The sequence below is a fragment of the Cryptomeria japonica genome, chromosome 11 (genome assembly GCF_030272615.1).
Source record: "Cryptomeria japonica chromosome 11, Sugi_1.0, whole genome shotgun sequence".
NCBI lineage: Eukaryota > Viridiplantae > Streptophyta > Pinopsida > Cupressales > Cupressaceae > Cryptomeria > Cryptomeria japonica.
Window position 1 is genome coordinate 439622606 of NC_081415.1, and position 72089 is coordinate 439694694.

Here is a 72089-nt window from a genome sequence, read left to right on the forward strand (position 1 = left end):
TATACCGGTATACTAGTTGGTGTATGTATGTTTTGTTAAATCTTTTATTTCAGTATAACACTAATTCACCCCCCCCCCCCTCTCAGTGTTATTGGTTTCCAACAATTGGTATCAAAGCCTTATGCCTTAGAGGAAGTTTAACAACTTGAGGAAGATCATGAAACTAGAATCATTGAATATGAGTTTGGAGAAACAGCTTGAGATGGCACTTGAAGATTATGATGCTAAAAGATTGAAGAACTTAAAGCTACAAGATGAGTTGAATTCTGCTAAGGAATTTATTCTTGTCCTACAAGAGAGATTTTCATCTATTCAAGCCAGGAGGAAGGAACATTTGTGAAATCAAGATGATGAAGATGCACTTAAGGACTAATGTTAGAAATTAAGTCAAGAGAACATGGTTATGAAGAATGAAATGAAAACTACGACTATGAGGTTATCCAAGGATATTGAGGACAAAAAGAAAAAGGAAGAAAAACTTCTTGTATCCTTGAAGAACAAATTTGAAGAATGTGGTAGGTTGACTCATGAAAATGAGATATTAAGGTCTAATTTGGTACAATCCCGGAGCAATGAGCAAGAACTTGAGAGATAAATGATAATACTAAGAGATGATTTAACTACTACAAGTGAGTACAAAGAAAAATTCAAGATCAGCTCAGCACAGCTTGATGAGTTACTGAAGAGATAGAGGCAGATTGGAGATTCCAGTGGACTTGGATTTGAGCAAGGACAAAGTTCTCGTACTGCTAAGGAAGATCAAAACCATAATACACTGGAAAGGCAATTCAATGCTTATAAATTCAATGGTAGATGTTTCATTTGCAATAGATTTGGTCACATGGCTAGGTAATGTAGAAATAGAGAAAATCAAAACCATGATTCTGCTCGCGGTAAATGCTCTAAATGTAATAAAATTGGTCATAAGATAGAAGATTCCAGAATGAATGTAAAATGCTATGCTTGTGGAAAATTTGGACATATGGCTAATTAGTGCAGGTCAAGTAATTTTACTGGTTTTAGCAAGGCAATTCAAAAGAACAATGTTACATGTTATGCATGCAATGAAGTCGGACATATTGCTATATTTTGTAGAAGCAAAAATCCACCGGTTGGCAATGGAGGAATAAATGATAAAGGAAAAGAGAAGGTTAATGAAATCTGGCAAGATCATACTCAGAGATGGGTCAGAAATACTGAAGAGAAATCATTAGATGGGAATGTCTCGATTAGTTATCTAGTAGAAGAGGCTGATCCCTTATCGACAATGAGCTCATCCAGTAACTAAGCCAGATGCCTTAGGGGTAGGCAAATTTCATGAAAGACGATGCTTATTCCCTTGGAGATTCTAGAAGATGTTACAGATATTGGAAAGGATTATCCGGCATTGATATATTCAGAGTGAGATCTGGTATCATTCACCGACAGTCATTTATGTCAATAGAAAATTAGGGTTTTCTCAATGGATAAAAGCTCGATTACACTTCATTATTAATCACCCAACATTCAAAGTGACTTAGTGCAATCAAAAACCATTCAAAGGTGATCATATTTTATCTTGAATGATCACACTGGCATCTGGAAGGATTTGATAAGAGGTTTTCACTGGCAGAGTTCTAAAGGTATTTTTTGAATCATGGAATCAAGATCATCTTTTGCTCCTATTTTTATTGCAAATCCAACTATAGTAGAAATTAAGAGCCTCCCCAGACCAATTTTCAAACCGTATCAACATGTGGCTACCAAGGAAGATTTGATTGGAGCATTTTCTCGCATCCTGGAGGGAGTGGTATATGTAGAAGATGTTAGGGCTTATATTCATTATCATATATAGGACTTAGGTACTTTGGAAATCAAGGGGATGTATATGAATTAACTCATGGGAGAATCTGGTAAAATCAAACCAGCATATAAACACATCGAAGATCTAGGATTCACTAATATTCTGGATATTCCAGAATTCGAGGATGAGATTGTCAGTGATGTACTAAGCAGAGTACATGGGGAATTCATATGGCTGGACCAACCCTACAAAATCAATAAAGAAGCCATTCGGGCAATTAATGGTTTACCATCAACAGGGAAACATCCAAATAAGAAAGTATCAAATGACTTAGTAAGGAAGATCACCGATGCAACATCAGACTAAAGATCAATGAAGGTGAACACTATCACCGACACCAACATCAAATTTGGCAGCATGATCATAGGTTACAAGGTAACTCAATCTAACCAACTGAATTCAATTTCCAGTTCATGTATTTTGGCCACTTGCAAAATGATGAGAGAAAATATCGACCTAGATCTTTGTGACTGGATTCTTGAGGAGTTATTGATCAATTTAGGGAAAATTAAAGGTGAGAAGAAGGGCACCTTCTATTAGGGACCGGAAGGGCAACTGAGAGGGGGGGTGAATCAGTTGTCAATGAATTTCAACCCAATTATAACTTAATCAAACTTAATACTTAATACCGGTAAACCAAACGTAATGTCGGTTAACAGATTAGCAGTTAATATTAATACTGGTGAAGCTTAATGCATGAAACAAAAAGAGAAACAACATCCACAACACATAACATGGATATTTTGACGTGGAAACCCTGTAAGGGGAAAAACCACAGTGGGAAACCTAACCCACAATTAGATGATACTATTGTAGATAGTATGTGTATACAAATGGGGTCTGCACATGCAGAAAGGCCAATCGCCTAGAGCACACTGCTCAAATGAGAGTCGCAATGACTACAGTAGGATGGTTAAATCCTATAATAATGTACTGCTCAAAATAGCATCTCCAATGTTGGATTTAGTACCAGTTAAGCTTTGATAAACACCTTCAAACCTTCCTTGAACCATCTCTATGGTCTTCTCATATGATCTTCAATATTCGCACATGCCATGTTACAATACCATACCATAACCTTACATACCATATCTCATCTCACAAATGAGATCTTACATATATACTGTTAGGCCTAATATGGAAAGCTAATGTACTGAGAGGGGAGGTGTGAATCAGTACTTCAAAACTTTTCTTCAACAATAACTTTACTGTTATGCATAAACTGAATAGTGTAGTAACATAATATAAAGCTAAAACAAATAGATAACAATCATACATGATTCACTCCATAACACATATATTTTGGCTACGCAGAAACTCTCGGTTAGAGAGAAAAACTGCGGTGGGGATGGCACCCACAACTTCTCTACTGCAATAATAAAGGTTGCTCGGTTAGAGCTACATGTTTAGCTATTTCTGATAGCTTACCTTGTTAGGAGTAACAAGATCTATTAGATCTACCTTGCTAAAGGATTTTACAACACTTAATCTAAATATTGCACCTGGTTAGAGGCTTTACAATTTATAAACTTGATTAGTCTTTTACCCTGTTAAAGGTTTCTCTTACAACTTCAAAATATTACAATAAAATCTTTACAAATATCTGCAACTTTACATCTGAAATGTTATAGCAGATTCTATGTGCTCAGAATAAGATTACCTTGCTTATAGCATACCTCGGTAACCCATATAGTAACTCGATAAACCCTTATGTTTACTCTGTTCTTTGACTGTTCTCTGGAATCCTTCTCGGTGACCTCTATGTCTCTATAACAGTCATAACACTTAGTGCTTTCACATGTCTTGCTTAATATATTTCTCTATTTTCCTTTCTATCATGCTACATGTATGTATCTATTCTTAATCCATGTTGTATAAATAGATCTCTTATGATGGTGATCCATTCATTGCTTCGATCTTACAAATAATTTTTATCGAATGAATAACCATGCAAAATATTTCATTGGTTAGATGACCTCAAAATCATACACAATCTTTAAGTGCAATTACCAATGTGATAACGGTTAGATGTTCCTTGATCTTGTAACACGTTTCCATATGTATGTCCAAGTTCAATGAATCTGGTATCACGTTTCACTCGGTGTATATCAACTTGGTGTGTCATCTTTGCTACTCGGTAGACAGCTCGGTGTATACTACACTCTGAGACTACTTTCTTCTATAACCGACTGGACTATGCATACTAACCGAATATTCTGATAGAGATGACTGACTAGAGTATATAGAATAACTTTGAACATAAAACTAATGGCAACTTGATAAGTAGTAACAATCTCCCCTTTTGACATTAGTTGAAATGTTTGACAAAAACTACTTTCAAAGTTATAACTTAATAATCTATATACTTGCAAAATTTGACTATACTGACAGTATATACAATAGTCAATGAAATAATATGTCCAAATATACTCCCCTTATCAATATAATGTACAAAACTTTGATTTTGCATGCTCGGTAATCTACTCTTGTTCTTTACTTACTGTTATGTTCATTGCTTACTCTGCTCGGTATACTCCCCCTATATACTACACTACTTTTGCTTGATACTATACTTTGATGCTTTGAATACTATATCACTCCCCCTTTTTGACAAACATCAAAATTTAGTTACCATTCGGTGGTGGCAACTGGTCAAAAATGGTTTTGTACTTTGTCTGTGCTTTGGTGAGAGTGACAGAGAGGCAATCCTTTACACTGTCCATTAAAGAATTTTGTGCTTGAATATTAGCCAATAATGATATTAAGCCATCTAAAGTGCTTCCCTCTTGTGTAGTAGACAAGTATGTGGCTCGATTGATTTGTTCTTGGACGGATGAAAGATGAGGAAGGAATAATGTCTAAAGTGTCATTATGTCCATCTGGATCTTGTGTTCTTCATTTCTTAGGTCCAATTGTTGAGCCATGAGTTGTTGTAACTTTGTATAGAAATTCTGAACAAAATTGGGCTCTGTGGTCAACTTATTTGAGAGATCGGTGATCTCTTTCTCAATTGCTTCTATTTTTTTTTTTATGTCTTTAATGAATTAAGAAAATGTATAGAGTTTCTGAAATAAATAATGAGTGTGCTTGAGTTGAGGGGTCAACTCAGCAATAAATTTGACAAGTTTGACTTTGCCAATAGTTATAGCTTTTTGTACCTCTTCTATCATTTTTGCAGTGATCTCTTTGTCTTTTAGCTTGCTCAAGTATTCGGATGCATCTACTCCAAATCTCTATCTTGGTTAGGAGTTCATCCAGTTGAATGTGGATGGCTGCATCTTTGGTTATTGTAGCTTCAGGTAACATATCTCTTAAGAGTGCTTTTACCTTCTGAAGTAGTTTATTTTTCTTTTGAATGGCCATTTGCTTCTCTTGTTTGGCCTTTGCTTTGCATAGTTCACCGAAATCAATGAGTGCTTGCCCCTTTAATTTGGATATATCAACATTGGGCAACACTATTGGTTTTGACAAATCTACTTTGAAACTATGCTTTTTCATCTTCTTTTCTTTACCTTTTACCGATTGAACTAAGACAAGGGCTTGTGAGGCTTGATGACCCTTGGTAGGTTGCTCAATAGAGGCAACACTTTGGTCGGTTTCTTTAGCCTCTGTAGTGTTCTTAGGTGTCTCAGTACTCGGTGTCTCAATTGCAACATTTTCAGTGCTAGAAGGATCCTGAGACATCTGTTCTTGAGTAGTACCTTCTTCTGTTGTAGACTTGTGATCTTTGGTGCCTTTATCTGTATCTTGAGGGGTTTCAGTTGAGACAGGTTGATTGACCGGTGGATAAGGCTGAACTTGTTCCAAGACTGATTCACTAGATACAAGTTTTGCATATGCATTTCCTTCTATCATTTCATGTTCCTATGCCTCTGTATCCATGATATCTTCATCTATTTGAATGTTGTCAGTAGGATCTTGCTCAGTAACATCAGGATCTTGCTCGGTGACATCAACTATTTCCACTTCAGCTTGCTCACCGGCATCCTTGTTTCTAAAGATTTCCTGTCATTTTTCTTTTGTCTCATTTTCCACTTCAATATACAACCCATTCATTAGTTTCAAGGCCTTTTGTTTGACGAGGAACTTTGTGTAGTAGGTTGTCAGATGTTCTTTTATTTCAGCTACTGACATGTCAGGAAAGAGATGTACCAAACTTCTTTCTCTGATCTGTTTCTCTGAGTCCAGGGTATATTGCCACCTGTTATCAATATGTGCATATAATTATTTTGGGAGAGAATTAGAGACTTCTAATGGGACCAATCAAAATTTTAGAAGTGTGCAGATGACAACTTCTTCAATTTGTCTCTTTTCATCTTCATTTCTGGTCTCATACTTAACATATTTGAATCCTCCAAATCCACCATATTCTTTCAAATTAGTACAAAAAATTTCAAAACAATGTACATTTACCTTCTTGCTCTTGACAATCTGAAATTTGCTTGCATCCTCAGATTCTGTGTCACTGGACTCTTTTGCCAAAATGAGTCTCCGAGTAGATTTCTTGTGAGTCTTTGTTACCTTAGGAATAGTAACACTCTTTGTTTTCTTACTTGGTGAAGCTGCAGATGCTCTAGTGTTAGGTCACTTTGCTGGAGGAGTCGGTGAGGCCATTGATGTGTCTTATTTCTTTCTTTTCAACACTTTTCCCTTAGACAATTCGGTGCTCAATGTTATAGCTGCCTCTTGGGCTTCAGATTCCTCTTCGGTAATGGCTATAGTACCTTTGATAGGTGTGGAGGAAGAATCTTCTCCAAATTTCTCAGATAATGCCTTTATCATCTTTGTTGCCTTTCTTGTAGCTTTGGGTACTACAATGCTCATTTTACCTTTTCCTTCACTTCTTCATAGGTTCCATACCTCAACTCGGTAGCATGCCTTAGCAATGTAAGAAATGCATCAATTTGTTGTTGTGTGATGTCAAAATCAATCTCGTAACCCATAGGTGACAAAGATTGAGTTCTTGGTTCCACAGCATTCACATAATAGTAATTAGTGTCTACTTCAAAACATATGTCATCTTTGTATTTTTCCACTAGCTTGGGTGGAATCTGGTATCTTTTATGCATTTTCTCTTGAAATTTACTGAAGTAATCATCCATAATATCATTAAAATTATCACCTAGCTTCTTAATGAAGTCATTGATCTGATGGGTGATTGGTCGGTGTAGTTCCCAAACAACTTTACCAACTGATGGAAAGGATTTTTCAAAATAGAAAAACATGCATACAACCAGTGATCCAAACTTTAGTGTATTAGTTGAGTTGTTCTTCTTCGGCTTCCTGATGGTGTTCAGATTCTTAAATAGGTTTTTCAGCAACACCTCACATAGATCAATTTTCATGCCTTTCTTCACAATTTTGTATGCTAAGCCTACTGCTGCACAGGGTACACTATTTTCCCTTGCTGATTGGAAGAAATAGTAGCCTATTACTCTAATGGCAAATTTTAGTTCTTCATCAGTGACATTGTTCAATTTCAATCCTCTGCAATCTAATTCCACTCTAGTTAAACTGATCAATTCCTTTTGTGATATCATCTTTTGAGCTCGAGCATGATCATAAATAGGGTAACCGGTAATCAGATGAATGATTTCCTTGGTAATCTTAAATGGTTGCTCTTCTAGCCACATGAAATCATTGTGAACTCTACTCAGAACAAACTTGACCCACAGGGATTTGAACACACGGGGATAGGTTAGGGCTTCAGTTAATCCCTTGATCTTAATGTGCTCATATTTGCTATTCAATTTACCATCAATGCACAATTCATAATATGTTTCTTTGATTTCAACGTGACCAAGTTCTTCAACACGACATTTGGTGAAGAATCTCACATCCTCAACTAATAACACTCTATCTGGGATGAGTGAAAATGCAGTTTTATCATCCGGTTCAGATGCAACTTTGGGAGTTAACGAGTATTTTAGTGAGGGCTTTTCTACATTCTTAACAATGATGGGATCTTGGATCTTAGGTGCCATTTGAAGATTTCAGATAAAAGCTAACAAAAGATCCTTAGGGTTTGAGGATTTTCAAACGGTAGACGCTTCACACTTAGCAGATAATAATAACTTGATAAGATCGGTAAACTAGCTTAACAATGCATTGAGATTGATGTAAATACCTTGAATTTTTCTTTGTAGGAGGTTTGATCGCCTTAGGTTTGCTTTGCTCTGCTCTCTTGAAAACTTGGTAAGTGAGAATGACCACGTAAATGCTTTAAGTACACAATATACCTTATTGGGCTCCATGCGGGTTAGGTCAAAAACATTAAATGCGCTCAGTTCCACTAAACTTTCTTTCTTTTTTGCACTTTAACTAAGTAACCAAACTTCCTTCATTTACCGACTTGACAGGTTTCTTGTATTCACCGACTTGACAGGTTTCCTGTATGGTGCTCCAAAAAACTTTGATAGAATTTCAAACTTACTACTACATCTTAACTATGTAGATTTTGACTTAAGTACATAATAACAATAGGAACTGTTAAGATTTAACCTTGAGAGAATGTAGTCCCTTCATACCTTTACTAATTAATTTGGAATAGGTGCATCTAACTTGGTAGGTAAGGTGCTTTCTTCATTTGACACAATTTCCTTCTTTTTCCAAATGATCTTTAATTTTTCTTTTATTTCCTCAGTGTCTTTTCTAGGTTGATCTTTGCAATGAGCCAAGTGTCCAACTTTGTGACAATGAAAACATGTCATACTAAGATTTCTCCATGATCTTCGGTTGTTCATCCAAAACCTTATAAAGCAGTTGGCACTCATATGTCCATATCTTCCACAACATTCACACCATATCCTCGTATTGTAATCCCATGGTACTGCAAAATACTATCAGTAAGGATCTGTGTGAGCTCGGTAACCTCTAGCATTTGCTCGGTGTGCAGACCACATATAGTTCTTTTGCTTAAGCCAACACTTCTCGGTACTGTGTCCAAATCTATTGCAGTTTTTACAAAACCCTTTGAATTTTGCCTTCTGATAATTGTTAATAGACTTTGTCCTACATTGATTAGATGTGTGACCATATTTATTGCAATTGTAACAATAACCATTGGACTTAGTGAAATTCGGTTGCTTACCTTTTCTAATTTGGGACATGTTGGAAGTGTGACCTTGATTTCCACAGTAGTTGCAAATAGGCTTCTTTCTTTTGATGTTCTTCTTGATTCCAGCTTGCTTTGATGATTCTCCTCTCTCGGTAGTATGGATTCCCTTCTCGGTAGAGTCTTTTCCTTTGTAACTGAGTCCTGCATCTTTGTTGGGTCTTCTTGTATCCAGTTGCTCATCCAACATCTTTGATGCTTCATAACTCTTCTTCAGTGTTTCTTTGGATTTTATCTCTGTTTCAAGGTCATTGGTCAACCTTGATACTTCAAGTTTCAATGCTTGATTCTCACCATCTTTCAGATTTGCTTCATGATGTGCATAACCTAGTTGATCTGACAGGTTTTGTTGAATTCCTATCATCGTTGTGTTTTCATCATTCTTATCAGATACTAAGGCTTCAAGTTGTTGTTTCTCTCTTTCTACATCTCTTACCTTATCCTCAGTTGTCCTCAATGCATCAAGATTTTCAGTCATCTATGTGCTAAAATGTTCATGTTCTCTTCTCATTGCTTTTAGTTGATCAGCCAGTGTTTTGTTCTTTTCTTTCAATACTCCAATCATTTCTTCAGTCTCTTCAAACATATTGTTCTCAGATGATGTCTCAATTTGTTCCACTAAGTCTTGAGAGTCCTTCAAATCATCAGATAATCTTCTTCTCACTTTCAGATATTTTTGCATTTGCCTTTGCAAGTCTGCAATCACTTGATTAGCATGGTCCATCTCTTCTTGCAGATACACAATCCTCTGAGATTGTTTATATCCTTCCATTGATAAGATCTTTCTCTTTAGGCAGTTAAACCCTTTTCCAAGATTGAAGCTCTGATACCAATTGTTAGGCCCAATATGGAAAGCTAATGTACTAAGAGGGGAGGGGTGAATCAGTACTTCAAAACTTTTCTTCAACAATAACTTTACTGTTATGCATAAACTGAATAGTGCAGTAACATAATATAAAGCTAAAACAAATAAATAACAATCATACATGATTCACTCCATAACACATATATTTTGGTTACACAGAAACTCTTGGTTAGAGAGAAAAACTGTGGTGGGGATGGCACCCACAACTTCACTACTGCAATAATAAAGGTTGATCGGTTAAAGCTACATGTTTAGCTATTTCTGATAGCTTACCCTGTTAGGAGTATCAAGATCTGTTAGATCTACCTTGCTAAAGGATTTTACAACACTTAATCTAAATGTTGCACCTAGTTAGAGGCTTTACAATTTATAGACTTGATTAGAGTCTTTTACCTTGTTAAAGGTTTCTCATTCAACTTCAAAATATTACAATAAAATCTTTACAAATATCTGCAACTTTACATCTGAAATGTTATAGCAGATTCTATGTGCTCATAATAAGATTACCTTGCTTATAGCATACCTTGGTAACCCATATAGTAACTCGGTAAAACCTTCTATTTACTCTGTTCTTTGACTATTCTTTGGAATCCTTCTCGATGACCTCTGTGTCTCTATAATAGTCATAACACTTAGTGCTTTCACATGTCTTTCTTCATATATTTATCTATCTTCCTTTCTGTCATGCTACATGTATGTATCTATTCTTAATCCATGTTGTATAAATAGATCTCTTATGACGGTGATCCATTCATTGCTTCGATCTTACAAATATGTTTTATCGAATGAATAACCATGCAAAATATTTCATTGGTTAGATCACATCAAAATCATACACAATCTTTAAGTGCAATTACCAATGTGATAACAGTTAGATGTTCTTTGATCTTGTAACACGTTTCCATATGTATGTCCAGGTTCAATGAATCTGGTAACACGTTGCACTCGGTGTGTCATCTTTGCTGCTCGGTAGACATGGAATGATACTCTGTAGACAGCTCGGTGTATACTACACTCTGAGACTACTTTCTTCTATAACCGACTGCACTGTGCATACCGACTGAATATTCTGATAGAGATAACCGACTAGAGTATATAGAATAACTTTGAACATAAAACTAATGGCAACTTGATAAGTAGTAACATATACAAAACCTAAGACCAAATGTGTTGGTTGGCTCACTAAGAATATTACAATTAAATCAATTACAAATAAGTCTTGATGTGATGCATCATGTCGGCTCAATACAATTACAGAAATATCCAATTAATAAATCATCTCCATAATGTGTCGTGCTGATCTAGAATAGATAACGCATACGGGTCCATAACCTAGACCAATCTATCGGTAACAGCAAATATGTCAACCCGATTAGACCAATAAACAAAACACCAAAACCAAGTATCCAAACCATGTCGTTGACATAATCAAGTGATCTCCAGATGATAACAAGTCATCAACAGTGTCGGTAAACCATATAACCTGTCAATGAACAATATACCGGTGACTGTGCATAAGTCATTGAACTTTTCGGTGAACACAATGTGCCAGTTCAACAGTAAACCAATATAACCATAGTGTCAAATCAACATTGTCGATATCCAGAAGGATAAGTGTTGACATCAATGACAAAACTAATGCAACACATCCATAATACCAACAATCTCCCCCTTTGGTATTGATGGCAACACTAGATGGAAAAACATCTAAGTGCCAAAACAGAATGCCAAAAACCAAAAACCAACAATCTCAAGAATATATCAATACCAAAAATCAAAATCAAAATACAAAGAGTATATATCTCTCCCCCAATGAATAATGTCTCCAAAAGAATAATCTCTCTCCCTAGGATAATGTTTTTCCATAGATATCTATCCCCCTTTGACATCAAATGCCAAAGCAATTAAAAATACCAGAACATACAACCAACTACTCCCCCTGAGAAGTAGCTCTCCTCCATCAAAGATGGAAAAAGGTTTCTCTTTTAGTTTCTGTTGGTTTGATGCCAATCTTCAATTGTCTAAGTCTCTACCGGTGAGGGTATTACCCCAAGCTTCTCTCTAAGATATTTAAAGGTTTCCTTAGGCAAAGGCTTTGTAAAGATATCTACAATCTGTTCTTTAGTATTTACATAAACCAATTTTACTTCTTTTTCTTCAACATTCTCTTTCAGAAAATTATATTTGATAGAAACATGTTTAGTCTTAGAGTGAAATACCGGATTCTTTGATATATCAATTGTTGTTGAATTATCACAATAGATGATTATAGGTTCTTTGCATTTTACCTTTATGTCCTTCAACATTTGCTTAATCCATAATACCTAAGTACAATTAGTTGTTGTTGCAACATATTCTGATTCCGCTGTTGATAATGATTTGTAACTCTACTTCTTGCTTAACCATAAAATCAATATGCTACCAAGAAAGAATGCTCCACCAATGGTACTCTTTCTATCATCTACATCTCCTACCCAATTTGCATCAGTGTATGCACATAAAAAAATAAAAATCATCTTTAGGATACCATAAACCAAGATTTGTTGTGCCTTGTAGATACCAAAAAATCCTTTTTACTGTTGATTCATGATTTTCTTTAGGATTACTCTGAAATATTTAAACAATACATACTACATTCATTATATCAGGTCTTGTTTGAGTCAAATACAGTAAACCTCCAATCATAGATTTATATCTTGTCTAATTAACAAGAGCTGAATCTTCCTTCAATGTCAATTTATCAGTTGTAGTCATAGGAGTACTTACCGGTTTAGAGTTTTCCATACCAAATTTCTTCAGTAGTTCCGTCAAGTATTTTTTTTGACATATGAATATACCTTTATCAGTCTGTGAAATTTGCAGTCCTAAAAAGAATTATATCTCCCCAATCATAGACATTTCAAATTCTTTTGCATCTTGTTAGCAAAGTCCTTACACAATCCATCTTCTCCTCCAAAAATGATATCATCAACAAAAACATCAATAACCAAGATGTCATCATTAGTCACTTTGAAATATAAGTTGTTGTCAGCATTACCTTTAGTGTAACCAAGCTTCAAAATATATTTGCCCAATCTAGCATACCAAGCTCTAGGAGCTTGCTTCAATCCATACAAAGATTTCCTTAATCTGCAAACCATATCTTTATCATTTTTTAATGAAAATCTATCAATTTGTTCAATGTAAACTTCCTCTTCTTAATCACCATTTAGAAATGCACATTTTACATCCATTTGATAGAGTTTATAGTTCTTATGTTTTGAAAATGCAAGAAATAATCTAACTGCCTGAATTCTAGGTACCGGTGCAAAGATTTCATTATAATCAATTCCCTCTTTCTGTGAATATCCTTTACACACTAATCTTTCTTTTTTTTTTATTACCTTACCATATTCATTAAGTTTATTTCTGAATACCCATTTAGTTCCAATTACATTTTTGTCTTTAGGTCGGGGAACTAATGTCCATGTATTGTTCTTTTCAATTTGTTCTAATTCATCTTCCATTGCTTTTATCCAATGTTCATCTTGACATGCTTCAATAACAGATGTTGGTTCAATTTGAGAAATTAAGCATACCTCTTCATTTGCTAGTCTTCCTCTTATCATAACACCTTGATACTTATTCCCAATTATCTGATTTTCTGAGTGATTCAGTCTTACATACCTAGGTTTATTCACATGTTGATGTTCTTTAGTCATTGTGGAATTCTCTGATGATGTTGGTGTGACTGGATCCACATTCTGTACCGGTGCACTCTATATTGGTTCATTTATGATCATCTCAACTGTCGGTTCAAAATCTACAAACCTTGAATTTCCTCTGAAGTGTTCATCTATCTTCATATTTGCACTTTCAATGATCTTCTACAATATTCTATTAAAACATCTATGTGCCTTGCTCTTAGATGAGTAACCAAGAAATATTCCTCCATTACTTATAGGATCAAATTTACCAACATACTCATCTCTCCTAATATAACATTTACTTCCAAATATTCTGAAGTATTTAAGAGTAGGAGTATTACCAAACCATAGTTCATAAGGGGTCTTACCAATTTCACCTTTGATGTGAACTCTATTGAAAGTGTAAACCGTTGTATTCACTGCTTCTCTCCAATGCACATGAGGTAGATTTCCTTCCAATATCTTGCTTCTAGCTACTTCCAAAATAGTTATGTTCTTCCTTTCCACAATTCCATTCTACTGAGGTGTTTGGGGTGCTAATAGTTGTCTTTTGATTCCATTCACTTCACATAATATATTAAATTCCTTAGATGTAAATTCTCCTCCTTGATCAGACCTCAAACATTTGATTTTCTTACTGGTTTCATTCTCTACCATTGCCTTGAATAACTTGAATTTTCCAAAAGCCTCTGATTTCTCCCTGAGAAAAGTGACCCAACACATTCTATAATAATCATCAATAATTATCATAAGATATCTATCTCCCTGTAGACTTCTTGTTCTTGCCAGACCATACAAGTGAGTATGAATTAATTCAAGAACATTGTTGGATTTCTTAGAAATACTCTTAAAGGTTGTTCTAACTTGCTTTCCCATTTGACATTCCTTACATACAGGATTATGAGGTTTCACAATCTTAGGTAAATCCCTTACTGCCTTACTTGAACTGATCTTTACAATGCAATCAAAATTTACATGACAAAGTCTCTTATGCCATAACCAACTTTCATCAATATGTGCAATCAAGCATGTCTTATCATTTTTATTCAAATGAAAGATATTACCTTTAGTCTAATTACCGGTTTCAATCTCCAATCCAGTTCTATTCATTATTTTGCATTTTCCATTCTTGAATTGTAACTGAAATCCCTTTTCAACTAATTGACCAACACTCAAAAGATTATGCTTCAAACCTTCAACATAATAAACATTGTCAGTATTGTGTTTACCATCCAAAGATATAGTGCCTTTTCCTTTGATTATACAAGCTTTATCATCGCCAAATCTTACTAGACCTCCATTGTATTCTTGAAAAGATAAGAATTTACTTTTATCACCAGTCATATGATGTGAACATCTGGAATCTATAATCCATTCATCTTTTTCTTCAATTTTAGCTGCTAGGGCCTGCTCTACCGGTGGAACAGTAGGTGTCGGTTGATCTTCTTTTATTGCAACAAAATCCCATCCATTTTCTATCGGTTTTTCATCAAAATCATCTGTAACTCCTTCATCATCATAGTAACATGATTTATCTTTGTTTTTCTTAAATATGTATCTCTGATATTCAGGGTTAGGTTTATATGTTCTTTTAGCTTCCTCTCTCAATCTTGCATGTCTATCAAGACATATAGATGTTATATGACCAACTTTATTGCAATTAAAACATTTAAATGGTGATTTACCTTCATACTTACTTCCAACTTGACCTTTAGGCATTTTCCTTGCAAATAGTGCTTCAAGTTCTTCCAGTTCTTCGTTTTCCCTCCTGATATCTTCAACTTCTTTTGCATAAAGTGCTTTCCAATAATATTTGTTAGATAATGATGATGTTGTTGCAGATGATGATGCTTTGAAGGCTAAATTTGTCTTAACTGTAGCAACAGGACCAAATTCCTCAAGCTCAAATGTTGTAAGTTTTCCAACCAAGGTGTCTCTAGATACTGATGTATTAGGCATTGTTCTCAACTCATTAATAGAAGTTACTTTCATTTTATATGTCGGTGGCAAATCTCTTAAAACTTTAGAAAAAATTTCATCTTCACTTAAGGAACCTCCACAACATTGTATTCCTAAAACAATTTCATTAACTCTTTCCATAAAACTAGAAATTCTTTCATCTTCTTCCATTTTTAAATTTTCATACATGACCCAGTAACATTCCAATTTTACAATTTTGACAGTGGTATCTCCTTCATTCAATGTCTCCAATTTATCCCAAATAGCTTTAGCACTAGATTGGTCTGATAATCCCATAATTTATTGAGCAGATAATGCACTCAAAAGTGCTTCTCTTGCTTTGCAATCATTTTCTTGATCTTTACCCAATATTGGTGGATTAGGTTGATTCATAGTAGGACCAACATAGCCATTCTTTGTAACTTCCCATATGTCTCTTCCAATACAATTCAGATGTGTCTCCATTCTGATCTTCCATATACCATAGTTAGTTCCATCAAGTTTCGGACTGTCCTTCCTGAAAAATTTTGTTGCCATAGGATCTCCTCAAGCTGTTAGGCTTTTGCAAAAAGAGGACTTAGCTCTGATACCAATTGTTAGGAACCGGAAAGGAAAATAAGAAGGGGGAGTGAATCGGTTGTCAATTAATTTCAACCCAATTATAACTTAATTAAACTTGATACTTAATACTGGTAAACCAAACTTAATGTCGGTTAATAGATTAGCAGTCAATATTAATACGGGTGAATCTTAATGCATGAAACAGAAAGAGAAACAACATCCACAACACATAACATAGATATTTTGACTTGGAAACCCTGTAAGGGGAAAAACCATGGTGGGAAACCTTACCCACAATCAGATGAGAGTTGCAATGACTACAGTAGGATGGTTAAATCCTAGAATAATGTACTGCTCAAAATAGCATCTCCAATGCTGGATTTAGTACCGATTAAGCTCTAATAAACACCTTCAAACCTTCCTTGAACCTTCCCTATGGTTTGTTCATATGATCTTCAATATTCATACATACCATGTTACAATACCATATCTCATCTCATAAATGAGATCTTACATATATACAAAACCTAAGACCAAATGTGTAGGTCGGCTCACTAAGAATATTACAATTAAATCAATTACAAAAAAGTATTGATGCAATGCATCATGTTGGCTCAATACAATTACAGCAATATCCAATCCATAAATCATCTCCATAATGTGTCATGCTGATCTAGAATAGATAACGCATACCGGTCCATAACCTAGACCAATCTACTGGCAATAGCAAATATATGAACCCGATTAGACCAATAGCCAAAACACCAAAACCAAGTATCCAAACCATGTCTTTGACATAATCAAGTGATCTCCAGATGATAACAAGTCATCAATAGTGTCGGTGAACAATATACCGGTGATTGTGCATAAGTCACTGAACTTTTCGGTGAACACAATGTGCCAGTTCAACAGTAAACCAATATAACCATAGTGCCAAATCAACATTGTAGATCTCCAGAAGGATAAGTGTTGACATCAATGACAAAACTAATGCAACACATCCATAATACCAACAATCTCCCCCTTTGGCATTGATGGCAACACTAGATGGAAAAACATCTAAGTGCCAAAACATAATGCCAAAAACCAAAAACCAACAATCTCCAGAATAGATCAATACCATAAATCAAAATCAAAATACAAAGAGTATATATCTCTCCCCCAATGAATAATGTCTCCAAAAGAATAATCTCTCTCCCTAGGATAATGCTTTTCCATAGATATCTCTTCCCCTTTGACATCAAATACCAAAGCAATTAAAAATACTAGAACATACAACCAACTAATACAACCAACTACTCCCCCTGAGAAGTAGCTCTCCTCCATCAAAGCCGAAAAAAGGTTTCTCTATTAGTTTCCATTGGTTTGATGTCAATCTTCAATTGTCTAAGTCTCTACCAATGAGGGTATTACCCCAAGCTGCTCTCTAAGATATTCAAAGATTTCCTTAGGCAAAGGCTTTGTAAAGATATCTGCAATTTGTTCTTTAGTATTCACATAAACCAATTTTACTTCTTTTGCTTCAACATTCTCTTTCAAAAAATTATATTTGATAGAAACATGTTTAGTCTTAGAGTGAAATACCAGATTCTTTGATATATCAATTGTTGTTGAATTATCACAATAGATGATTATAGGTTCTTTGCATTTTACCTTTATGTCCTTCAACATTTGCTTAATCCATAATACCTGAGAATAATTAGTTGTTGTTGCAACATATTCTTATTCTGTTGTTGATAATGATGTACAACTCTGCTTCTTGCTTAACCATGAAATCAATCTGCTACCAAGAAAGAATGTTTCGTCAATGGTACTCTTTCTATCATCTACATCTCTTGCCTAATTTGCATCAGTGTATGCACATAAATCAAAATTTTCATCTTTAGAATACCATAAACCAAGATTTGTTGTGCCTTGTAGATATCGGAAAATCCTTTTTACTGCTGATTCTTGATTTTCTTTAGGATTACTCTGAAATCTTGAAACAATACATATTGCATTCATTATATGAGGTCTTGTTTGAGTCAAATACAGTAAACCTCCAATCATAGATTTGTATCTTGTTGGATTAACAGGATCTGAATCATCCTTCAATGTCAATTTTATCAGTTGTAGTCATAGGAGTACTTACCGGTTTAGAGTTTTCCATACCAAATTTCTTTAGTAGTTCCTTCAAGTATTTTGTTTGACATATGAATATACCTTTATTAGTCTGTGAAATCTGTAATCCTAAAAAGAATTTTATCTCACCAATCATAGACATTTCAAATTCTTCCTGCATCTTGTTAGCAAAGTCCTTACACAATCCATCCATACTAAGAAGTTTGCTACTATTATGCAATTAGTGAGACTCCTTTTGTGATAAGCAGTGTGCTCTAGGCTATAAGCCTTCCTACAAGTGTAGACCCAACATATATTGTAATATCTCTTCGTATGGCCAGTGAATTGATATTGTGGGTCACAAATCCCACTATGGTTTTTCTCCAATGAGGTTTTCCACGTATAAATCTGCATGTTATGGTTCTCATTTATATGTTTGGCTTATCGGTTGCATTACTTCTTTCAATTTTGTCTATACCGGTATACTTGTTGGTGTATGTATGTTTTGTTAAAGCCGAAATCTTTAATTCCAGTATAACATTGATTCACCCCCCCTCTTAGTGTTATTGGTTTCCAACAGATGTTTTACTGGATAGTCGTATCCTTTGTTAACTTTGTGCGAAGTGTTTGTTGGATATCTGCTAGGGTGTTTGATTCTTGCGAGACATTTTATTGCAAGTTTTTTTATTTATTTTATTTTATTTTGGGGGGGAGGGTTGGTTGATTTTTGAATGTTTTTGGTATTTTCTCAAGATCATATTTGAATGTTTTTGGTATTTTCTCAGGACTTTTTTTGAATGTTTTTGGTTGATTTTTTAGGATTTTTTTTTTATGTTTTTGGTTGATTTTTGTTTTTCAATCTTTTTGAATTTTATGTTTTTCACTATTTTTGAATTTTGTGTTTTTCAACTGTTTTTGGATTTTTTCAAGATCGCGTATTGTTTTTACAATTTTTTCAGTTATGCCCCTAGTGTGCAGACTTATACGACATGATGATCTACAGAATGCATGTGGAGACAATGAATTTTTTACATGACCTATGCTAATGCAATACGCATTACCTATTCGAACAAGGATGACTGTGTTTGTTTAGCAATTTTTAATACACCAATTGAATTAGAGGTACAAAATATTTCATAGATAAGTGGTCAATTGATCATTAAGGTCCCTTGGAACATCCAAATTAACACACTTACTAACTAGGATATACAAATGGAGATGCGAAAAACTTCCCCATTGGTTCCTGAAACTTTGATCTTCTTTTGCCCATGTGTTTGCAAATGAGTTAATTCTTGCTCTTGTGTTCACCTAAAGATCCTTAGCATCCTATATGACTAGCTACATGGATTATTCTAACTTCAAAAGCATCATGAATAGAGCCTCGTTGCCAGCAAGCTTTTAGAGCTCTGACGAGGTTATAGATTGTAATTTCTCAATTATTGCTCCATTGCCAGTAGGAATTCATAGCCCCGATGGAGTTATCTGCATGTTCCCATAGTCAAGCTTTTTCTTTGTCACACTTTGTATGCGTGATATTTCAGTTATTTATCATTTCTCTTTTGCCTTGAGATAGATATTTGGCATAGCACTTTTTCTTTTATATTTTCTTTTTTCTTGCCTTGACTTGTAAGTAATGAAACCTACTTGGGTGTGACAATTACAGTAGTGCTGAAGTAGAATTTTAGATTTTTCACTAGTCATATGTTCAACTAGGTGTCTAGAATGAATTAGATATTTTGTTAATGTGTTTGAGATATAGCAATTGATAGATTTTGGGTTAACAAGTCTCAAATAGTGAAATCACTACCCAACCATAAGTAAAGCATCGTCATAGGGTAATGTTGAAAATGTATGACCTTAGGAACTCAAAGAATTCATGTCTGAATATCTAAGAAAGGAGACTACCCTTGTTTCTCTTGAATGAAAATAAATGATAAACTTGGACAGTTGCCTTGTTTTATTGATGTTGCTATATGTATATGCACTAATTTTGTGAATGCAATGCATTTGAAAAAGAAACTATATGTGATGCGGTGCTTTGAATAAAATGATATGCAATGTGAAAAGTTAAACCTAAACTAACCCAACCCTTAGATATAATATCGTTTAAGGTGCATGATGTTCATAGGGTTAGGGAGTGGATCTCCCTCCATGGTAGCCAAATTTTATACTCCATTTCCTATAACCCTTTTTATGATAAAAAGGACCTAGCCAATTAGGTTCAAACTTCCATGGATTTTCACATTCTGGTAACCTTTCAAATGATTTAAAGCAGTTTGTCTCTTTTCATCGACCATTTCAAGCTCTTGTAATCTTTCAACCCGATAGTCTTCCTATGATATGATGTGTTTTAAGGAGACTGTTAAAGATGGTATTTCTATTTCAAAAGGTAATATTGCTTCTATACCATAGACCAATGAATATGGTGTTGCTCATGTAGGGGTGTGTACTCTTGTTCTATAAGCTCAAAGAGCGGGATTTAACTGGAGATGCCAGTCTCATCCTGCGTCAGTGACAACTTTCTTTAGGATCTTTAATATTGTCTTGTTTGTTTCCTCTTCTTGTCCATTGCTTTGCGGATAATATGGTGTTTCAAATCTCTATTGTATTTTAAAAAATTCACACAATTTTCTCATTTCTTAATTTTTGAATGGACATCCATTGTCAGTCACTATGCACATTAGAATATCGTATCGGTAGATAATGTAATTAAGCATGAATTATGCTATTTTCTTACCAGTGGTGTATACAAGGGGGATTGCCTCTACCCACTTAGTAAATACTCAGTAGTCGTTAAGATGAATTTATGCCCATTGGAAGAAGTAGGATTAACTTTACCAACTAGATCCAACCCCCATTGTGAAAATGCCCATGGTGATGTAATAGGTTGAAGATCTTGTGTCGGTGCATGAATGAGGTCTCCATGCATTTGACATTGTCTACATTTCTTTACATATTTATTGGCATCATTTTCTATAGTTGGTCAATAGTATCCAGTTCCTATCATTTTCTTTGATATTGGTGGGCCACTTTGATGCGCCCCACAAATTCCATCATGTACCTCCTTTAGGGAAAGTTGTGCTTCTTCTTCATCAAGACATCAGAGAAGGGTTCCATCAAAGCCCTTTCTATACAATGTGTCAGCAATAATAGTGTGTCTAGATGCCTGATGAATAAGAGTTTTATTTTGATTTCTAGACAAATCAGGGGACATATACTGAGTATCTAAGTATGTGTATATCTCATTATACCATGGGCATTCAGGACCCACAATTACACACATATTTTGATGAGGGAATCTCATATGTTGGTATCATCAATTGTTCTACAATAAAGTCAAATTGAGTTTCATTATTAGGCATATTTAGTAGAGACCCTACTATAGCCATGGTGTCGGCTGCCTTGTTTTGGATCCTTGGAATCTGTTCAAAAGTGATATTACTAAAATGTTCTTTATAATCTTCTACCATTTGTTCATAAGGAATCATTTTATCATCTTTTGTGTTATAGTCATCATTGACTTGATTGACAATTAGTTATGAGTCAACGTAGACTTGTAATTTTTTTATCCTCCATTGTACAGCGGTACGAACTCCTATGATGAGAGCTTCATATTCAGAAATATTGTTCGTACAGGGAAAATTTATTCTGAATGACTTAGGGATAGAATCACCTTGAGGGGTGATGAAAATAATCCCATCTCCAGCTCCATGGTTTGTATAGAACCCATCAAACTATAATTTCCACATGGGGGATGTTGTCAATGTAAACATAAATTCATTAGGAAAATCTATTAGTAGCAGGTGATTGTCTTGCAAGGGAGCCTCTGCTAATTGATCTTCTATAATCTTCCCTTTGATTGCCTTTATGTCCACATAATCTATATCAAACTCACTTAAAATCATGACCCACTTGGCTAATCTTCCAGCCAATGTTGCTCTGCTTAAAAAATATTTGAGTAGATCAAAACGTGCGATGAGTTGGACTTTGTGACTCAGCATATAATGTCTAAGTTTTTGAGATGCGAAGATCATAGTTAGACATGCTCATTCTATAGGAGTGTAAGTAAGCTCATATCCAATCAGGGTTCTACTTATATAGTAGATTTCTCTCTCCTTTCCTTGATCATCATTTTGCGCCTGATATATATAGTAATAGGGGCTTTCCTTGAGTAGGTGGAACTAATATTGGAATATTCAAAAGATAATCCTTTAAAGCTTGAAAAGATTCTGGGCACTATTTTTTCCATTTGAAGGTGACTCCTTTTCTGAGTAAATATTGAAATGGATGACATTTATCTACTAACTATGCTATGAACCTTCGTATAGACTATAGTCTTCCTTGTAACCCTCTTTACTACTTAAGTGTTGATGGAGGTTGCATATCCATGATTTCTTTGACATTTGCTAGATCTACCTCAATTCCTCTGTTAGACACAATAAATCCTAAAAGTTTGCATGTTGTTACACCAAACACAAACTTTTTAGGGTTTAACCTGACATTGTATTACTCTAATCGATCAAATATCTTTGCAAGGACTTCAAGGTGAACTTCTTTTGTTTGTGATTTAGCCAGTAGATTGTCCACATAGTCTTACATGATATTGTGGATCATTTTTTGAAATAGTATTGGCATAGCCCTTTGATATGTTGCTTCTGCATTCTTAAGACCAAATAGCATGACGTTCCAGCAGTATGTTCTCCATGGATAGGTAAATGTCATCTTGTGTTGATCTTCTGGTGCAATCCTCATCTGGTTATACCCTAAGAAACCATCCATTAATGAAAGCATTTCATTCCCAGTAGTTAGGTCAACTATCATTTCTATATTAGGTAATGGTAAATCATCCTTAGGACATGATTTGTTTAGATCTCGAAAGTTAGTACAGATTGTTATGCCCCCAGTGAGCTTAGTCACAAGTACCAGATTGGATATCCACTCTGCATGTCAATAGGTCTAATGAAGCCCACATCTAGAAGCTTTTGGAGTTCTATTTTGACCAGTAATGAAATTTGTGGATGCATCTTTCTTAACTTTTGTTTGTATGGTTTAATTTTGGGTAGCAATGGTAAATGATGTAACACCAATTCTAGGTCTAGGCCTAGCATATCCGCATAGGACCAAGCGAAATTGATCGGACGTTATTTGAAAAACTGTATGAATTTGTCCTTTTCTTGCTAGTTTAATGATTTTTCTAAGTGGATATTATGTACAACTTCTCCTTCTGCTATATTGACTTCTTCAATTTCTTCCATGAGTAATGTTGAATTCTCTTTTTTAATAGGGAGGTTGTCTAACTCACTCTTGCCATTGCAATCACTTTGATCCATATCTTTTTTCATAGAGGCACTTGCCTCTCCAAAGTATGTTGTTCTATCCAGGTCTACAATAAATCTTGCCTTGTGATCACCTTATGGAAACCCTTCTCTGACACCAAGGAATTCTGCAATAGCTTCATCATTTTCAAACCAATCTAAAGTTGGTTTTCCTTCTCGTCCCCAATAAATCAAATGTGAGTGTACAAGGGGTAATTCATTGCTTCCTTTTGTTGTAAAATATTTTGATAACATGCATACCTAGCTATTTGAGTGACCTGATATATTTTCATCATCGATAGGTGATTTGTGATCCTTTGTCATGTCTATTGCTTGTGGGCTAAAATCATGATCAAATAGGAATTCATAGTAATGAGAATTCGTCACACTTTCTATGTATGTTTCAGCTTCTGATATTGTATTACTTATCTCCTCTTGTTCTTGCATCTGATTTTGTTGTCGATTTGTGGTTCTCCATTGTATAGTGATCACCCTTCTTAAGCCCGATATAAGTCATTGTAGTCTTTCTTCATCTAATTCATTGGGTGGAGCTTGAGTTGTTTCCCTTGGCAAAAGTATTGTTAACAACCAAGGTTTAGGCTCATTTACTGGTGCTAAGCTTGTGTTTGTTACCATATTTGCTTGTGTGGATGTTTTAGATATTGTATTGATGGGTGACTCAGTGTTAGGTTCTTCTAGAAGATGTCTCATATCTTCACCATCCGATTCTATACTAGGAGATGTTGGTTCTTTCTTGCTTGTCTAAGATGAAGAGGGAAACACTCATGTTGACAAATGACTTTGAAATATGTATTCTGATGCTAGCCTTGGTCTGTTCAGTATATCTAGTGTATGGTGTTTTACTTTTGTTATATTTGGTACATGTTTAAATACTAACCCTTGATTCTTTGGGTTTTCATTCAGTACAACGGGTTCTAATCTTCCCTGATTTTGTAATCCCAAGCCTATGGTACCATCATACCCATGTTTTTGTAGCATCTTGAATCTGTTGCCATACTAATCTAAAGGTAACCTGGGTATGGCCATGTCATCCTCTTCTTTGTATATCTAGTGATTGACATCTTCATTCAGAGATTCTTCTTGTAAATCTCCCCACCTAATGAAAGAGCATGAATCTAAGTATCTTACTATTTCTTTTCCTTTATCTTGTTTCATTACTGTGTTTTGAGGCTTCCCAAAAGACCTAGGACAAAGAGATAATTGTTTACCCTTTGAGGTACTTGAAATAGAGTATTCCCCACAACCAACATCCTTAATCTACAAAGAAGATGTTGTAGGCACATTTTTCTGTATTTTTGTGATCGTTAATAACTCCATTTGCATAGTGAGGGGTGTTGCTTGATTAATGGGTACTTGGTTATCTACACTTGCCTTTAAGTGATTACAATGTCAGAATGGATTTAGATCACCCTTTATGGTGATTTCAATGCCATTATACGGGAATTTAACACATTGATGAAATGTTGATGGTACAGCTTGCATGGTATGAATCCATGGGCAGCCCAATAACATGTTGTACCCTAGTTCTCTCTCCAACACTTGGAAAGTAACCTCTGTTGTTATAGGTCCTATTTGCACTAGTAGCGTAGCTACACCTTTTGAAGGATGCTCTTCATCATCATATTCTTTGATATTTATTCTTTTTGAAGGATCAATATGAAGCTCAGAATATCCTAATGCCTTAACCAACTTTAATGTACAGATGTTAAGACCAGCTCCTCCATCTATAAGTGCTCTTATGATTCTTCTCTTATGTATGTAAGCTTCTAGATGTAGTGGGTCATTATGGTGAAGTCTATCACTGGAAATATCTTTTTATGTGAACACAATACGGGTACCAGTAGCCAAATTCCACACCATGGATTGGAAGGCATTTTCATCTATATCTCTATCAACTATTGAATCTTGAAGTGCTTTGTCCAGGATAGCTTTATGAGTTGGTGATATATGCAATAGTTCAAAGAGTGATATCTAGGTTGGAGTTTTCTTGAGTTGTTCAACAACATTATAGGTCCCTACTGCTAGTGGTGGGTTTGATGGTACTCCTTGTAAAGTTACTTTAGATCTATGAGTAGCTACTGCATAGTCTTTGTCTCTGGGAGTTATTGTGATTTGTAGCCACTCTATCATCTCTTGTGAGGGAACTGTCTGCAACATATTCTATGTTATCAAGGTTCAATTCATATCCCTTCCTATAGTCATTATGTGCAAGTCTGACATCCATGATATGTGCTATAATTTCATCTTCAAACCATCCCAAATGAAATGGTTATTCATGCCCCCAGTCCATAAGACAAAGATTCTTCTCTTCATAATTTTTTGGTGCTTCTGACATCATGCAAATTTGGTTACCATGGTTGTAAGTCTCTTGATATTGCTCATTGTTATCAAGTGCTTCTTGTGAATCGTCATTTACTACATCCCCTAAGCTAATGACATGAATAGTATAGTCATATGAGACTTTTATGTAGTTAGTTGTGTTGTCTTTTGTTCCTGATGTAGATGCCTTCCCTTTATCATGTTTGACAAATGGATCGTTAAAGATGGTATGATTTGTGTTTGCTAAAGTTTTGTTGGTGTCAATTATGATGTCAACTTGACAGATCATGTCTTGGATTAAGTTTTTCAATTTATAGCAACTTGCAGTTTTGTGACCTTTAGTACAATGATATTCATAGAAATCACTATCATTCCACCATGTAGGTTTGAAAAGACCTGGTTCATATACTCTTACTTTTGGCAAAGTGATCATGTTTGTCTGTATTAACTTTTTTAATGTTGATTCAATAAGTTCCCCTAGAGGTGTGTAATTACTTTTTGGAGCATTTACCCTTGGTAATTTTGTGTTCATAGTTTGTGCAGCGTTTACGTTGGTCAATATAGTGTTATTCTATGTATGTGAACTAAATGATTGACTTGGGCCTTGCAAAGACAAAATCGGTTGAGTTATGTTCACTATACGAGCATCTACAACACCATCATTGGTCACATTTTTGTTTCTTGACCAAAATTTGGATTTATCATTTTTGTTGTTATTTCCATATTTAATGATACCTTTCTCTACTTGTCCTTTCTCACACTTTAAGGCTTTTTCATTGATTTGTTTAAATGTGGTCAAACATTGCATTTGTATCGAGTAATTGATTTTAGGGATTAAGTTTTTTGTAAACATGTCAACTTGCTCCATTTCGAGAATAATAGTCTTGCACCTTCTATAGAGAGCTCTCCATATTTGTATGAAGGACGTGAATGTTTCATTCTCATATTGTTTTGCGGCACATAAGGCCATCAAAGTGACTGGGGTTTCATTGTTATGTGAGAAGTTAGCAATGAAATGTTCAGCTAATTCACCCCATGATGTGATAGTTGGTGGTAGATGTGAAAACCACTCTAAGGCTGAGCCTCCCAGACTTTTAGGAAACAATCTCATTAGATAAGTTTCTTCAGTTGCAACCTTTATACATGTCGTAAAAAACTCTCTAATTTGATCTTTAGGATCACCTTTCCCTCGGTATCTGTCAAATTTTGGTGTTTCAAAATGTGGTGGGAAAGGTGGCATGTATAATGTGTGATCAAAAGGATAAGGACATAAGTCCTACATTGTGTAGCTCTTTTTATTGTTACTGGTTTGCATAGTTGCCTTCAATTGTTGCAGATTTTGTACCTGTTGGGACAGAATATCTGTTTGAGTCAGGGGTACACTTTGTGCATGTATATTTCCCACAAAAGGATTTGTGGTAGTATAACTAGGAGGTTGTTGAAAGGTACTATAATTATAATGTTGTGTGTTATGGGTTCCACTAGGTACTGTGAAATAAGCAATACGTGAACCCATGTTTGACTTGGTTGTACTTATTGTATTAGTGGAACCTAGGTTTGTATTCTGATGACTATATGTAGATCCTATGGAATAGGAAATCGGGGGTTGAGTCACACTTATTGTATAAGAAACTTGTGTTTGAATAGGTTCTGAGATAATTGACATTATTGGTATTGTGTGAAAGGGTAGGATAGCCTGTGTTGGTGCGCTAACGTTTATTGTTGAGGATTATGCACTTGATTGAGAAGTCTCGTTTGCAATGGCATTTATTTGTATAGATGATGTTGGTGTATTCTAAGGAAAACTTGAGGTCATCGCTTGTGTTTATTTCATATGTGGTATTTGACTGCTATTTGGACCTAAAGTAGTTCCTAGTGATAAGATTGTTGTGATATCAAAATTTTCAAGTAATTTGGCCCATTTTGTAATAACAATGAGAGATATTTGTCCCTATCATTATGGATAAGAGTGTCTAGGATCATAAGGACATGTGGATCTTGTTGAGCTAACTCAATCTCTTCACATGTTAAATTTTGTTGTAGCTCATGTATTGTGGGCATTGCTTGAGGATTTGACTGTTGACTACTTTATATGTCCATGTTCCAAGTTGGATTAACTTACGGGTCACTGTTTGGGTCCATCTTACTTTTTGCCTTTTGTGACCTTGTGACAGGCATTTAAGACTTATATATGAGGATGGTTTAGAACCTAACACAAGATGACAATAATGTAAGACTCTAGACCTAAATATAGAATATGCAACACTAGACCAGACTCTCTATTAGGGATTTGGACGTGAGACTTGTTGAGTATTTCAATATTTTTGTAACACAAGTTTTTCAATTTTTTCTCTTAGAAGTTCTACAACAATTTCTCTATCAGCTCTATGGGCAATTTTATACTCTCTATTTAGCTCATACTCGACTCCTATGTAATGAGGTACATTTATCTTTAATCGCTAGGCCAAGTTACCTAAATCATCAATGATTTCTCATTGATCATTGTTTGGCACTAGATCAGGTTGCTCGAAGGGGAGCAAACCATCACCTGGGAGACCCATTAAGATGCATGTTATGACTTTCTAGGATGATTACGCAAATGATGACGGACTAAGACAAATGTATATGAGGTCTAATAAGGACCAAATCTAAGGACATATATGAGGATGATAATGAGGACTATGCAACTTCTAAGGACGTAATGAGGATGATAATAAGCATGTATATGAGGACTATGCAAAGACTTATGCAACTCCTAAGGACATATATAAGGACAATAATAAGAACGTATATGAGGACTATAATAAGGACGTAAATAAGGACTATTCAAAGACTTATGCAACTCCTAAGGACATATATGAGGATGATAATAAGGACGTATATGAAGATGATAATAAGGACATATATAAGGACTCTGCAAAGGCTTCCTATGGTCACAAGTATGTAAAAATTTTGAGTTTGTAGGAATGTTTGATGTTTCAAGATAAACTTTGTTTTCATTAATTCTGTTTGTAGGACAAGTTTGTTGTTTTACAAGTTTGAGAACAGTTGTTTGAAGATAGGTATAGATGACTGAACTGTGTTCAGACCAACTCTGAGAATTCAAAGATACGTAAGGTAGGGCTTGAAATATCCCAAATACTGACTCAATACTAGTCTGGTACAATGATACATATAAAAGCACATAAGACAATCTTAGGCTAGAAAGTGGACACCATTCAATGAGGCCCCCGAAGCAAAATATTGAAACAAGACTAATAGATAGAGAGTTTGGCATCACTGGCTCCACTCCATGGCACACACTTCTCAAGCATGCCATTCTCTCTTACCCCGAAGATCTAAAGATCTTATCACCAAGAGATTTTTGTCTCATAATGCAAGGTACATGAGGGGTATCTATGGGGTATGATCCGCACTCCCGGAATCACTAAAGGTAGGATTTGGGCTACTAAGTTGGTTCTTATTGTAAATTTTGAGGGGTCCCGATCCAACGGTGGATTCTCAGAGCAAGCCACTTAAAAGTTTAGTTGAGCTTATCAGTGTAGGGAAGGCCCCCACATACGTCAAATTCACTCAATACTCTAGCAGCTATAACAGTATATTTATATAGCAGCTTGAAAAACTGGCTTGAGAGTACGTTGGGAGAGATGATATCCCAACGCATCCCAATTCAAAGTACCTCTTTGGAGTGATGAAATCCCTAGTCAAAGATACCCCTCACTACTAAAATGAAAAAGTGGGTGTTGTTATCACCTTCTCCCTTTCTCCCAAGAACCCGAAGGTGGGTGGAAAGGTAGTTGATGCAATAGTAGGTCCACCCCAAACATGATAAAAAATTCTTTCCCTTAAATAAAATGAAGTGTGAGTTATTCTATTGATAAGCCTAACTCACGTTCATTTTAAAACCCAAATTTACGTGTGAGATACGCATGTGCATGTCAATTTTAAAACACCAAACTAAAGTGTGAAAGAATGCATGTCAATTTTAACCATTTATTTTAAGCCCAAAACTAAAGTGTGAAAGCATGCATGTCAATTTTAACCAGGTTTATTTTAAGCCCAAACTGAAGTGTGATAACATGAGTGTTTATGATTCAGTAACAATCCAATCCTCTCTGTAAATTCACCACATGTTGCAGACAAATTATCAGTAACCCAAGAAAACCCACAGAAAATAGAAAACTAAACTATGAAAAACATGAATGCGTAATTATACCTATGCGAATGTGTGATACTAAGTGAGTGGTTGCATGATAATGATAGAGCGATTGCGTGATTCTGATAAAGTGAATGTGTGATATTGATAGAGCGATTGCGTGAAATTGATAGAGAGATTGCGTGAAACATAGATAGACCAAACAAAACAATACAAAAAAAGCTTAATTCTGGTCTAGAACTTGCAAAACAGATTGTGATGCCCTAGCAAGATCTCTCATCATCCATTCTATATTAAGAAAATCATATTTTACTCTATACGAAAGAACTAGGTTGTTGTATCTATCAATGGTTGGTTGGTCCTCTAGACCTTGTATCTTATTTTCTGCCTTTAGGGTTTGCTGATAACGTCTAGCTTGCCTTATTTGTTCCTTCATCCTCCTCGCACCTGAAATCCTAAATTGTACCCTACGTGTCATGAGATGTCATAATTAAAGCATGCAATAAAGGTAAACAATATTCAGATTGAACCAATTTCATACAGAATTTAACAAAACAAAAAGAAGGAAACAAGCAATATCAGATAAACAGAACACAAAAATAACTCTATTGAATTCATAACAGAATTTGATCGGTTGTGTGATAGGATCTAATCAATTGTGTGATGGGTTTTGCACGAATGTGTGACCCTGAGTTATCGATTGTGTGATCTTGTCTATGTGATTGCGTAATTCTATAAATGTGATTGCGTGATTGTTCAATCTGTTGTGCAATCCATACAAACCTGTTAAAAAAAAGAAAATTTTGTACGATCTGCAAAAATCACATAGAAAACAAAGAAGTTTAAATTGTTGTTAGTTCACGTCGGGTTCACCAAAATGTGTATGGTAAAATTCATCATCAATTCAATCAAAAACAAGGGAAATCATGAATCCCTATTCAATTAAAGAATTTAAACAAACTCAATGAAAATAATGCAGATAGAATAATTCTAAACAATGTAAAACACCCTATTGTGTATTATGGCTTCCATTTCTCTTCTTCTCTTTGTGGTATGGTGGCTCTTAGATATCGCGTTGGCAACCTACAAATGACATAAAGATTCAAAGTTCGTGATTGTTGAAAATGGAGATTGAATGCTCAATTTATAGATTTTTGGAGAGGATTGATTGAAAGGTGGAACAGATTGATCAAGAGGTGGAACTCAGGTGAGCTTGCATGCTGATTGATAGTTGAATTGTTGATTTGGAGGTGGAACAAAATAGATTAATTAGATTAATGAGTTAACTGATTAAGAAAATAGTTGATTGAAAGATGAAAAAAGGAGGATTGGAGCAAATAAAGAAGATGACAAAGAAAGATTTATTTAGAAAAAGCTAGCTAGAAGATAGAAATAGGATGATTGGAGAGAATTAAAGAAATGATGTAATTAATCAATTAAAATAGATTGAATAGTTAATTGATTGAAAGATTTTTGGAAAAAAGCAAAGTGGAAGATAGAAATAGAGATTGGAAAGATAATGATTTAATTAATTGATTGATTGAATTAATTAATTTAGCACGTGCTTGCACTTTGACTTTGATTTTCAATTTAATCTTTGCATGAGATTTAATTCAAATATTGAATTTATTTTAAATTCAATTTGTTATTTGAATATATTTAGAACTTGACTTTGGAATTCAATTTGATTTTTGAAATCGTGCACATGTATTTGCAATTAGAAGAAATTAGAAGAATTAATTTGATAAACTAGAAGAATTAATTAGTTAATTTAAATAATTTAAAGAAACTATTTAATTATTTAGAAATGGACTTTAATTAAATAATAAAGATTATTTGAATTAAAGGAATTAAAATCATAATTAATTAAATAATAAATATTTAATTAATATTTAGAAAAGGGGTTAAATGATTAATTGATTAGAAATAGAAATTGAGAATGAATTTATTTAAATAATAAAGATTATTTAAATTGAAGGATTAATCATAATTAATTAAATAATAAATATTTTATTAACATTAGAAAATGGTTTAAATGATTAAACGGTCATAGAATTAAAATAGAATAATTAGTAAGATGGTGAGGAAATAAGAAATTAGAAGAATAAGATTAATTAACTTAATTAAAGAATTAAAGAATTATTTAACTAATTGGATGAATAATTAGTACATGATCAATGAGACATTTTTTAGGTGTCTACATAAAGGTCCTGCAATTTTACTAAAATCCTTAATAAACCTTCTATAATATCCAGCATGACCAAGGAAACTTCGGACATCCTTTTGCTTTGTAGGTCCAGGGAGGTTTTGAATGACTTCAATTTTGGCTGGGTCAACTTGTATTCCAATTATAGAAATATGATGACCAAGAACTATGTCTTCCTACATTATCATAAAGCATTTTTCATTGTTCAATGATAAATTGTAATCTTCACACCTCTTCAAAACTTTCTTCAGATTCTTAAATGCCTCTTCAAATTCTGAACCATAAGTGGTAAAATCATCCATATAGATCTCCATGTTGTCTTGGGAAATATCTGAAAATATGCTTAATACTGCTCTTTGAAAAGTAGTTGTAGCATTACACAACCCAAAAGGAAGAACGGAATATGCATATGTCCCCCAAGGGAAAGTAAATGTAGTCTTTTCCTGATCCTCGGGAGCAATTTGAATCTGGTTGTAGCCACTAAATCCATCCAAGAATGAAATGTATTGCTTCCCTGCCAAGGAATCTAATACCTGATCCACAAATGGTAATGGAAAATGATCCTTCCTAGTTGCTAAGTTCAAAGCCTTGTAATCTACCTATACCCGCCATTTACCTCCTTTCTTTGGAACTAAGACTAGAGGTGACACCCATTGACTATCTGATATAGGATAGATAAATCCAACATTTAATATTTTATGTAGCTCCTCTTTAACTATCTCCCTTAATGGAGGATTAACTCTTCTTTGTGGTTGTCTAAGCGGTCTATAGTCCTCTCTGATATAAATACAGTGGGTACAAATTGTAGGATCAATTCCATGCATATCTTTGTAATCCCACACAAAAGCGTGTTGATGACATTTGAGCAATTCAACCAGTATTATCCTTTGAGTCTCTGTGAGTTGATTGTTGATATTCAAATATTTTTTTGGATCAACTTCCACTTTGATAGTAAGATCAACCTAAGATGCCTCAAAAAGATGAGAAGTGGAGACTTCATGTGACAACAGGGTATGCAATATATCAGTGGTTCCAGGAAAATATGATGTTGTAATATTTGATGTTAACTCATGTTACTGTTGCTTTAGATTAAACTAATTTGCCAGGATTTTAGAGAGGATCGAATCATCATCCTAGAGTCGTATGAATGATTCTCTATTAATCATCATAAGATGATTAACAGATTTTACTTCCTCCTCAAACTCTTTTCCCACGTTAGGCCAAACAGCTTATTCTTGATCAAGTTGGGGCTGAGAAGGAGGATACAGAGCCAGAGTTTTAGTAGTATTTCCATAAGAGATAGTCATGTCCCCTAACGTGCATCCAATATATGTATCCGTTGTAGCTAGCCAAGGTCTCCCTAAAATTACTGGATATCCCCCAATGTAGTTTTAGGAGACCAGATCATAAAATATGTCAAATATTCCCAAGAGTATAAAGTAACAACAACATCTTCAATCATACCATCAGGTCGAACCGTGGAACTGTCAGTAAGTTGCAGGACTGTAGGTGTAGGCCTGAGACTGGTTATGTCAAGCTTTTGCATAATATCTCTTGTCATTACATTGATGGTTGCTCCCAAATCTATTAAGGAATTCTTTATCTGAGTGCCATTGATGACTATTTTCAGAATAGGACTACCAGGGTCTGAATATTTAGGAATTGAAACTTTTCCCAACATAATATCAGTCAATTGACTCATTACATGCATTATTTGTGGATCCTTTTTCTTTCTGTCGGGTTTTTTTAAACATGCCTCTTTAATTGCTTTACCATAAATAGGGACACCCTTAATAGCTTAAAATAATGAATCTTAACACATATGTGTTTCAGCTGATCTATGATATCAAAATTTATATCCTCTTCCTGTGAAATCTCTTTATCTTGCAACCTCTAAGGAAATGGGGGTATTTTCTAATTTTGAGGTATTTGGGTTGTTGGGATAGATATTTCCTTTTCCTTTTGTATCTCAGTTATAACTGGAGGGGATGGGTTAGGTAAAGTTATCCCATATCTAAGGTGAATATCACTTATAGAAAGAGAATAAGTTGGGTATTGATTAGGGTCAGCTGAATAAACTTGTTGTTGTTGCTAAGGCTTGCTATTAGGATTCGGAATGGGTTGAGTAGGTAGTTGTGTAGGTTTAGGTGGAACAGTAATGGCAGGAGGAGAAGGCATTATAGAAGGTTGTTGTGGCTATTGTTGAGGTTGTTGATAACTAGATGATTGATTTGTCCATGGCTAACCTCCTCTCCATTGAGGGGTAGGTTCCAAATCCCTTGGAATTGTTGTCATGGTCCCTAAGGCTGAGACCAATTTCCTTATGGTTGTTGCCATTGTGGAGTTTGATTGGCAAAATTTTGCCCTTGGCCTTGAGGATTATACCAATTTTGATAATTTTCAAAATTTTGAGCATATGAAGATTGCCATTAATTATTTTGATCATCTCCTTGTACTGTCTAGAAATCAAGAACTTCAATATTTGCAACCATCTTACATCTGCAGTCTCTTTTCTTTTGTCTACAATGTGGGCAAAATTATGCAAGGATTGCATCAGCTTCCTCATGCTTCTTCTTAGCTTGAAGTGTATCTAACTGAGTAGCCATATTATTTATGATATCCTCCTTAAAATCCTTCAAAATATGGCTAAGATGCATTCGAGAAAGTCCATTACTGTATGTTGATGAAGAAATTCCTGACTTGAAATGCCTACTCTTCTTAGAAGAAGATCTGTAATACTTCTGACAGATTTGGCCAATGTCATTCCATGTTGCTTGTATTATATCACCACCTCCCATTAGGTCCAAAGCATATGTGCATTCATCACTGATTCCCCTTAAAAAATTTAACTTAAGAGAATCTTCATTTAGAGTACTATGTTTGGACTTCTTGACACTGAATAGAAATCTCTCCAAATAATCTTCTAGACTCTTATCTTCCTTCTGTATCATTCTAAAAATATCATCCCCATGGTGATCAGTCCCTCTACAATAGTTTTTAAATTTCAAAAGAAACAACTGTTTCATCTCATCCCATGTAGTGATTATACTACTCCCTAGACTCATAAACCATCTCAAAGTTGATTCTTTTAAAGTGGCAGGGAATATTTTGAGTCTATGGGCATATGTAGTATAATCATAACTCCTACAAAGGACATCAAATTCAAACAAGAAAGTGTCGGGATCCTTTGTCACTAATCCATAGAACTTAGGAAGGGAAGAAGTTGGAATGTTCTTGAGATTAGCATTATCATGCAAATCAGAAATAGGGAACTCAAATGTTGGGTTCACGGGTGGAGGTAGGTTATTCCCACTAGGGGGTGGATTTCCTTGCATTGGTCTTTGAGGAGGAGTTACTAAATGAAGTTCCTCTTCATGAGGTCCAAAGAGGAAATGAAGGTTTTTCTCAGAAAACTCAAATTCAAGTGGGTTCAAAGTATTTGGGGCTTGGTAAAGTGCAGCAAAAGGATTTACATTTGGTGCTTCATATAGATTAAGTCATGTATGATTAGGACAGTTAGGAAGGAATCTACCTTGAGCATCTCTTCTTTGTCTATGCATGCAGATTCATGAGAATTACTTAAAACACACTGAGTTATCAAAAACAACTATACTAAAAACTTGAAAATTCATAACTGTAACAGGTTATTAGTTTGACACCATCCTCGGCAACGGTGCCAAAAATGTTTGCCTCGCTAATAGGAACAATAACTATAGCTAAAGTCTCAACCCAAATATTGGTAATTCATTTTGTGTAGTTATTATCTCCATGATTGAAGTTCATTTACTTGTCAACCCAGGGACGTATTACTTGAAATGGGTTTGCACTGTATATGCACTAAGTTCATGCAATAGTTATTTTGCACTACTGCAACAACTAAATCTATTTAAAATAAATAAATGAAAACATAACAACTAAATGGCTACAGGAAATCTTAACATTAATAGAAGATCCTAACTAAATATTGTTAACTAAGTTCAAAGCTGACAAACAGGAATTACTCTGTCTGCTTTGGCTGTAGGAATAGTAACAAGATCATGTTCTAGTGGCTGCAGGAACAGTCAGTCGCTAGAACATCTATTGCACCAAAGGGAAAACTTAATCTAACAAACGTACAGGAATACTCACCAAGTGGGCCCCCTTGGATGAGTGTATCCAGACCTCAAAGATAATTCTATATACTCATAATAACATCACTTTTATTCATTGTTTTCAAAAGTTGATACAACACATGAAATGAAGGAAATGCTTTAAGTTCTCAAAAATATTGTCCAATCCTATCTCTAACCCCTGTCTAACCTCTGAGAAGAGGTGCGGGCTTTTATTTATAAGAAAACTATAATAAATTCCTACTATTTAGATCACGCCAATGAAATGAGGTAGAAAATATTTATGACTACAACAGAAGAAGTTAATCCACAGAAAACGTGGAGCTCAGTTAAACCGTAGCCAAGAATATAGCATGGTGGTGTTACAAGATTGATGTTTGCTGAAGACAAGCATAAATGAATCTAGCATCACCTTGCTATTCCTTTGTTGATTCTAATGCACACCATCCTCTCTGTTGTTTTGAATATTTAACTTCCCTTAAATGTCTCCAACTGCTTTTATGACGTGATTCAACATCTGGTTTGCAATAACCGCTTCTGCAGCATCTCATTTATTCCCACAATTAAAAGATAGAATATACAAGCACACACACACACACACACACACACACACACACACACACACACACACACACACACACACATATATATATATATATATATCTATTTTCAATAAGCTTTCTAGAAGGACAATGCATCCTACTACCTCCCTAACCAGGTAAAATCTTTCTGGCAAAAAATGTTGAAAGTTTTAATGGAATATCTTACGGTTGATGGAAGGTTTTCGAAAGTTTACAATTACCACTTTGTCATTCATAATAATTTTTGCCATGGATCAAAGATTTCATTGCCCTCCTATTTGGCCTCTTCCCTTAATGATAGTCTGGTCGGTCATGCCAAGAAACCTAAATCCTACCCCATTTCTCACCAAGGCCTTATTTTGTTAATATATGAGCATCTGAAAGGAAAAGCTAGGGCTAATAGGGATGACCCCTTTGTAGAGAATGCCCACATTTCTGAGGGTTATGATGGCTCTAATTCTAATGAAGATTCTTCTAATCTTCCTCTACATAGTTAATTAATGGTTAGTGATGAAGCTAAAGAAGACACGAAAGAGAATGTTGGTTCTGAGCAGGAATAGGGGAAGGACGTGGAAGAAGAGGTGGAGAATGAGCAAGAGAAGGAGATGAGCAGAGAAAAGAGGATGTTGAAGAGCCAAAGACAAAGGATAATCCCTATGTCTTGGATAGTAGGGATGATGTTCAGCACAACATGGAGGAGGTAAACCCTAGGTCTGTGGACTCTACCCCGGTTATAGAGAACGTGGATTCCATTCTGAATGCTGCCAAAAATAGTACCCTGGAAATGTTCAATTTTCAGAAATGGGTGATTGATAACATCTCTAGCATTCAGAATAAATAGAGAGACCTAGATTATAAATTTGAGAATTTGATTAAGGAAACCAACATTAAAGGTAAAGAGGATGATGCGAAGGATACTAGTGATGCAGAGGATGAAGATGAAATTTCGGACTGACCAGAAAAAGTCATTATTAAGGGAGATTTGAAGCATCTTGAAGATGTGGTGAGAATTATCAAAGGGTGAGGTTGATAATGGTCTGATAAACAATCAGATTCAACTGAGAATGCTTTGAAGAAATTCATGGAGCATAGTCTGGCGGTGTTGAAGGTGTCTTCTCAAAACATGAATGTGTTGGTTTCTTGCCTAGAGAAGAACAAGAAGAATAAAGATACAGTGATCATTGATGACGAGTCGGCCTCTAGTTCTATTCTACACTCCTCTGGACGTAGAACCAGGCAAAATACTAGTGAGCTAGAGTTGAAGACCAAATACAATCAACAGATACAGGGAAACAAATAACTGAAAGAGGCAGCTAATGCGATGATGATGTTGGTAAAGGATGCAGAAGAGACTTTAAATATTTTCATCTAATATGTAATCTGGTTTTAGGTTACCAGTTTCTCACTGACCTTGTGATGTTCTTTTCCTTGGCTACTTATTTTTATGTTGTTCTTTTGCAACCTTTCTCTCTTTATTTTGTTCTTTCTAGTTTCTCTTTTTCTTATCTCCTCGTTATGTAAGCGGGTTTCAGGTCCCTTAAAACCTGATTTTCCTCAATCAAAAACACTTATACATTCACACATGATATTACCTGTGATAATATGCATGGCAATAGGAATAATAGGTCAAAACAATATAAGATTTAATGGGTTTGGTTATTATCCAGAATGCACATAGTCAAACTTTAATACATCACATGACTCAAACACTATCCCAATATGAAACTTAAAACATGAAAAAAAAAACTTATCAGTTATAGGAATAAAAGAGCTAATATTTTAGCTCATCAATAAGGTCGGCCGACCAGACAATAATTACATAATTATAAAACATGTTAGCCTGAAACCAAACAAATAACATCCAACCCATAAGTCATCCCAAAAACATATCGAGAAGACAAATCAACACATTACATTAAGTTGGTCCATAACCTAGATAGCACAGAATAGGTCTGGTGCGAAATGCAACACCACTAATCAACTGGAACATGAACATGATAACCATCAGCATCCTGAAACACTACTAGAAGCCACACCAACACCACTTATGCATAGCATCAAAATATCTTCAACAAAGCTCTATCGATGAAACCCTCACCGGATCAACAAACTAGGCTTGCCAGCAAATAGGATAGCATCCGATCACCAAATCAATACCAACTGACTGAACATGTATCTGAATAGCATGAGTAGCAAATCTAAGCCAAAACATACCAGAGTATACCAGATCATACCAACCATAAACCAAACATCCTACCAGGACCAAAAGGATACCGGTGAACAGTCAAAACAGCTAGTGTTGACATCAATGACAAAACATCAATGCAACACATAATCAATTCCTCCAAATTACCAACATAGGTTTCATTTATTTTATCCTATCGTACCCCTATCATCCTTCATTATCCTAGTGGCCTTCATTATCCTAGCACCCTTCATTATCCTATCATAACCTATCTTAGCCTCCATTATTCTACTGTCCCTTATTTCCATGTCCCCTTTTCCACCATTGATCTTGACAAGGCTAAGGATCTTCATGAGAATCATGCATCTTGTTCACACCTTTCAGTCTATCATAGCTTTTGGTCTTTAACCATTTTCTTATTACAACCTTTCATCCATATTCCTTGGCTTATTGCAACCTTCTATCACTATCCCTTAGCCTATCACATCCTTATCCTATTCATATCGCTTATCCATTCTTGGTCTTGCTTATCCTATTTGTATCCTATCACTGTCCATACACTCTTTTTCATCCCTTGATCTTGATTTTATGTAAGGATGCAAAATGCAAAACATGTTTTCAAAAACCTCTTGACATGTCCCTCATGCCATGTCATTGCTTTACATTGTCATATCCAGTCCCTTATACCATCACGCGATAGCCCTTGGAAATTGCATTTATTTTGTCTTCATAACAACTAGCCTATGTCTTCCCTCTATCCACCAACATTGCAGCAAGCTTATTTATCCATTTGTCATGTTCCTTGCCTTGCTAGACACTAGGGGCAAAATCACTAAAAATTAAATAAAGTACTTAAAATATCACTAAAAAGAAAATAAAGTCTTGAAAAAGTCTCTAAAAATCATAAAATGTCCTAAAAAATCAATAAAAATAAAAAAAATGTCTTGAAATAATTACAAAAAAATCATAAAATGTTCTGAAGTAATCCAAAAACATCATAAAATGTCCTGAAAAAAGTACAAAAAAAATTCAAAAATTCAAAAACCCTAAAAATTTGAAAACATAAAAAATCCAAAAACAAACGCATTTGTTTCATTTCACCAATAAATTGTCCCTTTTGTACATAGATAGACATCTATGTAGACATCAAACAAAAACCACATAAAACATTGTGCTTCACAAATCATGCATCAACAGATGAACTGTTCAACCAACCAAGCATTCAAACTAATCAACCTTGTCCTATCAATCAACAATATCAATATTATCGGTCTTTTGTCAACATTATCATGGGTTTTATGCAGGGTGTGGTATACTCGAAACTGGACTATGTCCTGTCTTAGATGGGGTACTGCGTTCCCTAAAACCAAACAGCATGATTGTCCTTTCACTACAACATTATCACCTTTTGGCAATCAAGATTAGAATGTTTGTTTGACTTGCTTGGATTTCGGAGTCTTATCTTTCATTGATTTATCTTTGATCATGTTCCTATGTCACTCAATTATGTTACTGAGTGATTTAGAATGGTTGGGATGGTTCATGATTGTTTTTGTTTTTGTTTTTTTCTGTTTGTGGAGTGTTTCATAAATTTCTGGGGCACATATGTCTTAGATGTTTGTGATAAGTACGTTTGCTTTGTGAACGCTACACATACCTCGACCTTTGACACACATATTATCTCAGGCAGTTTTTGACTCATTCCTTGTCTGCAATGTGTCTATTTTACACAAAGGGATTGCATTATCACTTTGGCCTTCAATGCCATGATGTGCTACATCTGTTTTGCAATATTAAATAAAGGTTCTCACCTACTCTTTCTGCATTTGTGAAAGCAATATTTTTCTTCACCACTTACTCTTCTCCATCTAATTTCCTCTAACATTTCTTTTGTCAGTCATTGCAATCATCTTGGTCTAGTCCTGGTATTATTTTTGATAAATTAGCCTCTTTTCTGGATTTTTTTAGCCAATTTCTTGAGGGGGCATCCATATATGTTGTCATTGTTTGGGGCATATTTCTTGATTGTTCTTTGAAACAATGCTCATAATCGCATTGTCTCAAAGAGGGGGAAAATGTAGGCATCTAAAAATGGTCAACGCTTGTGGTGTCATACTTTAACATGTTCGTGTGACCTTATTTTAGGGTTTTTGCATCCTATTAACATTTCTTCTATGTCGCACACTTAATCTTTATTATTTGTCGATATTTTGTTATTCTTTTGTGTTTCTTGGATTTGTCACATTATCAATTAGGTCTTGTCAACATTATCATTATCAATTGTGATCTTTGCTCATTATCAATATTATCATGTCATTAAGATGGTTTCCCATTAGAGGTGTCATTAAACTACTACCTAAGGGTGGGGATAAGACTTTGGTTAAAACTAGAGGCCTGTTACCTTACTGAATATCTCTTACAATATTGTTGCAAAAGTCTTAGCAAGGAGGATTGTTGGGTTATTAAACAACTTCATTTTTGTCACTCGAACTGGGTTCATTAAAGGTAGATATATCATGGAAAATGTGGTTACTAGTTGGGAGGCCATGCATTGGGCTAAAGCTAACAAGCAGAATGTTGCAATGATTCTTCTAGACTTTGAGAAAGTATATGACAGAATTGAGTGGCCCTTCATTAGAGGGATGTTGCAAGCTTTTGGATTTCCCTCATATTTATGCAAATGGATTGATGCTCTTTAAGGACTCTTCCATGGTCATTGAGGTTAATGGTGAACTCTCAGAACCTATTCCCCTTAAGAGGTCTATTAGGCAAGGTTGTCCCATTACCCCGGCCTTGTTTGTTATTGTTGTTGATGCACTTTTCTACATTCTGAGAGCTCCTACCCTCGGTCCTCCTATCAGAGGTCTAACCTTACCTAATTCTGAGGATCTGATCAATGCCCAATTCACCGATGATACTACTTTATTTTTTGTTTTAAATGTGGAAAACTTTGATAATGCTATGAATAGGTTGCAGGTTTTCTATTTGGCTTATAGTATAAAGGTAGCTCCTCACAAATCTACAGTTCTTGGTTGGTTTGATGTTCCTCCAAGTTGGGTTACTTGCAAAGGTTGGAAGTGGGTCGGACTTAATTCTATTGTTAGATATCTTGGTATTCCTTTTGCTATTAACCCTTCTATTAAAGATATGTGGCTTTGGTTATATTCTAAAATTGAGAGGAAGCACCTAAAATGACAAACTCATCTTCTCTCCTTGGTTGAAAGAGTGAAAATTGTGCAAAAGGTTCTTTCCTCTCATCACATTTACTATGCCTCTACATGTTTGTTTGTTAATTATCAAACCAACAAGCTTGAGAAGATCATGATGGGCTTTTTATGGTCTGATGAGATGGGTCATAACAAGAGACATTGTGTAAATTAGGATTGGTGTTGCAAACCAAGGAGTATGGGTGGATTGGGTATCAAAAACCTCAGGGCCCATGGATTGATCTAGCTTCTAAATGGATTGTCAAAGCTCTGAATGGTAATGAACCATGGAAGGTGTTGATCAGAAATAATATTGAAAGGTATGTTATTAAAAAAGGTAAAAAATGGAAGACTATCCCTTTATGTGATATTGTTTTGAGGGACTTTAATATGAAGGTGTTTGGTTCTAATGTATTTGCTTCACTATGGAAGGCATAGTCATAGGTAAGGAGTTTACTTCCTTCTAAGGGTGCTATAGGTAATTCTCCTTCATATAATGTTATCGGCAAATCTATCTGGTGGGGGGTGAGTTTAAATAATAAACCTCTTGCTCTAACTCAAAGTTGCTCTGCTCAAATTTGGAATGATAAAGGTATTTCTCTAATTAGAAATGTATTGTTTGACAACCGGCTAGGGTCTTGGGCCGAGCTCTGTTCTAAATATGGGATTCCTCTTTCATAGAAGAAAACATATTCTCTTATTGTTAAAGCTACTGGTTGTTTTTTTCTTGGCAAGGTTTTGGATACTGATTCCTTTTTGAAGCAACTAAAATGGTTGGATGGATCTCCTTTTTTGGATATATCTACTAAGCAGATCTACATGATGTTGAAAGAAGATTACTCTATCTTCACTCGAGTCAATCAATGTTGGGGTCTCGACTGGCCTAAGTCCATGTGGCAATTTGTTTTTATTTTTTTTGGCATTCCCCCATTGATCCTACGAAATCTTGTTTTAGATGGCTTTTACTTCTTAAAAAGCTAGCAGTAGGTTATTTTCTATCTATTGTGGGTCCTGAACCTATTAGGTGTGGAGTGTGCAATACTCAGGAGCCTTTTGAACAATTTTTTTTTGAATGTGAGTTTGTCTGAGGTGTGTGGTCCATTTTCCTTGGTTTTCTCATTGCCTGGAACTATCAACCTAGTCCTTCTTGGAGTGAAATCCTTGCTACCTTTGTAGAATCCTTTGATCTTAGTTTGAACCGATTCTAGTCTATCTTGTCTTGTGAAATCCTTTGGTTTCTTTGGAAAGAAAAAAATGGAGAAGTATTTCAAAACAAGAGGAGGAGGCTTACTAGGTTTAATATTAAACTCATACACTTTTATATTATGTCTGAGGTTTTTGTTGTTTTGGAGATCTAAAAAGATAGGTTCATGATCCTGGTTCGGGAGGGTGTTCTTCATATTTTCGAGGTAGATATCCAGTTTGTTCAATATTTCAAGAAGCACATGGACATGTTACACCCAAAGGAAATTGATTAATTGGTATAGTATATGCAGAGACTCAAGATTGAAGATGCAGGTGGTCCTTCTCCTAGGACTAGGGAGAATGTTGTTGGTGCTCATTGACTAGTAATTTGGGCTATATGTATACTAACACAGGAGGCAATTTTGTTGTTTAAAACTTCTATATTGTATATAATGTAAATCTAAGCAATCTGACACAGGGCTATGGCCATTTTGGAATTACATGTAATGATAGTCTAGAAAGTGACTGCATGACACCAGATTGAATACATCCTTGGAATGGATGTGATGTATATGTTTTTGAATTATCTTAATATCAAATATTATCATGTCAATTGGAAATCATCTACCCTTCTCAATGTTGAATTAGGGTTTTGTCCTGATCAATCATCAATTTATCAATCTCTTATCAATTTGCGACCAATTTGTCATTGGTCTTTGGTCATTCGACCTTCATCAAGTCAACATTTTATCAATATTTGATCGATTTGTCATCGATCTCAATCAATAATCATTTCTCATCAATTTGGATCGATTAATCATTGGTCCTCATCAATTATTGTCTATCAATTTCATCCTTGTCAATCTTGATCAATTTATCATTGATCTTTATCAATCAACATCGACACTTTATCAATTATCCAATTTTCATCATTAAATCATGATCAAATCAATCTTATATCAATTATCTTTTGCCATGACCTAATTATCATCCTTGCATGTCTAATTCATCTCCTAAGGTTCTGTGATTTAATCATTTAATCCTATTTGTCATTTTCCTCTAGGTTAAATAATTTATTCATTTATCCTAAGTCTTCTTGTCACAATTAAATATTTATTTAATTGGCTAATTAATTCCCCCAATTTTGTGAATTAATTAATGAATGAAAACTTATTAATTAATTCACCTAATTTACGAATTTCCTAATTTCTAATTTCATCACTTTCTAATTTCCTAATTTCTAAATTTTTCATTTCCACCTAATTTCATAATTGCTAAATCCTAATTTCCAACTCATTATCTCTCTCAAGTGGCTCCTATTTTTGTGCTTTAATTTGGAAGCATGTTTCCTTATTCGGCATGAGTTTGGATATGGCATCTTATCCTAACATTAGATTTGATGGCTAGTCTTATCCTCTTGCATGGAAAGTGTGCAAAGGCATTTCTTTCTAAATCTAGTTTTTCCCATTTTTTAATCCAATTGCATCTAATATTGATTTCTTGATAATTGTTGTCCTCTCTCCAATTTTTCTATAAATTGGATGCATTTCTCATCAGAATCAACCATGCTTCTAGTATCCTCGTGCTATCAAAATCGATCTTGCTTTCATACTTTGCTCTTGCACTTGTAGGTGAGATCCACAAATCCGCTATTTGGAGAAGAAAGAAAAACAATGGAGCTCAATTGAAGGAGATTGTATTTGGTTTGCATTTCTTGTTTATATCTTACCTTCAATTCTTTCATTGAATGTGATAGGACTTTTATTTCATTACATTGTTAGGTTTGTGGTTCCCTAACTATTGTGCTTTGATGCCTATGTCTATTTCCTACATCAAACCACTGGTCTTTAATAATTGTACGATTGTTCTCAACCTAATGGATGAGATCCAGGTAAGAGATTTATATTGGGAAGCTATATGCAAGAGGGGAGATAAAATTGATGAAGCAAAGGCTCTTCTATTCAAGGCTTGTGTTCACAATCTACTCAGATTTGTTTGTCTGGAGATAAATATGAGAAAGCAAAAAAGGAGGATAAAATGGGTTTGAAGCTACTGTTGAAATAGGGAAGTAATTTGGAGAAAAGGACAAGCTAGGAAGGTTGGATTTCCTAGGGTAGAGTTATGCTTGACAAGGTCAAGGAAAAGACATGGCTAAAAAATTATTGGGGCATTATCAACTTGGAGTTTGTGAATGAGGCTTAAGCTCAAAGTTCTTGTAGTTCTCAACCCTACACATGGTCAAAGTACTGAGTTACTAAGATAGTTTGGAACTCTGTAATCTGCACATAATAAGAAGTAAGTTACCAAGATATTTTGTAACTCTACACATAGTTTAGTAAGTTGCTAAGATGGTTTGCACTTATGAAAAATCAAATAGTAAGTTACTAAGATGGTTTGAAATTGTGTAGAGTCAAGTAGTAAGTTACTTAGATAGGGGAAAGGGTCCAGTAGTTGAGCGCGTTCCAATTCTTGTGATAGAAATACTTGCTTATTTAATGTCCATTTTTTGTACAACATTGCACCAATAGTTGTGACTTTAAAGTTGTTATTGCTATGATGAGTGTCAATAATTGAATGAAATATATCATTTGTTATAAAAAGCAACCAATCATGTGATGCCACATTAGCTGCACAATTATTGAGTCCCTTTTGCACACCTATTGGTTTCACTTTCTTTTTGGGTTGTTTTGGACACCTTGGCAAAAAACCATGCTGATGTGGCATTATATTTGATGATGTGGCCTTGAAACCTTAATTATAAGAAGGGGACTTTCCAAGTAAGCTATTGTAAAAAATTCAGTGATTTGAAATTTCCACGTAAGATTTTGAGAAGCCCGAAATTAGGGTGCACAACTACTGGATCCTCTACCCTAGTTAAAAGACTTATAGGCCATCTCTTACTCTTAATTAGCATAGGATAGGGGCTCTCTTATATCAAGAGTTTACAGATATGTACGTATTTAAAGAGTTGGGCAGATAGGTACTGTCATGTTACAAATATTTCTAAAATAATAGAGCATTTTGCAAATTTAAGGTTGTGCAGTTAATCCTGTATCGTTAGAGAATTAAATTTATTGAAGTTGGAGAATTTAGATAAACCTTATCTTGAATCTATCCTTTATGTTATGTTTAATTCACAATTGATCCATTTTATTTAAGTATTTTTCATCATATGTACTAGATTATGTGTGTCTATCTATCCAAGTAGCATAATCCTTCCAATTCAGAACTAAGTTTTCACTCTTGAAATTACCTCTTTGGATAATATGATTGTTTCATGTTGCTTTTCACATGAAATACATCTAATTGGACACCAACGATCATGTATTTAAGACAAGTCCCATGTCACTGGATCAATGCAATCATATTATTAGAAAAAAGTATTAGTGTTTCACTTGCATTATAGTAACCCTTGCATTATGAAAAAATGCTCAACAGTTTATTATCCAAGCATCTTACATTTTTGCTTATGCATTTAAATTGGTTCATTATTAATGGAACTAAACACTCCATTATCAAGCATATTACATTTTTTCTTATTTATTTAACCTTGTTCATTAATGATCGATATTACTCACTCTATTATTCAAGCATCTTATATTTTTGTTATTCATTTAAACTTGTTTATTAGTCATGGAGACTGGTTAGTTATAAAGAAAAAATTTTAGAGTCTGTTCAAGGTGTTGTTCAACGCCATTTGTCTTTAGATGCAAGAAGAGTAAAGTATAAGAACAAACCCATGACAAGATGGTCAAATCACATGTCTAGATAGGTCTATAATAATGAGAATATTGTTGAACCAAGAATTACATCCTTGATTCAAATTGTTGATTATTGATGCACCACTAAACCTACCATATTATTAACATGATTGACAAATTCTCAAGAATGAAGACAAAAAGGAGAGACTTGTCAAGCACGACAAGACTTCCTTCATTCCCAACCAGATAAAAATATTATGGCATATAATGTTGAAAGTGATAATGGAATTTGTTACAGTTGATGGAAGGTTTAGTAAAGTTTATAGCTACCATTTTGTGTTACTGAATCATTTTAGATATGGTAAAATGTTTCTTTTCCCTTTTATCTGGTTTCTTCCCTTAATGACTATATGGCTAACCATATTAAGAACCCTAAGTCGAGCCCTTTGGCTCATCAAGGGTTAATCCTTTTAATTTATGAGTATTTGGAAGCTAGGGTTAACATGGTAAAGGCTAGTCTTGATGATAAAGAGGAGTATATCCCTAGTGATGGTTCAGATGATTCTGAGTCTAATGACAAGACCACCGCCTCTAACCCCCCTAAGAAGAGGATTAGAATCCCCAAGATCAACAATGATATTTTGTCCAAGAGGGAAACCTCTACTATCAAGGTGAAGCCCAAGGGGAAGGGTAAGAGGATTATTTTATCTGATTCCAATTATGGGGATAAGAAGCATCCTAAAGTCTTTGAAAACTAGGAATATGAACCAATGGACTTGGATTCCCAAGACTTACAAGACAAGCCATAAAAGATGTTTGATATCTTGGGAACTTCTAGAAGTGACTCAGTTGATCTGTACTGATTCCAATGCTGGGCGTTTCATGAAATGAAGACCCTGCCTCTTAAGAAGAGAACTTCCTCAGCTAAATTGGAAAGGATTGAAGGGGTCGTAAAGAAAGAGGGCCAAGCGAGAACAAAGGAATAGGGGAAAGGAAGTGTTTATGAAAGAAATGAGTGTTCCCTATGGAAAAAGATGAAAAAAGAAGGATTTTAAATTTACTTCATAAAAATGGTGAATCTATAGAGCTTTTTAAGTACATATATGATGAAAAGTTTGGGGAGATCAGCATGAAGATGTAGAAAATTGAGACTGCCCTCACGAAGATCATGAAGAATAGTGTGATTATGTTGAGAGTATCTACTACCAATATTTCATCTATGGTGGCTATATTGGATAAAATGCATAATGAAAGGAGCTTTGTGGATCTGGAGATCGATGCTGGGATCTCTAGCTCCAAGGATATCTGGTGCAGGGCACCTAGCTCAAAGTTGTCTTTTCTTGCATTTTAGATTTTTTGTGTGATTTCAAGTTATTTTATGTTGTAATAATGTGGAATAAGTCCTATGATTCTTTTTGAAGTCATATTTTGGTTTTCCACACTTTTGTTGTGCTCAGAATCCAAAATTGTCATTATCCTGAAATATTGTCAAAATGTCAATTTTTGGTTTGTACCAGGTGGATGCCTAGAAACTTGCTAGAATGTTTGGAAATGGTTTAAATCCATTTTAGGATTCCATTTGAGTTATTTTTAAGGCCTTGAGAGCCTTGGAGTGTATTTTTGCACTCATAGGTAAAAGTTGTCAAAATTGTCATGACAAGTTTTGCATTTTTAGGCAAAAGTTGTCCATGAAGGAAATGGCATTGGAAGTTTGTTGGAAACAACTTGAAATTGTGTATAAAACCTTCTAAACATCTTGAATATGATTTTAGTCAACTTTTGGTTTGCATTCAATTCATTTGCCAAGGGTTTCCTATGCTTTTTCTCACATTTGGACTGCTTTTGCTTTGAATTTATGATTTTGTATGACTTGTATGGTTTGGTACAGTTCTCATAGTAGCATAGGAAGTTATAAAAAAAATTTACCTTTCCAAAAAGTATAATATGAAGGTCTGAAGTGCTTTGAATCAAAAGTTATCACTATTTTTGTAATAGTTGCTCACAAACCCTTGAAATTTGGGGTTTTGATTGTAAAAATGCATTTTGCCTGAGCATCCATGAATGGCACAAGTTTCAATCCATTGGATTACTTGGGTAGGCTTTTTAAATATTTTTAGAGTAGGTTTTTTGTGTTTTTGCAGGCCACAAGGAGGAGAATGGGTGAGATGAACAACACACAAGCTTGTAGCTAGTGTGTGGGGGCGGCAGAGATTGCTCATTTTCAGAGCCATGGAGAACTGATACCTTAGCAATTCATAGTTTTTTGGAAAGGTCTATGGGTGTACCAAAATTATCCAAGATTTTTCTGGTTTTATATTTTGACTGGTGAAGAGTTTGGAGCACATCTTCCAAAACTGCCTGGAAGCCCTAAACCCCTTAAAAATAGCTCATTTTGAGTTACCCTAGTTGTACAAAAAACCCAGATGGGAAAATTTGTGATATTGTTTAACTTCCAAATGGTTATCTGAATATGTAAAAATATCTAGGGTTTGTTTGTAAATTTTGGGGGAAAAGACCAAAAAATAGTCCCAAAAGGGCTAGTCATTTAGGCCTAATAGTAGCTGGTAGAAGCAAGTTGAAAGCCTAGGGATTGGGAGGAAGGTGAAGCCCCTTATAATGAATAAAATGACCTTGAAAATACCTAAAAAAAATAACCACAAACTTTAAACATGATTAGAGTGAAGATCCTTGGCGGAGGTCTTTGGAGCCTAGCTGGAGCCTAGCTGGAGTTTTGGGAAACTACTAGGAGACCATCTCAAAATCAAAGATTTGGGTCAAAACCAACAAGAAACCTCAAGAGGCTATACCTAGGAGGTAAGCTAATATATTTTAGGCCTTGGAGGTCTAAGGAGTGTACCCTAACAAGTTACCTTGGAGGAGCTTGAGTAGAAGGGTGAGTTGAGGAGTTGGGGTGAGTAAGGGTGAATTGGAGAGCTAGGCACAAGATCTCTACATCAATATCCCTCGCTCCACGAGGAGGACCAGACAAAGAACCAAGGCTATGGAGGCTCCTATGCCTCAGGATCTTCTTGACCTCAAGGAAGCTTCAAAGACCATGTTATTGCTAGAGAAAGAGGCTACTAATAGTCTCAATATTTTCATGTAGCTAGGTGGTTGTTTTTTGTTGCTTTTTTTGCCAATACCTCACTGGTTTTTTGTTGTCTTTTCCTCTAGCTGTTGTGTTTTGTTGTTATTATCTCTTGCAGCCCATTCTGTTTTGTTCTTGTTAATGTTGGTCTTGATACTATATTGTTCTATCTTTGGAAATTATGTACGGGGTTTCAGGTCCCCTCAAAACCTATTTTTGCTTAATCAAAAACATGATTGACAAATTTGTGAAAATTATTTTTCTAATAATATCAATTATTGAAACTACTTTATTTATTTTTTTAAAGGGAAATAAATATCAATAGCAAAATAGGTTATTTTTATAGATATACAAAGAATTGAATTAAAATATGGATTTTTTATGCCTTTTGGCTATATTTGAAACACTTTCTAGAATTACAAGCCAAATAATATGTAAACTTGCATTTTTTGAAGTAAATAAATTTTATTTTCTTTATTGTTGTTAAGAATTATTATTTTTCTACACATCCTTTCTACTAAATTCTTGTTCATTCCAATATGTTTTATTTTTTATTAAGACTGAGTTCAAATCTTGTAGTAACAAAGGCTAGTCTACATTACTTTGGTATTAGAGCAAACAAAGATGACTTAGTGGGGAATATATATAAACTAGGGAAGGGGAGGTAGGAGTAGTATAGGGACTCAAAGGAATAATAGTGAAGAATAGCTCAAGAGATCAAAATCCATTAAGGCTAGACTAAATTTAGATGATTTTGAAGACGAATAAGAGAGCTTGTGTAATACAGCTACAATTGTAGACCCTATGGAGAGGCTCATTGAAGCCATGTCCACATAAGGATCTAGAGTAAGGTTGATATTTTAGACTCTAAAATAAATGTAATGCCTCAATCATATGTGCCTTTTTATGTTTGCTTCATTTTTCTTTAGTTTTCTAGCATACTTATTAGTGATATTTTGTATTGTCATCAATATATTATATTGATAATGCTTTGTACTAGCATCTAGTGGTTAATTATTTATTATGTGATACATATGTTGTGACTATATTGTAGTGTTTTACCTTAACTAATTTAGTATATCACTTATATTTGATTGATTATATTATCTAGTTCAACATTATGATTGGGATAGTTATTAATTTTCACATTGTGCCACTTGGATCACATGGCTTGGGATGATTTCCATTTTTTATTGTTGTTAATATTACTCATTTAACATTTTACCATGTTGGACATTGTATGCTATGCTTGGCTAACCTTTTTTAGTGTAGGTATGTTTGATGTTTCATATGAGTTTTAAAGTGCATGTATATGTTTCCCTTATGGTGATTAATTGGAGATGATTGTCTTGGGTAAAACATGTTTTTCTAAACCTCCATATCTCTCGATTTGAATTGTGAGATGATCATTGTGAGTCCTTATATAACCTAGATTTAAATTCATGACATTTTCAAATTTTGGTGTTATGTATAAACCTATAAACTAAATGGTATCTTAGTGTATAATCAATTTATCTTGGTTACATCACATTTAAATTAATTTAAATTGCATGTTTGTTGTGTTTGTAGAATATTTAACATGTTTGTATCAAAATGATTATTATTTGTACGTTATGATAAAGGACTTATGCATTACTCTATTTCATATTGAAAAATTTTCAAATAAATTTAATTTTATAATAGAAATAAAATATACTAGATATTGTATGCTAGATTTATGGTGATCAAAATACTAACATTGAAATAAAAAAGCTAACATACCAATGAAACTTTTGAGTATAAAGGCTAACTAATTTAAACTAGTTTAAACAATTTAACTTCCCAAGATGTGTCTCATTGTTCTCTATCTCATAGGATCCCTTAAGTCAATGTTTTGCTCTCAAATCATTGAGAAAATGACTTAGGAATGACAACTCCAAGAACGAGTGATAAAATTATATATGTGCATGAATGCATCTAAGATCTATATGATATGTTGATGATGATTAAGATATGATACTAAGCTATGATAATGATGAAGCTATGGTAAAGATATTAACAAACTATACAAACATGGATGTGCTATGATATGAAATGCTTCTAAATGCTAAAAATGTTATTCTAACAAAGAGAGGCTAAATGCTTGATACAATTAGACTATAGTGTAGATGCATGAAAACTTGGATGTCTATAATGAAGAAAGTGAGCTCTATTTACAGAGAAAATAGGGAAATGAATGGTTAATATTGAGAAATATTAACAAGGGCTAGGATTGAAAGTTACTCAATCCATGTTTACAATTTTTACCAATGAAATGGTGACACTTGTCAACAAGAGGTGGCTTGAGAGGAGATGTAAGAGGCATTAAATGTTGGAATCCAAGAACACTGAGAGGGGGGGTGAATCAGCGTTCTACTGGAATGATCAATTTTAACCTTATTAAAACATGCATTCACCAACCGGTATATCGGTACATATAAGATTGAAAGAAGTAAAGAAATCAATAAGCCAATCACACAAATGAATACCATAACACAAATAATTATACGTGGAAAACCTCAAAGAGGAAAAACCACGGTGGGATTTGTGACCCACAATATCAATCCACTGGCCATATGAAGAGATATTACAAAATATAGGGGCCTGCACTTGCAGGAAGGCTTACAGCCTAGAGCACACTGCTCAATCACAAAAGAAGCCTCACTGACTACATACAAATCTAGACTACAATCCAGAGAAATGATTGAACTGCAAAGATAGAATCTTCTATGCCTGAATACAGTTTCAGTTAAGCTATGTCTGTTCTGGTCTAAAACCCTAAACCCTTACCAAAATACCCTCTTACATAAATATCCTCACATACATGATCTCTCTCATATATTTTGCATCTCCATTACATTATGTAACCTTACATATCCATATCCTTACTTTACATATTACAAAATGATCTAATCAAATGACCTATATACCCTTTACAATCTATCATGCCTTATGTCATCTTACAAAGATAATTACAATATGAATATACATGTTGGCTCAATAACATAAACACATGATTATCAAAAATAATTATCGATGTCGGATCTCCCAAATGATGTTGGCCTCCAATACTGATAACCTGAATATAAACCATGTCGGCCTGCAATGTTGGTAACTTGAGAATTCCTTCCAACCTATTGGTGCCGATATCGGTGAAGTGTCTATCGGTACACTACTAAACCAAAATATGAAGCTGAAACAAGTTGCCATGTTGCCATCAATGACAACATATTGAAACCAACCAAATGAGTGTCAATTGCCAACATTAAATGCCTGAAAAAACATGGGGGTCACCTTAGGAGATAAGGTTATGGTTGAGTTACTGGATAACCAATGGATAAAGCTTTTACCCAAAGGGTAAACTCTTGTGCAATGGTTAAATGGGATAACTAGGGTCAAAGCAATAAGTTCTTGATGAGACCCATGGGTTAGATGAGGGTTGAGTTAGAGAGAAAGTCTCTAATCATGTGGTAAGGTTGAGTAACCATTAATGGTTTGGGGGACTTTGGAGACAAATTTGTAAGAGCCTTACAAATTTGGGGAACTCAACAAGTTAACTTGTTGAAGAGATAAAGTCTTAAATGCATTTAGAAGACATTCTTTCAAATTTGAGAAGCGACTTCCCCAAATTTAGGGATGTGATATGATTAGAAGAATTAAGGCTCGTTAAGTGGGATTTGAGAGGTTCTAGAAGAATGATTAGGAGGCAAGTGGGAAATGTAGGAGAATGCAAGTGGGAGGAAATAAGATTTCAATTAAAATAAAATGTTTTATTTCAACTAAAATGGATGCAACTTGTATTTATAGGAAAATGCAAGTGGGGGGGTTATAAATAAATTTGATTTATTTATATGCAAGGATGATTTTAATTAAATGTAAATTTAATTAAAATGGTGAAAAAAGGATTTAATTAAATAAAGTGATTTATTTAATTAAAGGTTAGAAAGTGGTTAGATGAATTTAATTAAATAAGTTGAGTAATTCATTTAATCAAATAGACGAAAATGGAGAAATTAATTCAATAAGATTTAATTAATAGAGTGATGTGAATATTAAACATTTATTTAACTAGATGGTCATATTTATACGTCTACATTTTGCCCCTCTTTGAAGAGACATTTTTGCACATGTTGATTCAAAGAAAATCGCTTGATATGTTGCAAAAAATTTATCGATATGGTGTCGCTTGTCAAAATGTTTGATATGATGCCCCAGATGTCGATTTGATGAATGATATTGATGATGCCCCCTCGAGAGATAAATCAAGGGTGTGTTCAATTTTTGAAAAAAGGATGAAATTTTTTCAAATTGTTGACCTTTTCATTTTGTTTTGATATGATAATGTTGATGATGTTTGAATTTTGGATACACACAATTTGATTCATCTGCGGGAATGATTGTTGATAAGGCTAATAAATGAAAAAGTGGAAAAATATATGCCCCACTTATTAACCCTCTCTATTACCCTCTTAAAAAGGTAAAAAGTGAAAAAGAAAATTCATTTTACACTTGTCTTCTTGTGATTTGGGCATTTGGATCTCTGACGATGATATTGATTCCCTACCATTCTCATCATTTTGAGCGTGTTAGACAATACCAGAGACCTGCTGCATATGGACCACCAATAAGTGTTGAAAATCTCTATCTTGTTGTATGATTTTTGTGAATTTTTGTCATGTTTTCAATTTTTTAGGGTCAGATTTTCATGTTTTAGCATGTAGGACTAGGTATTTAGTGCATACGCAATGAACAATAGCGCATATAAACCCTAGGGTTAGGATTTAGTGTGTAGGTTGGATAGTCTAGTGCATAGATTAGATTTAGTGCATATGCAACACATAGTAGCACATTAGATTTGTCAGTTAGCGCGTAGGACAGGTTAGCACATAGGTCGATCAGGATAGCACAATGGAGATTTGTTTTAGCACATGGTCCCATTTTAGTGCATAGACCATGTTCTCTAGTGCATTGAATGGAAAGTTTAGTGCATGTTGGGCAAATTAGCACTTTTGATTTCTTTTTTAGTGCGTAGAGAGAAAAAGTGTTAAATGTTTGTTGGTTAAGTTGACTTTTTATGTTGAATGATTTTGAAAATGATTTGAGGGATGTGTGTAAATTATTTTGATGTTGATATGGGTTTGATGGAGTTGTTTTTTCCTGATATGGGTCTTTGGATCAAATTTTCTGATATGTTGCTCTGATATGGTGTACTGATATGAGTCATGATATGGATTACTGATATGAGTCATTTTTTTAATATGAGTCATGATATGAAGCACTGATATGGGGCACTAATATGGTTCACTATTGTATTTCACTGATATGGGATACTTGGATATGTTGCTTGGATATGAATTTTTTGCTTAAATTTCTTGATATGTTGCTCTGATATGGGATTCTTTGATATGTTTCATAATATGTTGTTTTGATATGGGATACTAATATGGATTATCAATATGGAATCATTGATATGTTGTCGATATGATGCTCTTTGATATGGATATGATTCATTGATATGTTTCTAATTTTGTCGATATGATGTTGATTTGATGTCTGATATGAATTCAAATATGATTTTAATTTTGTCGATATGATTCTCTTGATATGATGTTGATATGTTTATGATTGACCTTGATATGATGCTCTTGATATGATTCATTGATATGTTTCTATTTGACCTTGATATAATGCTCTTGATATGATATTCGCAATGTAACTAATTGAGTTGATTTGTATTGATAGAATTGATCAAATCAATAACCGGTGGTGGATATGTTATGACTTATAGGTGATATTAGGTGTGATAAAGTCTCAAGAGAGATTCTCAAAGCCATGGGGGTTGATCCCGTGACTTACATAGGTAGATAGAGATATTATTGAGAGATGTGGATTATCATCTCTTCTGGGCATGCCCCAATATACCATTAACCGGGATTTTGTTGGTAGCTTTGGCAAAGAGGTCGCACAGTAACACCAATACTTTCCATCTTGCGATAGGGGAGATGACGGTGATGCCTAAGGATTGCTATAGGATCTAATGGATTTCGGTGGTAGGAGACTTGCTACCCTATGAGAAGACTGAGGAGGGTGGTACAAAGGCTTTACATTGGGTGTTTCAGGATGATCAGATCTATGGTTATGAGATCCCTTAGCTAAAGATAGCAGAAAGATATGCTCCTCTACCATCTGTACTGGTAGGGTTCATTGGTGGTTTCTTATATCCTGACCGTAGGTCGAAGGGACTAGCAGTGGGATGGGGTTTGGTTTTGGAGGACATGGTGACACACAGGAGGATTTTTGTGTGGGGGTCATGTATATTGGCCCACTTATATAGGGAGCTACATCAGGTCGTGTATCGGGGATACACGAGTTTATCGGCAGGGGTTACATTGCTACAAGTGTGGGCCTGGGAGCATATAGCGGTGACACAACCACTTGCAGATAGAGATGGACCAGTTGGTCGTCCGTATGCATATGGATATACAGGTGTAGTTGTCCAATGAAAGTTGGACAAACTAGAGTATTGGCAATGAGTTGGATGATATAGACATGGTCATCTGGAGGTCATATATGGATTGTGAGGTATGGGTAGAGAATGGGCTAGAGATGCCCTCTATATATATTTCCAAGTATTTGATCGAGTGGATGCCCTTTATTATTGAGATATTTTTGCATAGTTGGGTCAACAAATAGTATGGATGATAGCGGGGGATATCACAGGGAGTCTGTTTGTATGCTCGTCCTCAGCAAGATGTACCCGAGTGGGGGCCTACCATTGATAGTGTTGCAGCGGTGGCCAAGTATATGAGTTTAGCAGGCCAGATCTGGGATTACGGATCCAGAGTGGTAGACGTGGGTATGACTAAGGAGTACTCCACATACTAGATTGCACATACAGTGGCCTGTTTATCTGATCCATTCGAGCCAGTGTCAAATTTTGATGATAAGGAGGAGCGGCCGCAAAGGCGAGGAGGTCATAGGCGTAAAGAGGATGATGAGAGTGGTGATGATGATGAGGATGATGGTGGGGATGATGGTGGAGGTGGTGGTGGAGGTGGTGGTGGAGGTGATGATCTTGTGCCAAGTGTAGTTGGAGGTGAGGTGGGAGGTGTAGTGGGAGGTAGGTGGCCTACATGGAGGAGGAGATCAGATGTTCTTCCTCCACCAGCTTAGATAGGGATAGGTGCAATAGAGACTTCCTCTCAGGTTCCCATCTAGATTAGGGTGACTTCCCATCAGCAGGATACATAGATTAGGGATCTGTAGATCTCTGTGCAACAATTGCAGGCACAGGTTTTGGTGCAACAATGACAGATTGACCATCTGCAGACCGAGAGAGATTTTTGTGGTAGAGCGACAAGGATGAGCAGAGGCCCTTGCTGATAGATTTGATGGAGAATCCATAGCACGCCTCTTAGAGAAACACTCAGGGAGATACAGTACTCGGCCAAGGAGGCTGAGTATTATTGAGTGTAGTGTCATAAATTGTACACCCTTGCTAGGGTAGTACAATTTCACACTTAGGTTAGCACCCACCTTAGTGTGTCTTGCATCTTGCATTATTATTTCCCTTTAAGAATTTAATTAATTAATTTAATTAAATCTAAATTCCTATTTCATCACTTTGTATATCATAAAATTGAGCCCTTTACCTTAAGTGTGCCCCTTTTATTGTATTCCTCCAATAAATCATTTAATTATAAACCTTAATTATGTCTTATTTCAACCTTTAAGGCTTGGTTTTGCATATAAAAACACCTCAAAATCAGTTATAACTTTGGGATTCTCTCTAATATCATCATATCTAATGGCCTTAAAAATTTGGTGAAAGTTGGTCGAACCATGTGCGTTCCCGTACCGGTCCTCGACTTTTTTTCTAAAATTTTGGGAGCACAATTCTATGATATTATAATGCTTAACCCTAAAATATTGGCAGTAAATTCAATTCCTAGGTTGGCCTAAAGACATAATTAAGTTGAAATTAAGATCTAGGGTTTCATACATAAGAGCTCTCTTTCTTCATTTGAAGGCAACTAAGAATGATCTAGGGGATCTATCCAAGAATCTAAGAGCAGGTTTTTGGAGCATAAAGAGCCTTCTATGTAGTGAAAGAGAAGCCTATGTGGAGTCTTCAACAACATTCAACAACATTTCATCAAGCCTTCATCATCAATTAGGAGCCTTGAAGACATTGAAGAGTAATAGGAGATCTTGTGGCAATATCTCTCCCTTGGGGATTGGTATGATTTCATGTTATTTTTGTGTCTTTGTATGAGCTTCTTTACATAAATTTTCATATTTACATTCATGATTTATATCATTTAGAATATTTGGTTTGAAGCTTATTTACATTCACATTTACATTTAGGGTTTACTCTCATGCGTAGGGTAGCTCTATTTTCTTATCATTTAGGATCTCACATACACACAAGGTTCTAGCACATACATTTTTAGTACATTAATGGCTATTTGTGGAGGTGGAATTCACCAACACAAGTTTTTTACCAAGGAAAAACCCTATATAGCCACCAAACATTCCCTTTTCAGTTGCAGGTTCAAAACCAAGTACCCAAAGGCACTTTCAGCTCAACAAAAGGCATAGGAACCACCCAAAATCATCAGATCTACCCTAATCTTCTTGGGACAGGGGTGTGGTACCCTAGTCCTACCCAAGAAAGTGGAATGGTGCCATGGACCCCTTGCTTTTCAGTGATTTTTAGTAGGTTGTAGCTTCAGGATCTCAGATTTGCAGTTTCTCAGTTGCAGCCTCCTGTTTGTAGAAACGTGACAGTGGTGTGGCACCTTGGTCCAGGCTATTTTTGTTCAATTTGCAGCATTAGGTACACATCCAGAATCCTACCCCTTTCATTCTTTTAGTATCTCAATTTCATATATGTAGGTTTGTTCAATTATGAGTTCATTTATGCTTCGTTCTTTATCTCCTAGCCTAGTTGATCATTCAAACCCTAGTTTTTCTCATCATTTACAACAAGAGGAGTAGAAACCCTAACAGATAATCCTTGGCTCTCTCTTTCCCACAAGAAGTAGCCAAAGTGATCTATATCCATAGGCTCTTTCATATTCCCAATGTGTTGGTAAAAGTAGGATTAAATCCTAATCACCCGATCTCGCTTTTCCCACCCCCACACTGATGTTTATACAAGGATATGGTCCCTCGAGAATGGAGAGCACCTAGTTACACTGTAGTTGTAATTACCCAATCCAAATACAGACATTTCAGGACGAAGAGAAAAGGCATGACGGGATTGATACAACGTAATCCTCCTGGTGGGGACCCAAGAGTAGGGACATCTGCCACGAGACCTTCTGCCTCCGGAGATAGTCATACTTGATTGTCCCATTTTGTGATATAGATCATCTTTGATGTACTCAGAGACAAACAGGATATTCAGTTGTTTATGTTGACCTTGTTTTGAGATTATATGAGATATGATAGTGATTTTCCCTTGATTCACATTGTGATGTTCTATGATGATGATTGATGTGATGAGTTCTATCTTATGATGCTTTATGATGTTCATGATGATCTCATGATAGTTTTATGGATGTTACAATGGTGGTTTTATGATGATGATTTGTAGATGTATTGAGCACATGATGATATATGGATGTAAATGTTTTTCTTGATGGCATTTATATATATTTTTATGATGTGATGATGTATGGATGAAATGAATGTTATTTATATGATGGTGGTTATCTATATGTTTTGAAGGTGATATATGCTTACCTAATAAAAAAATATCTATATGATGACAATTTGTTTTTATATGATAAATGCATTTATTTGATGGGTACATGATATACATAGGATCTGATGATTATAATGATGACAAATGCAACTAATTGTATGAATGAATACAACTAAATGTACCAATGATCAGTTTAATTGTGTCTCATTGTGATTCCTTTTAGCCAATTGTTTGCACCTTTTTTATCATCATTGAGCTTTTGAAATGTTGGAAGTTAATACAAACATCAATGGTATAATTGAACCATGATGACCTGAGTATAACTTACATAAGTTTTAATATTGCAAAATGACACAAGCGTCGAGGTATAATTGAACCAAGATGACCTTAGTGTTATTTGCGTAAAAGAAACAAGACTTAACCATGTTTATGTGCAAAATGTGAAATGTCTTCAATGATATATGTTCAATCATGTCTTCAGACAAATTTACATCATATGAATTATTGCATTACAAATAGAAAACCAAATAAAATATCAGACTCCTTCGTTGCTTTTCTAGCTCAATGCATCCTTGAGTTTCTCAGGAGATCTCATAATTCAAAAATCAAGATACAAACAGTCAAACTTCATGCTAAGAGTAAACAAATCATGATTTAGAATAGATCATCCATCGTGTTTTGTTTTGTGTTGATTTTGACAATGATTTTGATTTTAAGTCTAACATTTAGTTTTGACATTTGTCGTTGTGGTATGCTTTGATCCTTGTTTGTGATGTGTTATGTTTGTTTGATGAAAACTAAAGTGGAATTCCCCCACCGAGAACAGCATTTTGCCCCCATAAATGGACACCTCTTTCGATGTGGATATATACATTGATCACCAAGCCAAGGTGAGAGATGTATGTGGATAATTGTTCAGATAATCAAGGATAGTGACTATGGTAAGTGTGTCCAAGATTTTATATGTGTTTACAAAATATTTGTGATGGCTATAGGTTTAGTGCGAATGGATGTAAAAATATATGATATAGGTACATACAGATGGAAGAGCCGATCTATCACAAATAGTGCATGATGCCAGGTTTTTACTGTTGGCAATTGACACTCAATTGGTTGGTTTCAATATGTTGTCATTGATGGCAACATGGTAAAATGGAAAGCTATTTTGGCTTCATGTTTTGGTTTAGTTGTGTACCAGCAAGCACTTCATAGACATTTCACCAGCACCAGCAGGATGGAAGGAATTCTCAGGTAATCAACAATGCAGGCCGACATGGTTTAGGTATTGGAGGTTGACATCATTTGGATCTAGCTTTGGAAATTGTTTTTGATATTCATGTATTTATGTTATCTAGCTGACATGTATATTGATATTGTAATTATCTTTGTAAGATGAAATAAGGCATGATGAATTGTAAAGGGTATATAAGTCAGTAGGTTAGATCATTTTGTTATACAATATCAAGTGAATATGTATTAGGAAGGAAATAATGAAGGAGGTACAAAATATATCAAAGAGATCATGTATGTGAGGATATTTATGTAAAGGGGTATTCTAGTAAAGGGTTTAGGGTTTCAGACTGGAACAGACAGAACTTAACCGGAACTGTATTCAGGCATAGAAAGATGCTATCTTAGCAGTTCACTCATTTCTCTGGGTTGTTGTCTGGATTTGTATGTAGTCAATGAGGCTCCTTTTGTGATTGAGTAGTGTGCTCTAGGCTATAATCCTTCCTGCAAGTGCAAGCCCCTATATTTTGTAATATCTCTTCATATAGCCAATGAATTGATATTGTGGGTCACAAATCCCACTGTGGTTTTTCCTCTTTGATGTTTTCCATGTATAATTATGTGTATTATGGTATTCATTTATGTGATTAGCTTATTGATTGCTTTACTTCTTTCAATTCTATATGTACTAGTATACCGGTTGGTGTATGCATGTTTTAATAAAGCTAAAATTGATCACTCTAGTAGAACATTGATTCACCCCCCCCCTCTCAGTGTTCTTGGATTCCAACAATTGGTATCAGATCCTTGTACCTTGAAGGAAGTTTAACAGCTTGAGGGAGATCTTGAATCCGGAATCCATGGATATGAGTTTGGAGAAGCAACTTGAGGTGGCACTTGAAAATTATGATGTTAAAAGGATAAATAACTTGAAGTTACAAAATGAATTGAATTCTAATCAGGAATCATTATTGTCCTATAGGAAAGGTTGTCATCTATTTAGGCTAGGAGGAAGGAACTTTTGCAAAATCAGGATGATGAAGAGAAAGATGCACTTAAGGAACAGTGTTAGAAGTTGAGTCGGGAAAATCTTGTTGTATCTCTGAAGAAAAAATTTGAAGAATGTGGTAGGTTGGTTCATGAGAATGATATGTGAGAACTGATTTAGTACAATCCCAGAGTAATGAACAAGATCTTGAGAGGCAAATGATAATTCTAAGAGATGATTTGACTATTGCAAGTGAGTATAAAGAAAAATTCAATATTAGTTCAACACAACTAGATGAGTTATTGAAAAGACAAAGACAGAATGGAGATTTAAGTGGACTTGGATTTGAACAAGGACAAAGTTTTGGTATTGCAAATGAAGATAAAAACCATAAGGCACCGGTAAGGTATTTCAATGCTTATAAATTTAATGGTAGATGCTTTGTTTGTAATAAATTTAGTCACATGGCTAGGCAATGTAGAAATAGAGCAAATCAGAACAATAATTCTTCTCCCGGTCAATGTTCTAAATGCAATAAGAATGGTCATAAAATAGAAGGTTGCATAATGAATGTAAAATGTTATACATGTGGAAAATTTGGACATATGGCTAATCAGTGCAGGTCAAACAATTATACCGGTTTTAGCAAAGCAATTCAAAAGAACAATGTTACATGTTATGCATGTAATGAGGTTGGACATATTGCTAAATTTTGTAGAAGCAAAAATCCACCGGTTGGTAATGGAGGATCAAATGAGAAAGGGAAAGAGAAGGTTACTTAAATCTGGCAAGATCATACCCAGAGATGGGTCAGGAAGACTGAAGAACAATTTGCAAATGGTAATGCACCAATTACTTATCCAGAAGAGGAGGTTGCTCCTACACCGGCAGGAAGCTCAACCGGCAACTGAGGCAGATGATTTAGGGGTAGGAAATAACTCATGAAGATGTTGCGTATGCCTTGAGAAGAGGTTTTGGAAGATGTTCCAGACATTGGAGATGTTTATCCGACATGGAAATGTTTTATCAAGATCCGGTATCTTCCATCGGAAGTCATTTATATCAATGAAGGATTAGGGTTTTTCTTAGAGGATAAAAGGTTGAATCTACTTCATTTTTAATCACCTTGCATTCAAAGTGATTAAGAGTGATTCAGAGTGATCAAAGGTGATTCAGTGCAATTAGATATCTTCTTGAGCAATTTTACCAGCAACTGGAAGAGTTTGTTAGGGTTTCATCGGTAGCAATTCACATGTATTTATCTTTAATCATGGAAGTGAGATCATCATCTATACCTATCTTTATTGAAAACCTGACTATTGTTGAGGTCAAGGACCGTCCCAGGCCAATCTTCAAGCAATATCCACATGTTACTACCCTGGATGACTCAGTTGGAGCATTTTTCCATGTTCTGGAAGGAGTAGTATATGTTGAAGATTTAAGAGTGTACATACACTGTCACATTGAGGATTTGGCAATGACTAATATCAAGAGCATGTACATGAATGAATTAATGGGAGATTCTAGAAAGATCAAACATGAATACCAACATATTGTTGATTTAGGGTTTATCGGTATTCTGGACATTCCAGAATTTGAAAATGAAATCGTTAGGTATGTTTTGAGCATAGTACATGGAGATTTTATCTGGTTGGATATGTTGGATATTGTTGGCATATGGGGAGATTGTTGGATATGATAGCATTTGAGAAAATGGTATGTTGATATGATGATAATATATGTTGTCATTGATGTCAATAAGTGTAAGTGAATGGTATACAGATGGAAGAGATGTAGTCAACTAGTGTTGGGGTTTCACTAAGTGTGACTACCGGTTGATAGTCTCAACTCTATGGTTATTGGTTTTGTGATCCAGCTTGTGTGATGTAACTGATGATACTTTGTGATGAGTTAGCTAAGAGATGTGAATGAGATCGAGGTGCCACGTCAGCCTTGTGTGCGTAAAGGATTGAGATATGAGGAGATCAACCGCGTTTAAAGTCTACCTCGGGAATGATCATTCTTCTTAGTGGAATGAGAAGAGAGTGTGATGGGTTACTGATTCCCATGTGCGGTGAAGAATGAATGATGCAGATTGTCTTGTGATCTATTTGAAATTGTAATACTCTATGCAATATGTTTGGACGGTTAGGATTGGACCGCCTGTGTTGTAAACCTAAGATGCTTAGGGTTTAGGGTTTATGCTACTGACCTATCTATTGTCTATAAGGTTGATGATGTTGGTTATTGTAAATTTGTTGGCAAATGTTGTGTGTGTGTGTGTATCTAAGTGATGAGATACTTGATACTTGTTAGACCAGTAAGAGGGAAACTGTAGAGTATGATTGCAGAGTAGAGGATATGAAAAGGATCTGTCTTGGCATGTAGTGTTGTTATCAGATCAAAAGTTTTACCTGTTGTCTTCTAACCATTTCAACAATTGGAAAATCCCTTTATTGGGTAGCTTTAACAGGCTTATTGTAAAACCTGTAACCAGGTGACTCAAGATAATTGAGTTCTTCAAATCCTCTAGTGAGGTAACCTTTAACGGGATATATAGCCATCCCTTAACTGGGTGATCTCTAATAGGATCGGTTCCTAGCAAAACCTTATTGTAAAGTCTTTAACCAGACTAGGCTCCTAATAGGGCGAGCTTCAAAAGAGTTCAAAACAAGCTTGTGGGTATTCATTCCCACCGTGGTTTTTCCCATTTGGGTTTCCACATGAAAAATCTGTGTGTTATGTGTTATGAATTTTTTATGTGATGTTTATGAAGTATTTGGTTGAAAGATTATGCATGTAGAGTTAATGGGTTATGGAATTACTAGTATACCACATGCAAATGTTTAGGGGTGAAATTGATGTCAAGTATTGATTGTATTTGAAGTGTTCAAACTTATTAGTTTATGGTGTCTAGTGTCAAATTGTGTTTAACCAGTATTTCCATGGTTAATGTTAGTAATGGTGAAAACCTTTTGGTATTGCTTTAGGTAGATAAGTTGTTGGGAGAGTTTTTTATCTATACTGATTCACCCCCCCCCCCCCCCTCTCAGTACCAGTTGAGGTGTCTGTTTTTCATCATTACTCTTCAGGATAGACCATACAAGATTACTAAGGAAGCCATCAGGGCACTCACTAATTTACCATAGGTTGGGCAGCATCCAAATAAGAAGGTCTCTAATGATCATGTCAAAAAAATCACCAGTGCAACATTAGATAGGGGATCAATGAGAATCAACACTATCACCAACACTAACATCAGATTCGGTAGAATGGTCATCGGTTACAAGGTAACTCAATCAAACCGACTGAATTATGTTTCTAGCTCCTGCATTTTTCCAGCTTATAAGATGATGAGAGAAAATGAGAAATTAGATCTATGTGGTTGGATGTTGGATGAACTATTGATAAACCTAGGAAAGATTAAAGGAGAAAAGAAAGGAACTTTCCGGTTTGGCAACTTAATTGTCTGTTTAATGCTATTTTTCATAAATGAGACTCCCGATCTTGGGAAGAGACAATTGGAATTTGACATCCCGGTAGGGAGGCAACTGAAATAGTCAATTTCTTCATTAGGTAATCAGGGAGATGATAAAATTTTGGGATATTTTAAGGCATTCCAAAAAGCTATGAAATCTAGAGACAGGGTTCCTAAGCATATTGTTGAGAAATACTCAACTGACATATGCTTCATGGTTAAGAAAGATGAAACACTCATGGAAGCTGTCAAACCCCAGAAGATATGGATTGAGGAAATGGGCTATGAAGTTGATGCATAGATTTTTGATGCCTATGCAAAGATGCTAATTGATGCACCGAAAGATGAAACTGTCAAAACCTTTTGTATTGCAAAGCAAAAGACACACGAGGTTGAAACTGAGTTCAACCAGAAGAAGAGAGAGAAGCAGGAAGGAAAGGCAAGAAAGTTTGTGGAAAAGGTTTCATGGGACATCAAAGCATTGATTCATGTTGTCTCAGAGAAAGGTAGGAAGAGAAAAGAACTAGAAATGTTTATTGAGCCTATTGCAGCTAAATTTGCATCTGAAGATGACACACCCTTGGCATTCAAAAGGGTATTAAGGAAGAAAACTAAGGAAACCAAGGCAGAGGCTAAGAAGAAATTGGTTAAGAAAGTTGCATTCAGGTTACCAACACAGAATTGAGCTCCAAAGGAAACACCTTCAGCCCCATCCGGTATTGGAGGAGGGAAGAAGAAGGATGACATTGATCTGGCAATTGAATCTGGTAATGTAACTATCATTCCACCAAAGACTTGTGCAGAGTTAGTTGATAAGATTACTAAGGATGGTATGTTAAAGAATGTACAATTTTATTATGAACATTTAGAGGATGATGAACAAGGAGAAGTAGAGGAAGCAATTTTGTTATATTTGTATATTTATAGTAAATCCTTGATAGAAATTGAAAACCAAATACTGGTAGAATTGTATGATATGTTAGATGCTAGGAGATTATTAGCAATGCAAGAGGAGAAACATATAAAGATTCAAGAGCTATTGTATGTTTGTGTTTCTATTGCTCTAGAGGAGATGGATAGAACACTTGAGGTTGTAGATAAGAAAATATTTAACAACAAACATAGAATAATCAGTCTTATGTTAGGAAGGGTAAATGAAATAATCAAGGAGACCCACAAGGCATGGGTTAAGTTCTTTGAAGAGAATCGTAGTTTTCTTACTTTGCCGGAATAAAAAATAGATAATGCAGACATCTCAATTGAAGGGAAAGGAAAGGGTATTATGGGTATTGTTATCACAAAAGCTTGCACCCTTGTTGAGCTATTGACTCAGCGACCTTGTGAAACATGGAAACAACCCTGAAGTGTGGGACCTTCTGCAAGGGGTTGAATCTCCAGAGAAGGTCGGCTTCCTTCTCAATCTAAGTGCAGGTATTGAACCAACTCAACACCTCAAATATTACTTCTAACCCTAGTAGCTTACAAAGGAAAACGAAAGAGAGAAATGCTTAAAATAAAAGGAGGTGATGCACCAAGATAAGAGATTGTACCTCTCCCCACCTGAAATGGCATAAGGAATCAACTGAAATACCAAAGAGATACACAAAATTCAGTTGTATGAGTGCCCCAAATGCATGTATGGAGGTTAGAATTCATTAAGTGTCAAGAGGGGAGAAGGATTCCCACAAGTCACACTCAAAAAATCAAGTTAACACAACATATATGGAGAGAAGAGCCACAAAACATACACTTGTGATGAAGGTAAGGAAACATACATAGCATGCATAACTTGAAGGAAGACAAGAATGTAATTTCAATTCATTCAAATGCCAAAGGACAAACTTATAGTTGTAGAAATGCAAAACTAATTACTAGTCTTCAAGAGAAGAGAAAGAGCATAGGAAATCTCAAGGCAGCAGGGAGAGAACCCTTTATAATGAGGCTTAATAGCCTTTATATAGAAAATTGGTTACAAGGGTGATCATGTTGGCATATGTGCAGAGTATGTTGACATGATGATATTGTATTTTGTCATTGATGTCAATATGATGAAGAGTGAACCAGTATATTGAAGTAAGCACTTGCAAGAGAACTAGTATATGTGAAAAAGTGAAGCGGTATGTTCGTTCAAGTGAACCGGTATGTTGAAATGTGAACCGGTATATGTGAACAAGTGAAGCAGTATGTTTGTCCAAGAAGAAATGGTATGTTGGAATATGAACCGATATATGGAATGTTTTGTATCAAGTATTCATATGGTATGACTACCGATTGGTAGTCTTAGCTTCAGGGTTTCCAGTTGAAGTGTTTTATGCCTATGTGATTCAACCAATGACATTGTGTGTTGTGCTAGCATTGTAATGAAGAATAGATTGTGTTGTCACGTCAGCTCTGTACACATGAAGGAGATTGATCCTATCTACCTCGGGAATGTGCGAAGTCTCTGCAAACGGTGGAGAACGCGTGATGGGTTATTGCCTCCAAGATGCAGTGAAGAATGAATGATGGAGAACGTCTTGAGATCTGTTCAAGACCGTTGTATTCAAAGCAAAGTGTTCAATGGTTGGGATTGAACCGACTAAATTGTTTAACCTAAATGTTTAGGGTTTAGGGTTTATGATACCGACCTATCTGTTTCCTATAAGGTCAATGTTGTTTTTCATGTTGAGGTTGTTGGCAAATGTTGTGTGTGTATATAAGTGCAAAGATACGTGATTCTTGCCAGACCAGATATGAGAATAGATGCCTGCAGATTGTGAGTGTAGAAGGAAGGAACTGAAGTGGATCTACATTGGCATTAAGTGATGTTACCAGATCAGTAATACCTGTTGACCTCTAATCACTTCAATAGCTGGAAAATCCCTTAATAGGGTAGTTTTAACCGGCTTGTTGTAAATCCTTTAACAGGGTTACTCAAAATCATTGAGTTCTAAAAAGCCTCTAACAAGGTAACCTTTAACCGGGTTTAACCCTTAACCGGGTATGTTAGCCATCCCTTAACCGAGTGATCCCTAGTAGGATCGGTTCCTAACAAAACCAATTGTAAAGTCTTTAACCAGACTAGGCTCCTAACAGAGTGAACTTCAAAAGGGTTCAAAGAACAGCTTGTGGGTATTCACCCCCACTGTGGTTTTTCCCAGTTGGGTTTCCACATGAAAAATATGTGTGTTATGTGTGATGCTTTTCATATGATGCTTTGTTATTCTTTGTTAAGTGGTAAAGCATGTTGAACCTATAAGTCTTTACATTTTCGTTAAAGTATTACTAGTGTATGCATATGGGTGAAGTAGAAATAAGATACTAGATTGTGTGGAAAGTTGAGTTACCTGTTTATGTCTTTCTCTGTGCTTAACTAGTAGTAATCTGGTTTAGACCAGTGTTATTGCTTTCTAGTTAAATGGCAGGGTTATCAGTCTAAATGGTTCAAGAGAAATTGATATTCACCCCCCCCCCTCAGTACCAGTTTGGTACTAACTGGTCATCATTGATTTATCAATTGGTATCAGAGCATCCTCCAGGTCCTCTATGTTGTAAGCTTAACCGCTTGAGGTAAAGCTCCCAGTCTAATGATGAAGAGGGAAGGTCCAAAGTTCAACAGAGAAAATTTTAGTATATGGAAAGATGGAATGAAGATATACATCAGAAGCATGGTTGCTCAACATTGGAGCTATGTTGAGAATGCTTATGTTATCCCTACCGGTAGTCTCACCGATGACCAAAAGAGAGAGATTCAGGAGAATGGGCAAGTCATGGAAGCCCTAATTAGTAGTTTATCTGATATTGAGTTTATTGATGTTCAGGACAAAGAGAATCCCAAAGAAGTATGGGATGCCCTTGAGAATATCTATGGCAGTGATGAGCATGTGAAACAAGCTAAGGAAGAAAGCCTTAGGGGAAAGTTTGAAGACATGCGGATGGTTGAAGGAGAGACCATTCAACAATATGAAATAAGAATCAAAACTGTTGTTGGAGATATCAAGAGTGTAGGTGGTAAAATTTAAGATTCCACTGTTGTTAGCAAAGTTTTGAGATCCTTATTACCGGTCTATGCAGTAAGGGTTGCTACTATTCAGGAGTTGAGGTTTGTAGACAAGACAAAAGTATCCCTGGACTTCATCATTCCAAAGCTAACAGCTTATGAGCTAAATAATTATGATGGCAATATTTAGAAGACTGAATTAGTGTTCAGAGCGTCTGTTGCACCATCTAGAAAAGGCAAAGAAGCTAGTACCAGTGGTGAACCAAGACAAAGTACAGAAATGGATGATGGGGAGATCCTGATGGAAGTTGAAGCTCTTCTTGCCAAGAGACTTCCCAAGGGAATCATTAAATACAGAGGTAAGCTTCCTTTGAAATTCTTTTCTTGTAACCAGATAGGACATATTGTTGTAAACTACCCTAATGGTGACAACAAGGATAAACTAGAGAGGTTCAAGAAGTTCAAAGGAGGAAACTGGAGAAACTATTTTGTAGTAGTTGATGAAGGTGTCACTGATGAGGAATCAGAAGATGAAGAAAATGAAGATATTTTGTTTGTAGCAGTCACGGAAGATGTGTCAGACAAGAAGGATCTTGTCTCTCACTTTGATAATTCCAATGAGTGGATTATTGATAGTGGTTGTTCTCACCATATGACTGGTGACTGGAGTAAGTTTCTATCTCTGGAAGAGTATGATGGTGGTGTGGTTCATTTTGGTAATGATGCACCTTGTATGGTAAAAGGCAGAGGGTCCATCTCTCTGAATGGAAAAAGCAGTGCTGACAATGTGTATTGGGTAGAAGGTCTAAGGCAAAATCTCTTGAGTGTTGCTCAACTGAATGATAATGGACTCACTCTGGAATTGAAAAATGGAGTGTGTAAAATCAAAGGAAAGAGTGGTGAACTGATGGCTACCGGTATGCAGACCAAAGGTAACCTATTTCAGCTAAATGCTAATGTCAGTACATGTCTTATGGCTAAGTTTGAGGATAGCTGGACATAGCATAGGAAACTCTACCATGTAAACTTTGACAATATTGTGAAGGCTAGTAAGATCAAGGCAGTTAGAGGATTGCCCATGCTCAACAAATTGGAAAATCCTTTGTGCAAAGAGTGTCATCTGGGGAAAATGTCTTCCTCAACCTTCAAAGGTAAACCTTTCACTACAAACAATTTACTTGATCTTATGCATACTGATTTGTGTGATCCTATGAAAACTAGGAGTGTGCAGGGAGATAGGTATTTTATGATTCTTACTGATGATTGCTCAATAATGATGTGGGTGACATTCTTGAAGGACAAATCTGAAGCTTTTGGAAAGTTCAAAGCCTTCAGATCACTTGTAGAAAAAGAAATCGGTAAGAGGATTAAGTGCTTAAGAACCGATCAAGGAGGAGAATTCACTTTCGGTGAATTCAACAAATACTATGAAGAGAATGGCATCAAGAGGCAACTGTCTGCCCCCCGGAATCCACAGCAAAATGGCCTAGAAAAGAGAAAGAATCGGACTATGGTTGAACCAGCTAGAACTATGTTGATCCAAGGAAAGGTTGCTCAAACCTTTTGGAGAGAAGCAGTGAGCATTGCAATCTACACAATGAACCAGGTACTCATCAAAAAGGGTAAGGACAAAACACCTTATGAGTATTGGACTGGTAAGACACCAGTGGTAAGCTGCTTTAGAGTGTTTGGTAGTAAATGTTATATCAAGAGGAGTGAACATCAGAGAAAGTTTGATGCTAAATGTGATGAGGGAATATTCCGAGGGTATTCCACAAAGAGAAAAGCTCTCAAATGTTTCAACAATAGGACTTAGAGAATTGTTAAAATCATCAATGTTAGAGTTGATGAAACCTCTGAGAAATCTGAGGAAACTGGTAGTGAGCAAGTAAAAGATGAACTGGTAGTAACCTTCTGGGAACTAGTTGCAAAATAGCCAAGCACTAGTAACACTGCTCCTACACCGGTGGATCCTGATGCTAATGAAGATGAGGATGAAGAAGAAAAGCAAGAGGAAACAACTAAGATCATTCCTAGGTATGTAAAGCTAAATCATGATCCAAAGCAAATCATAAGAGACAAGGATACAGGAATTCTTACAAGAAGAAAGATTAGAGAAAACTCTTGCATGATCTCTGAATTTGAGCCTAAAACATTCAGAGAGGCACATAAAGATGAAGACTGGATCAAGGTGATGGAAGAGGAACTTGACCAGATAGAAAAGAATGGTATATGGTCTTTGGTACACAGACTGGAGCATAAAAATTTTATTGGCACCAAATGGGTTTTCATAAATAAGTTGAATGAAGATGGCTCAGTGGTTAGAAACAAAGCCAGATTGGTGTGTAAAGGATATGCCCAAGAAGAAGGAGAAGACTATGGAGAAACCTTTGCTCCAGTAGCCAGATTGGAAGGAGTTTGTATGCTTCTTACATATGCAGCATTCAAGGGATTCAAGGTATATCAAATGGATGTAAAGTCTA